The 72,089-nt window shown below is 36.4% G+C and overlaps 3 protein-coding genes across 3 annotated transcripts in view; all 3 read left to right on the forward strand.

The window, feature by feature from the left end:
- The window catches only part of LOC121263649 (sm-like protein LSM2), a 2,027-nt gene extending 306 nt beyond the window's left edge, over nucleotides 1–1,721 (forward strand). Inside the window, exons 2-3 of the mRNA XM_041166675.1 lie at nucleotides 64–222; nucleotides 1,402–1,721. Of these exons, the coding sequence (XP_041022609.1) occupies nucleotides 64–222; nucleotides 1,402–1,521 (279 nt within the window). The 3' untranslated portion in view covers nucleotides 1,522–1,721. The remainder of the gene's footprint in view (nucleotides 1–63; nucleotides 223–1,401) is intronic.
- A 9,997-nt stretch (nucleotides 1,722–11,718) lies between these two features.
- Nucleotides 11,719–52,458, forward strand: LOC121263648 (mediator of RNA polymerase II transcription subunit 33B-like). The gene is given in 13 exon segments (XM_041166673.1): nucleotides 11,719–12,159; nucleotides 25,573–25,683; nucleotides 37,091–37,438; nucleotides 44,459–44,520; nucleotides 44,523–44,774; nucleotides 44,882–44,973; nucleotides 46,549–46,909; nucleotides 47,171–47,381; nucleotides 48,062–48,176; nucleotides 48,336–48,497; nucleotides 49,364–50,021; nucleotides 50,473–50,679; nucleotides 51,074–52,458. Coding segments are annotated over 13 exon segments (3,996 nt in total). The 5' UTR covers nucleotides 11,719–11,863; the 3' UTR covers nucleotides 52,195–52,458.
- A 3,241-nt stretch (nucleotides 52,459–55,699) lies between these two features.
- On the forward strand, nucleotides 55,700–57,988 carry LOC121262051. Its single transcript, XM_041164485.1, has 3 exons — nucleotides 55,700–56,388; nucleotides 56,609–56,743; nucleotides 57,523–57,988. Exons 1-3 carry the CDS (start codon nucleotides 55,700–55,702, stop codon nucleotides 57,986–57,988), a joined length of 1,290 nt encoding a protein of 429 aa, XP_041020419.1.
- The last annotated feature ends 14,101 nt before the right edge of the window (nucleotides 57,989–72,089 follow it).

Raw genomic sequence — 72,089 nt, forward strand, 5'->3', positions numbered from 1 at the left:
TGTTTCCTTTTGGTTTCTGACATTTGGGTCCTTTTTCTTTTGGTTCTATTTTGATGGCTGCAGTTGTTCTTCTCTTACTTCAAGGACTTGGTGGGGCGAGAGGTGACGGTGGAGTTGAAGAATGACCTTGCGATCAGAGGGACTCTGCACTCCGTTGATCAGTACCTCAACATCAAGCTTGAGAATACTAGGGTCGTCGACCAGGACAAGTATCCCCACATGGTATCACTCTTTCTTTTTCAATTTTCTATGCTATAATAGTTTTATGTTCTAGGGTTTGTTACTCTTTTATGCTTCTGGGGATGTATATGTGTTTGTCTTCTAATTGACTTGCTTGTGGTCTTGGTTTCTTTAACGGAATGATAGGGGTATTTGTTTGTGGGATTTGAAATTGAGTTTAGGTTTTGTATCGATTCTGATTTGTATATAGTTAATTATGAATTATATTTAGCCAGTAATAAGACTATTGGTGGGAGGTGTTAGCCTTGACACTGTTACCTTCAGATGATACGGAGTCATTGAACTGGGTGTCCATCTGTTTGCTTTCTAATGAAAAGGATATTTGGTCAGATTTCTTGTCATCGTTTATCTTTTCACATTCTGGCACTGCAATCTTACCATCAAAACAACAATCAAGGTCCAAGTGTCTTCGAGTAAAAAGTTGAATTCTTCTTACCTCTTCTTTCACCTAGCGGTTACTTATATCCTAAAAGAATAAGTTTTAATGACCAGGCAACTGTTTATCCCTCCGAATAAAGTATTAATCGTTCTCCTTTGATGTCTGTTCACAGTCAAAAGAAAGGTTTTCTTGAGAGTTAATGTTTTGCTGCGTTTGAATTGATTTGAACTTCTTAACTTGGGGAACAATCTGGAGAAAGATTTGAATTGCCTTTTGTAGTTATAATTATGTACACATAATTTATTTGAGTAGGATTACTTATAAAATATATATATATATATATATTTGAGTAGGATTTATTGGAAGACAAGGGAGAAAGATATGTAAATTGGGTATCTCTTTTGGCCGATGATATGGTCGGGAGATATCGATGCACCTGCTATTAAGTTTGCTCTGGTGAATAGAATGTTGCATATAAAAAAGAAAGGAAAAGAAATTGTGACAACAAGATGTTCGTGCACCACCATTTTGAATTAGGTTGCAACTTTGCAAAAGGTTATTGCGCGCGTGTGTGTAAGTCGATTAATATTCAAGCCTACATATTGAAGACGAAATTCTTTTCTTCCTCCATGAGACCCAATTCTATTTATATTTCTTTTGTGGGGTGGCGGGGGGAGGAATGATCATGGGGATGGAGGCAGGGGTTTTCTGTAAATATGTTACTTCTTCTTAATCAGTGTAAATCTTCTTGGGGATTGAATATTGTTTCTGCTGAGTGGCAGCTTTCAGTGAGGAACTGTTTCATAAGGGGGTCTGTGGTGAGATATGTTCAACTACCTCCAGAGGGAGTCGACGTTGAGCTGCTTCATGATGCCACAAGAAGAGAAGCTCGGGGTGGCTGAATAATGATTTGCTGTATCCTATAAACGCTTGATTCAGGTTACTCATGGCTGAAACTATTGGTTGTAGCAAATTATGCGTTGTGATGTGATTTATGATTAAACAAGCCTAGGATTATTCTGCTCTTAAGCTGGTTGCTATGTAACTTGTATCATATGGCTTGAAATCTTTGTGACAAAATCCCAATACGTTTTGATTTTAAGATCGCAAAATGCTGAGTCAATGAGTCCAACTAAAATCTTAGGTTTTTAAGATCCTAAATCATTTAGAGTGGAGATACTTGTCAGGAAAGAAAAATTTGGGTGATCTAGTGGAGTTCCGTTGTTTTAATGATTTTATCCAACCCAGAATTACTGGATTTGGATTTTAAATTTGAGTCCATATACGAGGATTTGACAATGCACTGGATTCTATTAATATACCAAGTCAAAAATTAGTGGAGTTAAAATTACTCTCTGGTAGGAGGAATAGGATTGCTGACCTCTAAACTACATCTCCATAATTTCTTATTAAGATATTTTATTTTGATTGGTAATTTCTTATTAAGATATTGTTCTTGTGTAGAACTTAGGTCTCATTTAGATGTTAAAATGAGATGAGAAATTTGTGAATAATAATGAAATAGTTTGAGTTAAGATGTTTTACGAGATTTTGAGAAATGAGAAAAAAATTGAATAAAAATATTAAGTTAAAATATTGTTAGAATATAATTTTTTTAATATTATTTTTGTTTTGGGATTTGAAAATTTTGAATTGTTTTTTGTATTTTGTTTAGAAGTTTGGAAATATTGTAATGATTAGTTAATGATTAGAAAGTTGAAAATTTGAAATTGAAGTGTTTGCGTTTTAAGTGTTTGGATGTTGAGATGAGATGATTTTGCAATCCAAATGGGGCCTTAATGTTATTAAGCATTTTATATATTTTTGACCTTGTAATTTTATATATGAGTTATCCTTTTTAACCTTTGTAATTTTAACCTTAATGTTATCCAAACGGGGCCTTAATGTTAAAAGATCATTGTGATTTTATATAAAATCAGTGATCTTTTACTGCATGTCTATGTTATGGCATTGTGAGTTTAATAGATTATAAAATTTTACCATATATGAGTTTAGGAAAAACAAATCACACCCTCATCCCACTATGATGAGGTGGCATTACCCATTAACTTTTAAGTTTCTTCTTTACAAAAATAAAAGATAATTCAAGGATGATAAAAGTGCCAATATTTTACATAGCAGGATGAGAGTGTGGCATGTAGCGTTACTCATAAGTTTATTAGATATGGTCGATGATGATCACAAAACATATTATATATATAGTAATTCTAGATATGGTCATGAGTTGTGCAAGTGCCGTGCACTCTTTTTGAAAAAAAGTAGAGTCTACCATTAAAAAATTAATTTTTTTATATGAATCTTATATTTACTTATTTTTGTCAAAAGGAGTGTAAGGCCCTCGGCACTATATGATTACAAATATCATTTCATATATGTATGTATATATATTTGTGTGTGCAAATATGTAGCATGCTACTGAGATATATGTTTGAGTTGTGTTAAACGGGGATAATATTCATGATTTCTTGTCTCTAATTCATCGTTTTTAGAATATATTTAGGTATTCTTTTGTATACTTCCTGTGTACATGATACATGTTTATTTCATTCATATCAATAAAATTTATCTCTTATAAAAAAAATATATATGTTTGAGTTGTGATTTGTCTATAAGGGTATGCTTGGGAAATGAAATGAGATGAGAAATCTGTGAATAGAAGTGAAATGGTTTGTGAATAGTAATAAAATGATTTGAGTTATGATGTTTTATAGGGTTTTGGAAAATGAGAGAAAAAGTTGAATAAAAATATTGTATAATTTTTTAATATTATATTTGTTTTGAGATTTGAAAAAGTTGAATTGTTTTTTGTATTTTGTTTGGAAGTTTGGGAAAGTTGTAATGATTAGTTTGAAAGTATTTATATTTGAGTGATGTTTGGAAATAAGATGTGATGAGATGAGATGAAAAACATTATCAAACATCCCCAAAGAACCCGTTCTTGCCTATTCCATGTGATGGGAAATATTTATGTTCTCTATGATACTTCGTTCCCTGGGCAATGAAGCATCTTACTGCACTGTACTTGCATTAAATTGGGGAAATGGTTCTATACAAGTTAATGGAGAGCATGCAGGCTAGCAAGAACTTCATATCCTATTTATTATGGGGGTGATTGAACCTTATCTCTGGAATGCAGAATAGATCCCTTTTTTTGTTTGGTATGCAGAATGGATCCTATTTTGGAATAGCTATTTCATAGCTTCAATAATCCTGTTGTTTTGTTGCTTTGATGAGCTCTCTCTCTCTCTCATGTCCCAAGCCCAATGGTTCCACCGTTACTAATGTGGGACCTTCCCCTCACTATGCTCCAATCACCATGTCCATCATATCCCAACTCGTTCTTAGTATCAACCCTTGATTTCCTCATTCAGCCTCTTTGATTACCCTTGGGTCATGGGTGGCCTATTTTTGTCCCCTCCATCCTTGTCATTTCTTAGTTGTCCTTTTTCTTTCCCTTCTCAATTTTCATTCTTTCTTAATGTTTTGGACTTGGATTTTCTGCTACGAAGAATTTCGTGGTTTTTTTGGAGTTAGATTTGGCAAGCTTCTAGTGTTTTTTTGTTTCCTTGGTTTACATCCAGCAACCCTTCGGTTCTTCCAATAGGACCAATCACTTGTGAATGGATAATGCAGAATCACATTTTCACAACCAAGCAAATAAATAGTAACTAATAAATTATGATTCTATCCCATTTTCACAACCAAGCAAATAAATAGTAACTAATAAATTATGATTCTATCCCATTTTCACAATCAAACAAATAAATAGTAACAAGTAACCTGAGTGTTGCCACTAACAAAAGAGGGGGCGACTTGAGTTGTTTTAAAAAATTAACAATTATAAATCAAATAAACGATATAAATTGTAAATAAAATATTAAATAGCAGTAAATATAAAGAGTAAAGAAAAGAGATATGCAAATTCAGTATTTTAACGAGATTCACTCTCATTATCTACGTACTCGCCTCAAACTACCCCTTAAAATTTGTCAAATTTACTATTCAATCTCCTTTGGATAGAAATAGAAATTTACTACACTTTTGAGCAATCCCACTTCAAAGAATCCATATAGAGTACCTTCTACACTTATAATCATCTTACGAGTGGTGATTCAACTATTTCTTGTACATAATTCTTACTACATTCACAAGGTTTACACATATCCTTTTACTGTTTATATAAGAGTTGATAGTAATTAGGTTATCAGTACACTGCTCAATGAGTGAAATGAAAACAATATAACGCAAACTATATAGTAATTAGGTTATCAGTACACTGCTCAATGAGTGAAATGAAAACAATATAACGCAAATTATATATCTCTCAAAATGAACAAATGTTAAGGTTGAAATCTTAAAAAAGAGAGATTGAAAGTTTTTTATGAATGAATGTGATAAAACTTGTAGTTGATGTGTGTTTTGAGGATCTCAAATGAGTTATTTAACACATGAGACTTCACATTCAAATTTAAAAATATTCAAACATAAAAAATGAGCATCATTAATTTTTCAGAAATTTTAAACAAAAGTTTTCCCTTTTGCAATTATCAAAAACAACATCATTCATTTTTTAAAATTTTCAAACAAAAGCATATACTTTTTTTAGTATGTCAAAAGGAGAATCATTCACTTTTCAAATTTTTCAAACAAAAAGTTTTAAGTTTTAAACTTTCAACAAATCATTTACATGTGAAATATGACAATCAATTAAGTTTCAAATTTTTAAAATTCAAATTTTTAATGATATCATATACATGTGAAAAATGCAAAGAGATGTGCAAAATTACTGGAATTATAATATTTGGGCTTCTGAAATACTGTAAAAAAATAATATCTACACACCCTAGTGGGTTTCCAAAAAATGCTGTAAAAATCAATTAAAAAACTTAAATATAATGATTAAATTACATACATCACAAAACCAAAGAGAAGTCAATGCATAATAACAAACACAATATAAATAAAAATTGCAAAGCAGCCCCAAACAACCAGCACAATCACAACTAAGCATTAACTAAACAACCAAAGTCCTCAACCAATTTACATTGTACAATGTAATAATATATCAGAATAAAACAAAAACTTCAAGTTAGTAATTATAATGTGACAATAATTTTCAATATTTCATGATTCATCACTAGCAGTCATTCAGCCTCCAAGAGTCTAATCTCATTCAACCATTCGGTCTGAAAACCACCATTGTTATGGTCATGGGCCCGCCAATAAATATACAATTTTCATCCTATGTTCATAGGGTGGAGAAAAGCAAGTAATTTTACGCCGTAATAAACCACAAAAATGTTATCTAATTCAAATGTATAACAGGACTATAAGTAGTAGAATTCTTTTCTCACAAATAAAGGGGGTTCTCCATCTCACGGGCACGGTGTGTCTGTCTCAATCATCCGTAATTATGCTAGGTTTCACATTTAGGTCTATAAAATCATAAAAATTAGAAGTTAAATATTAAAACATTAAAAATATTTAAATAATCATTTAAAAGTATATAAAGTTATCCGATTCAATCCTATAGCTCTCGGCATCAACGATATCTAGTCCAATGGGCGTTTCACTTAGCTAGTTCTGTGTGCAAACGAGGGCCTCCACGATTGACTGTGCCAATGAACTATGATAAGCATCCAACATGCGACTTCTGGTGCTAAACGCCGACTCAGATGCAACCGTAGTGACATGAATGACTGGCACATCTCGGGCTATTCGAGAAAGATTGGAAACTAGATGGAATTAACCTTCTACCAAGTTAATAAATGAAATGCATCACTAGGTGCCGAGATATCTTTCATAAAATATCGTTCAACCTCATACCTACACTGCATAATATTCCTTGATGCACAAATTTGATGATACTACTGCACAAAAATAGATGAACTTTGTGCATGTATGTCAACTAAGGAAGATGTCGAGCTGGTCGGGTGTGAGGAGCTACCACTTGCGGTAGAAGACTGAACACTGTTGCTGTAGTAGCTATATAAGTCATCAATATTACTTTTCAGTTGTCTAATAAACTCTCCAGCCTTCTCTTCCCCGATGACGTCCCTAATCCAAAATTCTATAATGACCAATTTATATCGGGGTCAAGGATCGTAGTCACAAATAGTAATATATTTATATTCTCAATATTCCCATAATATTTATCATATTTGGATTTTGTCCTTGTAGCCATACCAAATAATAATCACACATTGTCAGCACAACTCTGTTACAAGTGGTCATGAAGCCCCGAGAGCTCGTCGAAGTACAAGTTCGCAGTCGTATATTTGGATCCAGATATCCACAGAGTTATATCATAAAATAATTTAAAAAATTTGACAAAATACTTCACATTGGCCCAATTAACTGTGTCCGGCACATCGAGGCCCTGTTTCCTCCCTATCGACTCCAGCAAAGCATACCTTAAGCCCCCATCATAGACCTCCATCCGCTCGAATATTTTTTAGTACTTTTACACCACATCCAACCTCATCTATGTAGAGTTCCATAGAGTCGGAATGTCCAAGCACAACATATTAGAACATTCAATCTCAAATTGTTCAGCTATTACCTTAAACTTGCCAAGCCTATAGGGGAAGCCCTCACATATCTCACAAGGTTGCGAATTTTGGTAATGGAATCATCAACCTATTTTAACCCCTCAACAACTATGAGGTTGATGATATGAGCACAATATTGAATATGGATAAACTAATGCTCACGAATGATATAATCTTTTAACGTAGTATTCCGCCTCAATCAATCAATTGCAGTGTCATTGACACTAGCATTGTCAACTGTGATACATATCACTTTTTTAATTCCTCAATCCTTTATACAATTATCCATCTTCGCCCTAATGGATGAATCCTTGAGATTAATAATTTGTTTGAAACCAATAATCCGCTTCTGCAACATCCACTCACTATCAATAAAGTGTGTTGTGATATACATGTAGCTGACATTCTGTGTGGACGTCTATGTATTAGTCGTAAATAACACTCTCTAACCAATGATAAGAAACATCTCCTTCATCTCTGCCTTCTCATTCGCATGCTTTTTCCAACAATCTCGCATCACCGTATACCGTGATGGCATGAGAAATTGTGACTTAAGATGTGTGGACAAATTTACGGAAGCCTTTTTTGTCAAATGTGATAAAAGGGATCTCATCACAAATGATCATCTCTGCAAATAATTCCCTCAACATCTTCTCCTTGTATTGAGGGATTAACAATTTCTTAATCTGCATACTATCAGTGGCCGTAGAAGTTTCATAACTGAGCTTAGTCTGATCATTGGCCATCAATCCCTTGTGTATCTTATACAGCGGCTAATCATTAAGATGTGCTATTAATACAGAGGTGCTTTGCTTATTCGAATGACATCTACAAAGTTGCCCACAAGGGTGGCATCTCGCCTACAGGTTTGCACGATCACCAGGAATTTTAATGAAATGTTCCCATGTCCACGACCTTTTTTAGTAAGTCGTGGTGGTCGATCGTGCTCAATGTGCATCTCCGTCTCCTCATTAAACATATCATCATCTTCTATATCTATTGGGACTCGACTACTTGCACAGAAAGTAACTACTCTAAATGTGGGTCTATGGGTGGAAGTACCTGCTGGTGTAGGAACTGTAGCATCTCCTTGTGGACAAGTGCCCCCACTAGGTGTAGCATTCATATCTATCTCAATTGTGCTGGAAAAATAAATTAGAAAAAAAAATTATAGCATGTTATCTATATGTATATAATGCATTGCTTGTATCACGGTCTATTTAAATTTTTATGCGAACTCGAGGGTTTCAAGTTCTTGCTTAAACCTGAAGGCTTCATGTCAAAAAATAGCCACATTAAATAAGTCCTAAACATATATTATAATCCGTAAATAAGTACTATAAATATTTCTAGTAGTATTTGTTAATGTAAAAATGAGTGTGTTGAGATATTTTTATGAAAACTTTTGTTAAATTGTGTTGTAACAAGTGTTCAAGTGTGTTCAAGTGAAAAAAAGGGGTTAAAGTGAGCTCAACATGGCTTGAACAGAACTCATACAGAGAGTTCGCTTGATAGGCGCTGACATAGTGCTCAAGCGGAACTCATACAAAGAGTTCGCTCAATCCTCGCTCAACATGGAGCTTGAGCGTAACCCAAATAGAGAGTGCACTCAACACTCGCTCGACATGGAGTTCGAGTGACTTCTGAAGTATCTTGTGCACTCAACACTCGCTCGACACGTAGCTCGAGCAAATGTTCAAAAATTCTCGAGCAAATGTTTAAAAATTCTCAATGACATTTCCACAAACACATTTTGTTCGTTGTCTTATTTATGCTTCCATGAGCAAAATTTGATTACAACCATTTCCTCAATACACATATTTTTACACACTCCAAAATCAAGAACTATAAGAGTACATATGCTTGTTGAATATTCCATGGTAACAAAATCCCAAAAATTGAGAACTCTAAAACTAAAAAATTATAAAAAATAAACACCAATTGTGAATCAAATGAGGAGCAGAGGAGGTGGTAATATACCAATTGATGCTGACGAGAAGTATTCTATGGTGGCCCTGGGCTCGTGGCGACGACAGGAATGACACGGAGTGAAGAAAATGTGATCCAAATAGAAAGAACAGAGAGATAACAGCGGAAGAGTGAGGTGGAAGAAGAAAATGAAGGACGTGAAGAAAACGTGTGAAGAAAACGAAGTTGTTCCACTTGAAATGGAACAACGTTGTTTAGTTAGATTTTTTAAAAAAAATTCAGAACTTCGACTCGGACTCTGACTGCATTCTTAGAGGAATTTTGACTCCGACTCTGACTTCGAATTCTGAATACTTTGACTCCATTAGAGTCGGAGCTGTCTGAGTATTTGCACAGCCCTACTCAATCTTTCTAATCTCTTGCTTGAGTTTTGATCTTTTGTCAAATAGGTTCTTTATGTAATTTAACACTTTTTACTAGTTAAATCTCTGAGAAGGTTTAATAAAGAAGAAAATGTCACCCATCCTCATGCATGAAGGGGTGGAGACTGTGCTCCCCTTAGACCGGGGAAGAGATTTTCCCTTTCTCACACTTGAGGCCGATGGGGTGTAGGAAGTGGTGGCCATCACCCCTAAACCGACCTAGGCTGTTCTAACACACGTTCAATTGCATTTTATGGCCACTGATCAGAAGCCTTTTTTTTTTTTTTTGTAAGGTTCTCTGGAAATATATTGAAGGAGCTTAATTAGATGCTTAAATAGTTAAATTTTAGTCAATGACTTAAGCGAAAGAAATTCACATCTGGGCACAGTTGTGCGGATGAACCGTTAACTATTAGGAGGATTCCGCAAGGGAAAAGGGCAAGTTGTAGATGAGATGAGATAGTTGAGATTTGTAAAGTTTACGTTTGGATGTTGAGATAAGTTGAGTTAAGTTGAGTTGTGAATTAAAATATTTTATAGATTCTATTGGGATGAGTTTAACTTTTTTAAGTTGAAATGAGTTTAACTTTTTAAATTGAAATGTTAAGTTGAGATGAATTTAATTTTTTAGGATAAAATACATGAGATAGGTATATATGAGTGTAACTTCTTTATAGAAAGTTGAAAAAATAGTAGGTCTTATCAATAATTATTTTGAGATGAATAAAGATGAGTTGACTTTGATCCAAAATATTGGAGTTTACATGGATTGGAAAGCAAAAGCAACAAATGCTTAATTTTGACTTTTTTTTTTTTTTAGGAATGTTATGCATCAGCTATTATTCATTCTCATAACTTACACCTATAGTTTTTTTTTTCATAGGATGTGAGGTGTGTGATAATAAATAGTAATTGATAAAAAAAATTTATTATTATTATTATTATTATTATTATTATTATTATTATTATTATTTATCTATTTTGTGGCCATAAAACTACAACTTACCGCGCTGCGTGTATCATTGGATATTTTGGTTATATGTATGAAGAAACTCCTGATGATAGACCTCCCACTTGAGAGGGGTGCTTTTTTTGTTTGTTTTCTTCTAAAATAAAAAAAGATTATAAATATAATTTTACTTATTTTCAAAGTATACACGCACGAGGGATTTTTATGAATTTTTTAAATGAAAAATACTTTAATTATAAAGCGACTTTACAAAATTAAACTTATAAATTGATATGATTTACGTAATACGTCAGATTGTAAAGTTATTTTTATTATAAAATAAATTTAACATATCACATGAAAAAATACGGCTTGAAAATTTACTTTAGAAATATTTTTTGTGGATGTAGCATTTATTTATTTTTTTAAAATTTATTATTTGCAAATCTAGTCTGCCAATATATCACTTATTGTGAAATTAAAACATTATTTTTCATCGCTATAAAATCCATGATAGTGATGTTTTGTGTATATTAAAAACAATACAATTTTTTTTTCTATAATTACTCATAAGAGTATTAATTTATTTCATGAGAAATAATATTTACAGTCTTAAAATGTGTAAGTCTCATATATTTTTTTTAAAAAAAATGAATAAATCTATTTTTAAAATGCGTAAAACTTATATACTATAAAACTATATAACATTACTGTTATTTGATTGTATCACAGTCCATACTTGATTCACGCATTGTAACAATGTGATGTGATATTGGACGGTTCATATTAAGAGGAGGAGCAAAGCTTAGTTTGGTTTCACAAATCTTTCAAATTATTTTATCCTATCTTTTCTCATTTCATCTCATCTTAACATTCAAATACCATTTACACATAAATATTTTTTACTTTCAAATTTTTTATCTAATTATTATCTAATAATTACAATTTTCTCTAACTTGTAAATAAAATACAAAAAATAATTTATTTTTTCAAATTTTAAAATAAAAATAATATTAAAAAAATTATATTTTAACCTTCGATTTTATAATTTTTTATTTAATTTATTCTCTATTTCTTCAAAATTCTATAAAAATTTTAAGTCAAAATTATTTTATTATTATTCATCAATTATTTTAGATTTTTCATTTGATCGCATAAATAAAGAGGCTGCATCAGCATTTCAAAGCAACGGAATTTTATCTATTTATAAAGAGGAATCCTCCCTCCGCACCTCAAGACCGACTTTTTTCTCCCTGTTTCCTTCAGTCAAAGCACAAACAGTTGCATAGAGAACAATTCCGCAGAGGACTTTTTAATTTGTTTAATCAGAAGAAGCAGCAGCAGACGAAGAAGACGAAGAAAGAAGAATCGGATGCCGATGGAGGTGTCCGTACATGCAGTTGAGGAGGCGCTTAGCCTTTGGGATGGCGTGCTGGAGTTGACCAAGTCGGCGCAGGACCAGAACAGTGACGCCGTGCTCTGGGCGATGCGGCTCAGCGCCAGCCTTAGCTCGGCAGGCGTGACCCTTCCCTCCGTCGAGCTTGCCCACATCCTCGTCTCCCATATCTGCTTTGCCAATCACGTGCCCATCACCTGGAAGTTCCTCGAGAGGGCCTTGACCGTCAAGATCGCTCCCCCCATGCTTGTTCTCTCTCTCCTCTCCACCAGGTTCCCTTACTGTCACCCCTTCAATTTTTTTCTTACTTTTTCTGTATTTTTTTTTCTAGTTTTCTTGTTCTTATACTTAAGGTATTGGGCTAGATAAATACGCCCATGTATGTATGCATGAATGTAAGGATGGTGTTTATATTTCCAGTAAATATTACGTGTTTGTCTTTTGATTTTTTTTAGATGTTATATACTCGAACTGTGTGCGTATGTGAAGCCACTTGGGATGTTTGGTAGAGTAATTCGAGTTTCTGGGGCTATTTAAGGATGATTTATTCTTCAGTTAGTTTTTCTTTGCTTTAAGGAATTTCCGTTATAATTTTGTGTAGTTTATAAATCATCGGTATGGGTCATGAGCCAAACCCCAACGGCTATGGCACTAATATTCCCAAAAGCTGCAGATTATAATAAATAGTAACCAGAACATCATCCTAACGCAAAATAACCATTTGTACCAACTTCCAGTTTCATAAAATTAAAATAAATTATCTTTATACATATCAGCTCAGATAACCCACATTATGAAGAAAAACACATAAAGAACAAATATACGAACTAATTTTAACACCTCAAACATTTACCAAGTTATAGCTCATCAATTGTATACAATAAGTAGAGTTGCTGTCTCGGACACCCGGTGCCAATAACAAAACATATTAAGTGGAGTAACTAAAAACACCACAAGCCCTCGTTCCACAAAAAAACTTTGAACCTTCTGAAAATTCTAGCTAGAATAGTCTCCATGCTATCTGGAAGTTATGATAAGGCTTAATGAGTCATCACAGTAAATAAAAGAAATTAATATAAGTGTGAAGTTGAGCTTAGAGAACTTATGTATTTCCTTTATCCAACAAAAAATTGGCTAGCTTATCAAATGTGAAATTTTATAATGTGCTAATATATCACAACGCAAATAGATAATATTTTACTGTGAGTAACACAATTATTCAGTCATTCTCTAATAATATCAAACCATATCCCATAGGCCACAACACTGTCTGTTATATATTTTGCCCCACATGATTGGGTTTTATGATCTTCTCTTGGGGCCTATTTCCCCCCATATGGGGACTGTTGCTTCCTCTTGAGGTCAAGATCAACATGGTTGCACCATGTCAATCTAGAGACCTGTCCCATATGGGGACTTCTTTCTAAAACTACAGAACTGCACTTCTACAATAAATTTCACATAATTAAAGATGCTCATAGATATTCACAATATTTACAAATAAACATAATCGACAATGCATAATAACTGAACAAATAAGTGCAATCTTTATTTGTTGTTATTACTTGAGTTGACTTAGTGTGCAAACCTTTCCACAATATTCATTTTTAATTATAACACTTGTAAAATCAACTTATGAGTTCAAGATGGCGTAAACATCTCATAATACATTAGTATGCATTACTTAAATAATAATAATAATCATACATTTGTATATCTTAAACATTGGTGTTCATTGTTTGTAAAAAGCTAGCTTGACTGAGATAGTTTAGATGCAATGTTTTGTATGCTATCCTTCAAAATAAAGCATACTGAAAAATATCTATGCCATGATACTCATTCATTTTTAAAATTAATTATACTATCCAAAAGTTGTATTTAAGATCTATATTAACTAAGGGCATGTTTGGACACTTGGAGATCTATATTAATTGAGAGCATGTTTAGACACTTATAAAAAAAAAAAATGTTTGGACACTTGGAGTATTCAGAATTTTGTGAATAATAGTGAAATGACTTGAGTGTAGATGTTTTATTGGGTTTTGGGAAATGAGAGAGAAAAATTTGAATAAAAATATTCGTAAGTTAAAAAATTGTTTGAATATAATTTTTTAATATAATTTTTGTTTTGAAGTTTGTAAAATTTGTATTTATTTTTGTGTTTGAATAATGATTAGGTAATGATTGGATGAAAAATTTGAAAATTTGAAATTGAAAAGCGTTTTGTGTTTGAGTGATATTTGAGAATGAAATTATGAAAAGTTTCGAGAATTATGAGAACTCTCATAGTGTCCGAACATGCCCTAAATCCACTTGACTTGGTGTGCACAATTTCAAAGAATTTATGAATCGAATCAACTCGCTGCTACTATTATTGCTAATCATTTGAGAGCTTCCCATACATATGAACTTAACAAACTCCTTTTTGCCTAAATCAGTAGGCATAACCAAGTACACTAGATGTATACAAGAGATAACACCTAGCTAGGAAGAAATAGATAGAAGGAAATCATGAGCATTGGAGTAATTATAGGCAAAGCACATTGTTTTCCTGGGCAATAGCTTTAAAGATAAAGATTTTATTAATGATGAAAGTGGGTGTGACCTCAGTACTACTCTATCTAATGTGATCACCACATAGTAGTATTTAGACTCAGATGTCAAAACAAAAAATGCCAAGAGTGGGCCGCCCCATGTCATAGCTCGTTGAAATAGAGGATAATAGTTGTGATGAAATTGGCCTCATCTCAGCATTGCCAAAATTTGCGTACTTAAAATACAAAATGAAATCCCAATTTCCTTTTCTATATGCTTGGGAGATGTGGTTTTGGGAAGAGGTGGTGCACGTGGATTAGACATTGTATCTCTACTGCTCGATTTTCAATGTTGGTTAATGGTAATCCATATGGTTTCTTCCATAGGTCTCTTGGTTTGAGACAAGGGGACCCTTTATCCCCTTTCCTCTTTGTTATTATTATGGAGGCACCGAGTCGAATGGTGGAGGCTGCTGTATGGGAGGGGGGTTTTCTTTCCAATTTTTCGGTGGGAAATGCCAATAATGGGTCTATATAAGTCTCCTAAATGGATTCTATAAAATCATCGCTAAAGTCCTTTTGGATAGGTTGAAGTTGCTGTTGGAAGAGATCATCTCTCAGTCGTAGAATGCCATTAGAGGAAGGCAAATGTATACTCAATTGTTATCGCTAACAAATGCTTAGATAGCATGATAAGATTGAGGAGTTGATCCTTAGCGAGGCAAACCTAATTGTTATGGGCTTGAAAATTGATCCATAAGTGTTAGGATTGTTGGATAGTAATTTCATAAAATCCTTGACACACCTGTTTGGGAACACAACTGTTTTAAGATATTCTCAGACTATTTCACTACTATTTACATACTATTCACTACTATCTATAAACTATTTCACTACTATTCACAGATCATCTGAGATACTCTTAGTATCCAAACAGAGCCGGATCGTAACATCTCTCGCACGCTTCCAAATCTTAAGTCCATAATACTGATAGCCCACTCTATCAACATTGATCCAATGGTAGCCTTTTCTCTTTTGGCGGCTCAACTCATATATCAATATTCAAGACTTACTCATATATAATAAGAATTTAAAATCTTCACTCCCAAGTTTTCTATCTGAACCAATTCCAATGATGTTTGATGGGTTTTAACGGCGAGATTACGTTTGAGTGTTGAGTTTTAGGTGAGATTAGTGTGATTATAGGGTTCCCCAAACACTTAGTGATAGAATCAAAAGTTTTTGCATTGTTGAACGATTGAAGCTCCATGCTGGTAACTGAGAGGAGTTGGTAGGTAGTGAAAGAGATGAGATTGGGGATGTCCACGGTGCAATGGTTTGCCAAAACACTGGAGGATTGTTTGAAGGGCGAAAAAAGGATTTTTACACCACGTCGAGGGAGGGAAACAGAAGCTTCATTGTGCAGAGGTGTTCAAGTGCCCGTGGTTGCTATATGGCTTTAGTGGAGTATGGTGGTGGCGGCAGACATAACTTTATTTATTTTTATATCAGAAGAGTTGGAGGGTAAGGGATGGAGGAGGATGGCGGAGGTGCTGTGGGAGTTCGCAAAAGAGGGAGGAAACATGAGTCGTAATAGAGGAGGGGTATTTCTGAGGTTGTTGGTGGCGGTGAATCAACCGCAAAATAAATTGTATAGGGAGGCCCTGGTGTAGATAACGATGCCGGTGCAATCCCATGAGCGGAATAGGGGTGGAGAAATCGGTGTTATGGTAGCTCAGAGAGGAGACATTGTAAGACACAATAACGACCATGGGACAGAAATGGCTCCTCAAACCGCTGGTACGACAAGGACTCAGTGGAAAGGTGGCGGTGGTAGTGGTCGGCTTGCTATCGGTTTGGCAGAGGATGGCGTGCACAATACACTTTTGGACGTGAAATTACAATTGATGGCACTGCAGGAGAAATTAGACTCCTTGATACGATGCGTTGAGGAAAAATATGACATTGGCCTAGGCTTGGAGGCAAGTTGACCTATCAAACTTCCTAATCAATCAGGTGTAACGGGCTTCAATCCATTAGATGGGCAGCTGAAAGTAGGGCAAAATGCAAATAGAATGGGCCACTCCTTTAGGCCTCAGCCCATGGGGCAAAGCAGAGGTAAGACAAAGATCAGGACCCTGCTCATGTGGAGAATTAGATAGGGTGGTGATGTAGGGCTTCTACCGGTGGGAGTCAGTCAACCTCGTTGGAGAAGGCTACGATAGACTTGCGACTGGTCGAGGAACCCTCGACGGAGGCTCAGATAGTGAAGTCAACAGCAGTACAACCAGAAATGGTTTTCGACGTTTCCTCAGTGCTGGGGGTCGGATCTCCGACACAGCACAGACAAACAATGCCGATGAGTAGCAGGGATGTGGGTTCTCTCGATTCTCAGGTGGTATCCTTTCCGACGAAGGTTTTTCAACAAGAGGATGTGGCTTGAGTGATGTGTACAGAGGCTGGGGCTGACAAGGCTATCAATGTAAGGCCCTCACGGGTGCTAGTTCCTATGCATGGCTTCTTTGAGTGGGATTTCAGGTCTCTCTACCCTGAGGAGGAGGTGGGGGTGCTGCTGGATTCACAACGGGCAACTAGGGACGAGATCAACATGGTCGGGGAACCCATACCCCCTAAACTGTCTGTTACTAGGTCAGCCTAGTGCCGCTAATTGGGTTTTACATACGGTGAAGGAAACCCAACCTTGTGTGGGGATTGAATGCGAGGGTTTTGAGGAGAAATTCATGGCTTTGCTTACTACCATTGAAGTTGGACATGTTTGATCCGAAAAACAAAGGGAGCTAAAGAGACTAACATGGTCTATTATATATGAGGGCAGCTCAAGTTGAGAAAGATCCAAGGGAGGGGGCCAACACCTTCTTTATGAAGCCCAAGATTGTATCTTGGAATGTCCGATGGCTTAATGAGGCTAATAAGCGCATTGAGATAAAAAATTTGTTTCGTGAGTGGAAGGCGGACATTGTGTGCTTGGAAGAAACTAAGTTGAAAGTCATTCCAAAAAGTATTGTTCGAAGCTTATGGAGCTGTCCATATGTGGATTGGGTTTACCTTGCATTTGTTGGGTCTTTAGGAGGAGTATTAGTTATGTTGGACAAAAGGGTGGTAAAGAAAATGGAGTACCTTGGGGAGTACACAGTGGCATGCTCCTTCAAGACTGTAGAAGACAATTTTATGTGGGCCTTTGCTGGTATTTATGGGCCTAACTTTATTCTCATGTATACTCCCTGTGTACTTGGGCTATGCCTATTTACTTGGAATAAAATCTCTTATTACCTATAAAAAGAAAAAAAAAAAAATTTATGGGCCGAACTTGGACAATGATAGAAGACTTTTATGGGATGAATTAGCTAGAGTACATAGATGGTGGGACCTACCATGGTGCATAGGTGGTAACTTTAATGTTATAAGATTCCCAAGCGAACGATCAGGAGAAAGTAGGTTGCGGCCAGCAATGATGGAATTCTTGGAGTGTATTTTTGATCTAGGATTGGTGGGTATTCCTCTTATGGGCGGAGCATATCAAATTGGATTCCTTGGATCACCTGTAGAAGAGGCAGTCTGAGCAGGTTCAGATGGTAGATCAGGCTCAGGAAGGGACAAAGTTGGTCGTCATCGCTCATACACAAGTCCAGGTTTGAATCGGTTAGGATAAGAAGTCGAGTCATTAAAATGCGACAAAACATGTGTCTCAGGTAAATACTCGACATGAGTAGAAAAGAACGACTGATTTTCAAAGAAAACAACATGACGGGAAATATGAAATCTGTTAGAGCATGGATCATAGCAAACATAGCCTTTGTGTGAAATACTATAACCCATGAAAGCGCACCTAACAGATTGAGTAGATAATTTATGATGTTCATGGGATGACAAATGAACAAAACAATCACAACCAAAAGTACGCATATCAAGATAATGAGGATGCTGATGATAAAGATGAAAGTAAGCAGTGTAAAAAATTCAAGACACTTGAAGGCAATCTATTAATTAAATAAACTGCCGTAGGCAAGGCTTCGACCCATAATTTAGGCGGAACAGAGGATTGAAGCAATAACGTACGAATAACATCCAACAAATGTCTATTTTTTGGTTCAGCCACACCATTTTGCTGAGGTGTATAAAGACAAGAGCGTTGAGAAACAATGTCTTTTTGTTGGAGAAACTCATGAAACTCACGAGACATATATTCACCACCTGAATCAGACCTTAAATTTTTGATCCCTGATTAGAATTGAGTCTCATCATAGGCGATAAATTGTTGAAAGACAGAGAAAACCTCATATTTAGATTGTAGAAAATAAATCCAGGTATACTTGGTATAATCATCAATGAAAGTAACAAAGTATTTATAATTCGCGTGTGAAATAACAGGATAAATTCCCCACACATCACTATGAATCACATTAAAACACCGTTCAACATGACTACCATGACAGGGAAATGAGAGGGACTTACTTTTACCTAATTTGCATGTGGAGCAATCAAAGGAAAGATGAGATGAAAATTGATCTTTATTGCCCAACAAACCAGAGTTTATTAAATGAGATAAAACAACAGAGTTAGGATGACCCAACTATTTGTGCCATACTTCACTCTTATTGTTTACAGTGTTACAAGCTAAAGAACTAACAACAAGAATGGAAAAATGCAAAGGAAACAATCGTCCAACTTTAGGCCCTTTCGTGAGTATCTTCCCTGACACCTGATCCTGCACAAGACAACCATCACGAGAAAAACAAACATCATAGTTGTTATCAACCAATTGGCCTACTGATATAAGACTAGTAGAAAGAAAGCTCAGAAGATACAAAAACATCTCAAACTGTGGAATTAACATTGCCAACAACATGAATAGGTAACTGACTACCATTAGCAAACTGAATATGCGACAATCCATTATAAGTCCAAACATTGCTAAGAGTGTCAGAAGAACTAGTCATGTGATTAGACGCACTAGAATCAACAAGCCAAGATAAGGATGGTAGTGAACTTTTACCTAGCAGCCCTAAGGCTGAAAATACTGAAATAATCATCTGTTGAACCATCTTAGGAGTAAGAGTAGATGAATCACCAACAATAGCAGAGTTAGCAGAAGTAGATGGACTCACGTTGGCCTTATAAGCATTAGCATGACGATTCTGGGTATGTTTAGGACATTCTTTGATAATATGCTCCAGCTTCTTACAGTAGTTGCAAGATTTCCTCACACAGTGGGTAGCAATATGGCCGTATTCCTTGCAGTTGAAACATTGAACTTTTTTGCATGTCCCGTCCCTTGCCTTTCCCATGAGCCGCATAAGCTACTGCATTTGGTATCATTTTGTCTTGTTGGTAAGTGGCCGGGTGGCAAGACGCTGCTCCTCACGAAGTAACTCCCCAAAACAAATGTCCAAAGAAGGCAATGGATCACGGTTCATCAAATTGGAGCGAGTGGCCTCAAATTCAGGTTGTAATTTCATTAAAAACTGATCTCACTTGGTTTGTTCATGAACTTCCTGCATAACAGAGAGAGATTCTTTTGGTACATTGGCATAAATCATGTTAGTAAATTCTTCCCAGAGATTATTAAACCCAGAAAAATAATCTTGAATGGAGAGATCGCCTTGAGTGTAATTGGCGATCTCGTACTCCAACTGAAAATGCAGGGTAGAATTGTCCTGATTATACACTTTCCTTAAGTATTCCCACATAGTTTTAGCAGTCTTATATGGGCTTAGATTCAGAACAATAAGAGGATCAACAGAGGCTAAAATCCATGTCATCACCCTAGCATCTTTGATCTTCCACTGAGCTAACTTAGAAAACTCAATAGGAGCAGGATCACTACAATCTATATGACTCCATAATTCTTTCCCCAAAACAAATAAGCAAAATTGAAATTCCCAGGCAGAATAATTCTTACCCGTGAATTTCACAGCAAAGGATTCTGAAGACATGATGCTTGTAAAAGGAAAAAAAAAAAAAAAACAGCCAAGAAGAATACCTGCCCACGTACCTACTGAGCACCAAGATTCTGATGGGCTTACACATAATATCAGTAATTGAAAGGCTAAGAACCAAAAAAGGACAGAACTGCCGTGAACCAACAAACAACACAAAAACTGCTGAGAACCCCAAAGGCTTCCACAGAAACTGAGAACTCTAAAGTTGCACAGAAACTGCTGAGAACTCCAAAGCTTGCATAGAAACTGCCGAGAACTTCAAACTTGCACAGAAACTAGCACGATCACTGAGAGCCCAGACTGTGCCGATAATGCCGAGTACCAAAGAAACTCCAAGGTGTTGCAGCCCAACAACGATGAAGAGACAAAAAATCCTCAATAGACAATGCCGACAATGGTAACACTATTGTCCCCCAACGAAAAAAAATTCCCACGAAAAAGAACCAGAAATATTTGTAAGTTATGGCTTCTGAAACCATGTCAAATTGGATTCCGTGACCTCTTTGTGAGGCTTCTTCTTATTATATAGAACAATATCACTAATCACAAGGCTGGAAATCAGCCATTACAGCAATCAAATCTAACTAAATAAGAAAGCTATAAAAGTCCTACTAATTTACATAATCAAGACTACGATCAAGCTATTTACAGCTACAAAATATTGTCTAAATAAAGAATACAAAATAGTCTAAATAAGGAAGGTATGACTAAAATCTGTACGGTGATAACTACATTCCCGCTGACAGAGCATACACGTGGTCTAACAACCAAACGTGGTCTAGATTGGACATATTCTTAGTTTCCTCAGAGTGGGAAACACATTATCTAGAGCTATGTCAAAAGAGGCTTCCTTGCTTCTGTTATGATAATTTTCCTATATTGCTGGATTGTGGTAGTATCCAAGGAGGGAGTAGGTATTTTAAATTTGAAAATATGTGGCTAAAAATAGAAGGTTTTGTGGATAGGATCAGGCAATGGTGATCCTCATACCAGATTCACGGCACCCCTAGCTTCATTTTTGCGGGTAAGTTGAAAGCTTTAAAAATGATTTAAAGCTTTGGAATGCTCAATCCTTTGGTGATATAGATGACCACAAGAAGTCCATGTTGGAGGAGCTATAGGAGGTAGAGAGGGTATAGGAGGGTCGGGCTCTTTCTTTGGAAGAATTCTCTCGGAAGACGGTTAATTTCAGAATTAGAGAGGGTTACCGGGTTACGTTATTGGAGGAGATCTCTTGGCGGCAAAAACCACGAGCATTGTGGTTGAAAGAAGGAGATCGAAGAATAAAGTTTTTCTCTAGAGTGGCCAATTCCCATAGGAAAACTAATACCATTGAGATGCTGAACATAGATTGTGCTGTTTGTACGAAGGCTCCTGTGATTAAAGAGCATATTGCTGGTTTTTTTGAACATTTGCTTACCTAACAAGTGTCAAATTGGTCTGAATGCCCTTTCCATAGGGTTTCCTTTCATTATATAGAAGAGGTTTACATAAATAATGCCAGATTTTCAGCGCCTAAATGGTATACAAGGTAAGTATTTCCAACTTATTTACAACCTAATTATCTGCTATATACAATCTAGATCTCAAGCAAAACATTCCTAAAATATGACAAATCAAATCCCTAAATTATCTCCGTAACATCCTCCCTCAAATTGATGCTGGTGGATCAAGAAACATCAATTTGTCAACCAAGAACTGATGTCGGTGCCGAGAAGAGCTTTGGTGAATATGTCTACAGTTTGATGTTCGGTAGAAATGTGAGAAAGAGTAATCACATGTCTGTCAAAGGATTCGCGTATGGAATGACAATCAACTTCGATATGTTTCGTACGCTCATGGGAGACAGGATTAGCTGCGATCTAAATAGCACTGGTATTATCAGCGATCTAAATAGCATTGGTATTATCAGCATGAAGAGGAGTGGAATGAAGCTGAGGAAAACCAAGTTCACCCAATAACCCACGAAGCCATGTGATCTCAGAGCAGGCGAAAGACATAGCTCGATACTCAGACTCAGTGGAAGACTTGGAAACTTTGTCTTGCTTCTTACTCTTCCAAGAAATGAGTGCATTGCCTAAAAACATGCACCAACCAATAACAGAGCGACAAGTATCAGCACATCAGGCCCAATCAGCGCCACTATATCCCACCAACTGTAAGGATGATTCCTTAGGAAAGAACAACCCGCGTGTAAAGGTGCCCTTCAGATATCTGATAATGCGGCGGACAACGGCTAAGTGAAGGTGTCGGGGGGCTTGCATAAATTGACTGACTTGTTGCACAACAAAAGAAATGTTAGGACGAGTAATCGTCAAGTAGTTCAAACTCCCAACGAGTTGTCGATACAAGGATGGATCTGATAGAAGCTCGCCTTCCTCCTGATGAAGCTTAAGATTTACCTCCAAGGGAGTAAGAACATAATTATCCGATTGGAGACCAGCCAATGAAATCACTTCCTGTGTGTATTTGTGCTGGTGTAACAATGTACCAGTCGAAGTAATCTGCACCTTAAGGCCAAGAAAGTACTGCAGGGGACCGAGATCTTTCATGTGAAAAAAGGCCTTGAGATGCTATTGTAATTGCTTAATTAACTCAATATCAGAGCCAGTAATCACAATGTCGTCAACATATACTAGAAGCAATACAATTCCTGCAGAACTCTTGCGAAGAAACAGAGAGGAATCAAACTGACTCTGAGTAAAGTGAAAACCAAGCAGAGTAGAGCGAAATTTATCAAACCATGTACGCGGAGCCTATTTCAGTCCATACAAGGATCAACGTAGTTGACAAACCTCTGAAGAAGGTGTAGCAAACATGCCGGGAGGTGGAGACATATAGATTTCTTCCTTCAAATCCCCATGTAGAAAAACATTCTTCACGTCCATCTGTTGGAGAGACCACCCCTGCGATGCAGCAAGTGCCAAGATAGTCCGTACAGTAGTCATTTTGGCAACAAGTGCAAATGTCTCTTCATAATCAATACCATACTCCTGCCGGTTCCCAAGAGCCACGAGACGGGCCTTATATCTGTCTAGTGAGCCATCAGACCGAAACTTGACTGAATACACCCATTTACAACCAATAGGTTTGACACCAGAGGGACAAGTCACAAGATCCCAAGTGTGATTGTCTTGAAGAGCTTGGATTTCTTCTTGCATGGCCTGCTGCCAACATGCTTGGGTGGCTGCTTGAGTATAAGAGTGAGGAATAGAAACAGTGTTGAGAGTGGCAATAAGTGAGGTATGAGAAAAACCATACTTATCTGGTGGATGTATAACTCGGGTGGAGCGCCGAGGTATAGGAACCACAGAATCAGATGACGAATCAGTGTTTGGAAGAGGCGTTGAAGGAGGACGTCTATGATACACTACACCTGGTTTAAATCGCTCAATAGAAGAAGGCATATCATCAAAAGCAGGTAGAAGAGTAATAAGAGGATCAGAAATAACCTGAGACTGAAAGAAATATTGATTTTCGAAGAAAATCACATTCTGGGAGATCCGGAATTTGTTTGCATGAGCATCATAACAAACAAATCTTTTCTGAGTAGGGCTATATCCCATAAAAGCACATGTGACAAACTGGGTAGCAAGCTTATGACGATCAACAGGTAGTAGATGAACAAAACAAGCACATCCAAAAGTATGAAATGATTGATACTCAGGAGATATGCCAAATAATCGAAAATAGGGAGAATCATAATTTAGAGTGGCAATAGGCAGACGATTGATCAAATAAACATCAGTAGATAAAGCTTCTACGCAGTGTGATTATAGTGGATTGGTGTTGTATGTGCAAAAAAAGTGGTGAGGCTGTGGATCATCTTATATTGCATTGTGAGGTTGCTAGAGCATTATGGGAAGATGTATTCAGATGGTTAGAGCTAGCCTGGGTTATACTTGCCACAGTGGTTGAGCTTTTCCCAGTTGGACAAATCTAGGTGGTATTCCACAAATCATAGCTGTGTGGAAGACGGTTCCTATTTGTATTCTGTGGTACTTATGGCAGGAGTGTAATGACCGAATGTTTGAAGATAAGGAGTGCTGATTAGAGGAGCTTAAATTACTTTTTGTTAGAACTTTGTTTTTATGGGCCAAAGCTGTTGATTTCAATGGCCTTGATTTTCTTGTTTCCATTTATTCTTCCTAGATAGTTGTTACCTTTTGTATACCATCTTGTGTACTTGGGCTATGCCTATTCTTATTAATACAATCGTTTTCTTATAAAAAATAAGAAAACAATTTAATTAAGCCTATTGGTTGCCCCCTTCGTGAGTTAAACTCATGACATGATATTGGCTCTAATATCAATAGTTACCGGCTTAACTATTGATCCAAAAGTCCTAAGATGTTGAATACTAATTTGACCAAACCCTTAGCACTTAGGAATTAGGATTGTAACATTCCCAATACATGCATTGTTTGGCTGCATGATCCTCTTTTTTTGTGGCAGTATTAGGATTGAAAAATAATTTGGCTAAGTCAGAAAACTAATTTGGTTGAGTCTAATATATTAGTTTGGAGGGGTGGCAGCTATCACCTAGAGAGAGAGAAGTGTGAAAAGGGGAATAAAAAGAAGGTGAATGGCCTGCTATTATGAGCAAGAGAATTGTATGGATATCTAGTAGCTAGGCTCCTGAGAATATTCAGAAATTGCATTGTATTGGGGTTAATCAGTTAATTGTCACTGATTTACATCTGTTATCAGCAGCCCACCTATTCCAATTCCAAGGAATTTCCAATAGGCTTCCGATAATTTTACACAATGTAACTATTTTATCCTCCCACCCCACAAAACAAAAAATATTCCCTCCAAATAAGTATAATACTAATAATAATTACTAACTCAGTATTAAAGGCAAAACAAGTATCAGGGTATTTCATAATCATTGTTAAAGCTTGCACTTTTTTTGTTCCTTCATGGATTAATCTTTAGGATATGATAATCTGCATTGAACATCATATATGAATTACTGGGAGTTTGCTTAAGTAAAACTGTTTTGAGTCATTACTTTTTTTTTTCTTTGAATGTTTCTTTGGGTTGTATTGTAGCATGTAAAAGACTTTTCTTTTATTTTTCCATCTAAAAACATCACTGATCCCTTGCATTTTTCCCTCTAAAAGCATCACTGATACACACATTCTTCAATTGATTGAATAGACATCCTGCCTTTTGTGGTCTATTACAGGGTCATTCCAAATCGGCAGCACCAGCCTGGGGCGTATAGGCTATATATGGAACTCCTCAAGCGACACGCATTCTCATTTACATCTCAAATCCATGGTCCCAGTTATCAAAAGTAAGGTTCATTTTTTTTCCTATTTTGTCTTACAAAGATGAGTTGATGGTCTCTTTGTTAGTGTGACAAATCAAGATGTTCTGTCACCAGACCTTTTATGTGAACGTCCAATGAGAGTTCAGCTGGCTTAAAAGCTAAATGTAGGAAATTTCTTACAATAACATTGTTGGTTTTGCTAAAGTGGCATTGGCAGCTTTCAAATGCTAATTAACGTTTAATAATATGCATTTGATGTAAAAACCCTTCCAAACCTAATTCGATTCCAATAGGCTATTAACTTGAATATATAAAATATTGCTACAAATCATGATGCATCATGACTATCAGAGCATTTTTACGGTATGATTGCCAGTACTTGGTTAGATATTTGTTTATGCTAACTTAGCTCGTAAATAAAATAGAAAGACAATGGTAATTGGGTGTATCCTTTTTGTTTAGTTGCTGTGTATTAGGGTTGCACTCCTCTACTCAATTAATAAAATTGCATTTTTTTTAAAAGGAGAAAATTTCTACCCTGTGCATTCAGTGCTACCGTCCTGACAATCCTAAAGGTATCTCTGATTGATGATGAACAATCATGTCCGTGCTCTAGATTTTGTTCTTGATAATATTATGTTAAAAGATATTTTAATTTAGAGAGTTTCATCCCTCGGATTCAGCCTCCTGCCCCCCACAAGATAGGTAAAAATAAAAAGAAATGCCAAAGCCAAAGCCAAACAAAAGAAAGGCCCTTTGTTTTCCTCTTAACCTTTCTCTGTTTGAAAAATTGCTTAATGTTAGAGAAGTTCGTTTTAACATAAACCTTGATCTTATTTCTGGCACTTCTTGCTGGAAGTAATCTTCCTCTTGAGCTTTTTTCAAAAGTTTTTTTTCCCTTTTCTCTCATCTGTTAATCTTTCTCTATCTATTTCATCTTTGCTTTATCCTTGTGGTGTGGGGGCATGATGTGGAGTTTATGGGTGGATGCCAAGCTGTTTGTTTTCTCTATTGAGGACTAGGGGCTTTCAAAATCAATGAGAAGGGTAGACTAGTGACGAAGTCCCTTTTTTTTAGAAATGTGGTGGCGGTTTGGCTGGTCAAACAGTGGATGCATGCGTTTCGATGGGAGGCCAAAGAGAATTTCTCAAAACCACTTGGGAAGGTAACCATATCTTCTTAGTTTTAGTGTCGTGCAAACTCTTTCAATCGCTTATTGTCGTTTGAGGTTTATGGAGGTGATGTTAGACGTAGTTTTATGGTTCTACTTGAGGGAACTCAAGGTAGAGTGTGGGTCTGTTTTGCAAGAACGCATAGGGATTTTTTTCGCCTACCTACCCCTACTATGGTGAATGGTAACAGAGGAGTCAAATCATCCTTTGGAGGGCTTGCCGAAGGGAGGGGAGCAATCCCAATTCAAGAGGTTGTTGTCTGGCTCTTCCTTGGGTCCAGTGGTGTCGTATAAGGCTGCGCTGGTTAAGCCAGTGCCTTCTCAAGGTGATTGTCATCGCTGTGGCGGTTTAGGGAGGAGTGGCGAGTCTTTTGGTACCGGGTCTGGTTTACCAGTCACTCAGGCCACACGTTCTTGTTCTGGTTCACACGCAACGATTGGCGGTCCTCTCCTACCCGAGGGAGTTGTGTTAGAAAATCCTAAGAAGAATGTTCTGCTAGCAATGAAAACTGATTTGCTCGATGTGAAGGAGAAGATCAACCGTCTCCTTTTCATAGTGGATTCGGGTCTAGGATTGCCTATGGGCTTGTCCCTTTCTGATCCAAGCCATATGGTTTTATCTAGGTCGAATTCATTGGGCCTCTCTTCTGGGCCTTCTGTAAAGGGACCTATTGGTGGTAGGAAAGAGAAGGATTTGATAGGGAGCTTAAGAATAATACCTAGCCTCTGTGGCGGGTTAAAACTCCTCTCGGGTTCCCTCTGTTCGATGGAGGTGCATCCTTATCTGCAAGGCCCAAGTCGTTGGCTGGTGGTCCACCATCACTAGGACCGATCCAGAACCGGCCGATGAGTGCTTACGATCATTTTCCCATCGTCGTCCCGCTGGTGAACTAGATTTTAGAGATGGTGTTGCGGGAATCTTCTCCCTCGTTTGGTAACGACCCTGCTACCCTTTATGTAGTGTCGCCGCCGTTCAAGGCAGGCAATAATATGTAGTAACAGGATTTTTTTTCAAGTTTTGGGCCTTAGACCATATTGCGGCAAGAGGAGACTGCAATTGTGCTTCAGGGTTCTATTGGCTCTAGGAGCGTTGATGTTGACTCACCCCTGTAGGTTCTGCTCATTCTTAGTGATAATTCTATTATCGCTGCTAGGCCCTTGTTTGTGGCTGCCCCTTTGGAGGACACCTTGGTGTTGGGTTGTAGGGACTATTTATGCTCTCTTTTTTCGAAAGCTATGGTGGGCAACAGTGCTAACCTAGTGGACATTTAGCTTGTCTAAGGTGTAGAAGGTGTTGAGATTGGGTTGGGGGATTATGGGGAGGAGTCAGTGCCTTTGTGCACTTCCTCTGCGATAGAGGAGGATGGTTGCAATTTATAGTTGGTGTCTAGTGAGGATGTCGTCGATCCAGTGCCGTTATGCAATTTGTCATCTTTGCCTTCAATAGGTGGCTTACCCTTGGATTGATTGGATGATTCAGAAAGTGAAGGAAATTAAGAATTGTGTGGGGATCTCGTGCGAGGAGGGGTTTGAGGAGCAATTGAGGGCATTACTCATTGTTATTGAGGCGGATACTATAGTAGTTTGGTACACATAGAAATTATAAGGAATACATAAAAATATTTATTTTTATCAATCTCACAAATGAACTCACAAACAAAATTCAAGAATAAGATTAGTTGATGGAATGAGAGGAATATGTTTGGGGATCAATTGGTAGTGAGAAAAGGAATCACTTTTTTTAAAAGAATTATTCAAAAAATTCATCTATTTGATTAATGAGTCATAAGACAAGACAATTCAAGGTTCAGGCGGTTATTAAGACTAGGAAAGAATAAATAAATTGAGTTCATGGATTTACCACGATTAGGTTATGTACCAATAAATGATTTTTATATTCGAAACCCATTAGAAAGAAGGGAGGGGGCAGTTTACGAGAAAAAAAATCATGTATAAATATAAATGATATAAGCCTCGAACGCCTGGAAAATTCTATGAGGTGTTCGAAAATGGTTGAAATAGTTGAATAGGAGGATCACTATGACTATAGCCCTTGGTAAATTTACCAAAGAAAAAAATGATTTATTTGATATTAAGGATGACTGGTTACGGAGGGACCGTTTCGTTATTGTATGTTGGTCCAGTCTATTACTCTTTCCTTGTGCCTATTTTGCCTTAGGGGGTTGGTTTACAGGTACAACCTTTGTAACTTCATGGTATACACACGGATTGGCGAGTTCCTATTTGGAAGGCTGCAACTTCTTAACCGCGGCAGTTTCTACTCGTGCTAATAATTTAGCACACTATTTGTTGTTACTATGAGGTCTAGAAGCACAAGGAGATTTTACTTGTTGGAGTCAATTAGGCGGTCTGTGGACTTTTGTTGCTCTTCGGACTAATAGGTCTCATGTTACGTCAGTTTGAACTTGCTTGATCTGTTCAATTGCGACCTTATAATGCAATTGCATTCTCTGCTCCAATTGCTGTTTTTTTTTTGTTGTATTGCTGATTTATCTACTAGGTCAGTTGGGTTGGTTCTTTGCGCCTAGCTTTGGTGTAGCAGCTACATTTCATTCATTCTCTTTTTCCAAGGGTTTCATAATTGGACATTGAACCCATTTCATATGATGGGGTTTGCTGGTGTAATTGGCATTGCTCTGCTATGTGCTATTCATGGTGCTACCTTAGAAAATACTTTATTTGAAGATGGTGATGGTGCAAATACATTTCGTGCTTTTAACCCAACTCAAGCTGAAGAAACTTATTCAATGGTCACCGCTAACTGCTTTTGGTCCCAAATCTTTGGGGTTGCTTTTTCCAATAAACGTTGGTTACATTTTTTTATGTTATTTGTACTAGTAATCGGTTTATGGATGAGTGCTCTTGGAGTAGTCGGTCTGGCTCTGAACCTACGTGCCTATGACTTTGTTTCTTAGGAAATCCGTGCAGTAGAAGATCCTGAATTTGAGACTTTCTACACAAAAAATATTCTTTTAAATGAAGGTATTCATGCTTGGATAGAGGCTCGAGATCAGCCTCATGAAAACCTTATATTCCCTAAGGAGGTTCTACCCTGTGGAAACACTCTTTAATGAAACTTTAGCCTTAGCCGGTCGTGACCAAGAAACCACACGTTTCGCTTGGTGGGTCGGAAATGCCCGGCTTATCAATTTATTCGGTAAATTACTTGGAGCTCATGTAGCCCATGCCGGATTAATAGCTCCCCAAAATCTGCTTCAAGAAAAGATAGAGAGCTTAAGCATCTTACTTATTCTATTAACTATGATACTCAGGAAGGGAGTGCCAGTCGAGGAAGATCTAAGGGAAGGGTGGCATCTCTCCATGAAACCTAAAATCCTTTATTGGAATGTTTGGGGTCTTAATGATCCCAATAGATAACTTTGGGTTAAGAATCTTCTCAATCATTGGAAAGTGGGCATTGTTTATTTGTAGGAAACTAAGCTTGAGTTTATTGATCGAAGCGTCATTGGTAGCTCATGGGGTTGTCTGTATGTTGGTTGGGTGTCGCTTCCAATGGAGCGTCTATGGGTATTTGTATTATGTGGGATATGAGGGTGGTTGAGTCTATTGAGGAGCGTCTGTGGGTATTTGTTTAATTTTTTTTAATTGGATCAATACTTCCAATTTCTTGAGTATGAGTAAAGGATCCATGGATAAACAAAGAATGCCACAAAGATATCCAACTCTATTATCGAGCATCTATGAGAAGCAGAAAAACCATAAAAAAAAATGACGATTGTTTGTGAAGAGGCCTGGACAAGTGGGATGAGGCAAAGTAGCTCAATCGAGCAAAAAAGAAGAGTAGCCCCCTTAGAACTACGGGATGAGTTAGTTGGTTTGTGCAGTTGGTGGAACTTACTGGCTCTTCTTTTAAATTGCCTCCCAAGTGCAGAAGGTGTCTAACTTGTGTATAATGAGAGTCCCAAGGTCGATTTCACAGGGATTAAGATAGATTCAGTGGTATGCAATTGTTTATTGGAATAACAGGAATTAAGAAGGTGAAATATTAGCTGTGCAAATATCTTATGATCACTGGGCAGGTTTGTAAATCAGATTGTTCATACCAGAAAACTCAAGGGTTTGAAAATAATTTTTGCTTCTTTTCTGAGAATCCTAGATGAGAATGAGATGGATTTGGATGCTCACTTAAATTTATAAAAACAGCTAAAGAAACTGAACTCTCTGCTTTGATAAAGAAGAACAAATTCAAAACCCAAGGCCAATGTTTTGAAAAGCTTTTAGAAAAACACCTAGGCTTTGGGTCTCCTTTGCACAGAGTGATTTCAGGGGAGTTTTGCATTCCACAATTACTATCAAATTCAATTTTAGTCAAGATAAAGGCATTTGGATGATGTATATGACTAAAAGACTAACAAAACATTTTCTGAATAATTTCAACAAATTTCACATCAAAGCGACAATCAACATGCAACTCGGGATTAGGGTCTGCATCCCTTAAACATTCACCGTGCCTTCAATCAATGATGGATCAAAGAGGACACAGAGAAACCCTAATCTCAGTGTCTATAAGAATGACAGAGATTTATGGAGAATACAAATTAAAACCGACAAGAAATCAAAACCCCCAATTAAAACCCTACTGCCCAGAGGTTTCCCTTGACCTAGGTTATGAAATTACTCTCCCATCAAGTATGAAAACAAGCTATTAACCAAATAAAGACTGGTCCATAATCCAGAGAAAGGAAAAACAAAATCCCTAGAATTGGAAGCTGAAATTTCAAAGTGATTTTCGGACACTGCCAAAAATCCCAATGTCCCCTTCTCGCACGCCCCTTGGTCCCTTTTAAGCTCTCCTTCCTCATCCTCTCCAGTGCTCATGCTGATTTCTCTCTCCGGGTTGTTGCTCTCTCCAATTCCATGCGGTTCTAAGGTGTGAAACCTGAGATGCAAAGTAGCAAGGGTTACGGGCTTGAGAGGATTCCTTTTCTTCTCTCTTTTTTTTTTCTCTAAGTGTTGAGTGAGTGTGTGAGGTAAATGGCAGATAGTAATATTGCACAAGTATTTTCCATTTTGACCTTGTGGTGCCTTTGTTGTAAACTTATTGTGTAAATAAGCATATGTAACTCATTTTCAGACCAAAACCCTTAATTTACATGCTCAATTTTCATATTATTTCCACTTAATCACTTACCTTGCTGTATTGGCGTTGATTTTAATATCACTCAGTTCCCAAGTGAAAGATCGGGAGAAGCTCGACAAAGTCTTGCAATAAAAGAATTTTCTGAATTCAATTTTGATATGGACTTAGTGAATTTACCTCTAGTCGGCGGTATGCACACATGGTCCAATAATCGGGTGTGGTCCCGTTTGGACAGATTTTGCTGTCTCCCTCCTGGGAGGCTCATTACCCTAAATTGCTCCAGAAAAGATTACCTAGGGTCTGTTCGGACCATTTTCTATTGTGTTGGATTGTGGGGCATTCATGAGGGTAATAGATACTTCAAGTTGAAAACATGTATTTGAAAGTTGAGGGCTTTGTGGAGAAGGTGAGCTTATGGCGGTCCTCGTATCTCTTGGAGGGCTCACCAAGTTTTATTTTGGCTGGTAAACTCAAAGCCTTGGAGAAGGAAATGAAGATGTTGAATGTAGATGTCTCGGGACGTATTGATAGTCAAAAGCGGTCACTCTTTGAGGATTTGTAGGTTTTGGGGAGAAGGGAGGTGATCGTTCCTCTTTTTGTGGAGGAGTCTCGTAGGAAAATATATATCACCATGGTGCTTGAGAAGGTACTTTTAATGGAAGAAATCTTGTGGAGACAGAAATTGGGAGCCCTTTGGTTGAAAGAAGGGGATAGATGTACTAAATTCTTTCATCAGGTGGCTAATTCTCATTGTAGGAATAATGCTATTGAGATGCTTTAGGTTGATGGCCAGGTTTGTTTGGATCATGATGTTATTAAGAGCAATATTGTCAATTATTATGTTGGTCTCCTTATGGAACAATTCCCTTGAGGCCTAATCTTGATGACTTGGCTTTCAAGGCCATCGATCAGTCGAGTTCTATTTGGTTGGAGAGACCTTTTGAGGCGGATGAGGTTTATCAGGTGATTGGTGGGATGGCTAAGGATAAAGCTCTTGGTCCGGATGGGTTTTCTATTACTTTCTTCCATGATTGTTGGGGGGTTGTTGGAGGATATCATGAAGGTTTTTCATGAACTTCACTTTTTCGGGAAGTTTGAAAAAAGCCTTAATGCGACTTTTATTGCTCTTGTCCATAAGTGGGTTGGGGCTGTGGAGGTGAACAATTTTCGCTCCATTAGTCTCGTTATTGGGGCATATAAGATAATCTCTGAGACAAGGAGACCCTCTCTCTACATCATTGTTATGGATGCTCTTAGTCGCATGTTGGGTGCAGCTGGTAATGGAGGTTTCCTTTATGGTTTTTAGTAGGAAGTGTTACTATTTCCCACCTTCTCTTTGCAAATGATGCCTTACTTTTTCGTGAGCTAAATTGTGGTCATATTCAATATTTGAGGGCTCTATTGCTTTTGTAAGGTTTCTTCGCTTCCCTTGAAATCTCTTGGTCTTCCATTGGGGATTGCTTTCAAGGCGAAAATTATTTGGGAGGGTGTTAGAAAAAAATGAAAGAAGGTTGGCTGGGAAGGGGAGTCTTTATGGAGAGCAGTTATAGGTTCAAAATATGGGAGTAATAGGAGGGCTCATGTTCTAATGAAGTTAGGGGGGCATATGGTGTGGGGTTGTAGAAATATATTTGTTTAGGATGGGAGAGGTTTACCAACTTTTTTAGATTTGAGGTCGGGAGGGGCCATGGTGTTTATTTTTGGCATGATGTTTGGTGTGGTGCAAGGACACTTAAGTATGTTTTTTCCACTTTTTACCAGATTTCAAGTGACAGAGGCTGTGGTGGCTTGGTTTGTTCCAATGTCTCTATCCATTGGAATGTCAATTTTTTTAGTGGCTCAAGTGAACTTGGAACATTTGCTGATTTCTTCGGTTCATTGTATGCTATGACTTTGGTAATGTGGTAGAGGACATGATGATTTGGACTTCTGGTGGGAGTAAAAGATTTTCGGTGCGTTCCTATTATAAGGCCCTTTCTGGATTTTCTAATGATCATTGCATTCCTTGGAAAAGTATTTGGAAATGTAAGGTTCCTCCCAAGATTGCTTTCTTTGTTTGGACTGCGTCCCTTGGGAGAATCCTCGCCACTGACAATTTGAGGAAACGGGGTCTCATCATTATGGATTGGTGCTTCTAGTGTAAGAAAACCAGAGAATCCATGGATCATTTATTGTTACATTGTGAGGAGGCTAGGTTTTTAGGATGAGATCCTAACTGGACTGGTATGGCATGGGTTATGCTTGGAAGAGTTGTGGATATTTTTAAATGTTGGATAAGTATTAGGGGTAATGTTTACATTGCTGCTGTGTGGGAAATGATCCCTCATTGTATTATGTGGTGTTTGTGGATGGAGAGAAATAATAGGTGTTTTGAAGACTGGGAGCACTCCTTGGATGAGCTGAAGAGATTCTTTTTTAACACTATTTTCCTGGGCTTCAGTCATTATTTGTAATGGGGACAACTTTCATAATTTGCTTGTATCCATCATTAGTGCTTAGTGGTAATTAGGTGTATTTTGTGTATACTTCATGTGGATTTGAGCTATAACTTTTTCTATTAATTAAGTTCTACTTTTACTTTAAAAAAAAAAAAAAAACGTAAACCTTGAGACAACTATCGAAAGGCATATGTTGACCTTGGTTTTTTTTTTTTTTTAGAACAAAACATTGTCATTCATAATAATAGAATCAATAACAAAGTTAATACCATACAATTACAAATTAGCATCTAGCAAGACTCTAGACTGGATAAAATCTGGACATTGATGCCACCATTGAATAGTGTCATCCACAAAACGAGCGTGTCTTGCAAGTGAGCTGCTTCATTTTTTGCCTACCAATGTGAAGTACATCATACTCCGCAAAATAGGAAAGAAGACTTTGAATTTCAGAGATCATATTTCCTTGCCTTGAATAATTAGGTTCCTTAGAAACAATAGCTTCAATAACAGACAATGAATCCCTTTCCAATAGCAAACTGGAAAAACCTAAATTCAAGATCATCTGAAGACCCCTCAAAGCAAACCAAGCCTCAATGTCATCTACATAAAATAGCCCAACCCCAAGGGGTTGGCCCTAGTGGTGAAGGCTTTGGTCTTGGAGTATCACTCCCTTCAAGATTCAAGGAACACTTCATGGGTGCAAACAATCTTTTGGGGCCACACCTCCTGGTGAAAAGCCAACGATTTAACCAGTTTTGTGTAGGGAAACTTCCGAGGGTGCGGTGCACGAGACCGGGGTTTACTTTGCAGGGGTGGGTCCAAAGGGCCTTGCCTTGGAGTGGTTCCCTGACAAAAAAAAAAAAAAAAAAAAAGCCCAAATTCCTTCCCACTCAGTAAATAAAACATCACCATTATCATCCCTTAAAATAACTCCAATGCCTGCAAAGTTAGAAGATCAAAACAAAGCACAATCAAAATTAAGCTTAACCATACCTTGGTTAGGAAGTTTCCAAGAGAGCAATATCTCCTTACGTACAACCAGCTAGTGCATTTTAATGGTATTGTACCCCTCAACATATGCTAAGCTATTATCAACAACATCTTAAAGCACGCAATTAGAATTCTGAAATAACTTCATATTCCTAAACTTCCGTACACCCCACAAACTAGTAGTGAAAATAGGAACTAAAGTTAAATCAAATTGCATCAACAAAATGACCAGCAGCCTCCAGCAAAGGTGAAACTGGAGGACAACGTACAGCCAACACCTTTTTCACATCTGGACAGCCTCATAAAACATGACAGCAATCCTCCACAGCCAAATGACAAAGAGGACAACCCGCATTAGAAAGAATACCCCGCTTCAGCAAATTCAGTTTTGTAGGGAGGCTATCCTTACAAGCACGCCACCCAAAATTCTTAACTTTATTCAGAAGATTCAAATTCCAGAATTGACGCCAAAAGATTGAAGGACCATGGGAATGAGAACTTTCAGCTCCAACTGTAGAGTCAAACAATGTCAATGCTAAATGATACCCAGACTTGACTGATCAATACAAACCATTCTTAGTGCCACTCCACACAAGTTTATCTTCACACTCTCTTGAAAGTAAAGAAAGTTGTAAGACTGCATTAGCAACAAAAGTAGGAAAAACAGATTGTACTAAATGCACATCCCAAGTGCCATTATCCAGATTCATAAGCAAGTTAACCGTAGAATTAGCTTGAATAACATAATTAGGAGGGAGTGTCTGAGGTAACCAAAAGATTGGAACACATTTAGCTTGAACTATCCGGACTTTCTCGCCCTTCTCTGTCCTCCAAATACACCCATTCTACAAAAGAGATTTAGCAGCACAAATACTTTGCCACACATAAGAGGGCTTCCTACCCAAATTTGATTGTAAAAAATCTGTAGTAGGAAAATACTTCGCTTTAAAAACCCAATAAAGCAATGAATGAGGATTTTGAATCAATCACCAACCTTGTTTAGCAAGCATAGCCAAATTAAAAGGCTCAAGATTCTTAAAACCCATACCCCCTCACATCTTTGAAGAACACAATTTTGGCCAACTAATCCAATGCATCTTCCATTCAGTTTGGCGTTGTCCCCACCAGAATTTTGCAAATAATCCTTCTAACTCCCTACAAAAAGATTTGGGTAAGAAAAAACAGCTAATAGTGTAGGTTGGCAATGCTTGCACAACCGCATTGATCAAATACTTCTCTGCCGGCTTGTGAAAGCAATTGTTCCTTCCAACCTTTAACTTTTGTCAAACCCTATCTTTTAACTCCTTAAAAATATTACATTTAGAATGTCCAACCAAAGAAGGAAGACCCAAATACCGATCATGATGTTGGAGAGAATGCACGTCCCAAATGGCCCTAATTGCATCAATTTCCTCTGCTCTAGTGTTTGGACTAATCAGAAGTTCAGATTTATTCATGTTAATCTGCTGTCCCGAAGCCAACCCATAAACATGTAACAACTGCTTCAAGTTTTCATTTTACAAAATAATAGGCTGTCATCTGCAAAAAACAAATGAGTAACAGCAGGAGCTCTAGGACAAACTTTCACACCCTTTATCAAATTTCTTTTTGCATGTTTTTATGGTAGTTTTTGCTGTTAAGTGGTCTTTTTGCATGGTTTTTTCCCATAGATTAAATTACTAAATCACATTTTGGATGAAATTACAGGATCATGAAATCCATTGATGACGTTCTTCATCTATCCCAGATCTATGGCCTTCAAGTGGGTGAACCTGGGGTGATTCTTGTTGAATTTGTGTTTTCAATTGTATGGCAGTTACTTGACGCATCTTTGGATGACGAAGGATTGCTGGAACTTACCCCGGAAAAGAAGTCTAGATGGCCTACCAGACCTCAAGATATGGAAATAGACGGTCATAATAGCTTTAGTGAGATGATAATAGAGCACAATGAAGGGCTGCAGAAAGTAAATACTGCAATGGCTATTGAGATAATTGCAGAGTTTTTGCAGAATAAAGTGACTTCACGGATTCTTTTCTTGGCACGTCGAAACATGTAAGATATTATATTCATTATTGAATTCCTTTTTCAATTCTGTATGTTAATGGTAATGTGTTGTGTTTGTGGGAGAGAAGTAAAAGGCAAGCAGTTTATTGAGTGAATTGTCATTTCAATCTACGTCAATATCTCACATTGGTGCAGTAATGTGAATAAATTAAGCAAAAAGTATCCAGTTAAAATTCAGAAGTCCATTGAACAGAAGGTACTTGAGAGAAATCACTTTCAAACTTGAATGTCACATTGCTCTCTCTCTCTCCCTAGTCTTCGATGGGCTAGTACAATTTTTTGCAGTGGTTTTGTTCTGCTTTTTTGATGGGAAAATCTGGTCATCTGAGAATGGATATTTTTAGCTGTCTGAGCACTGGAGCCAAGTTATTTGGAGTTTTGGGCTGAGGAAGGAGTATCTATATTGCACATAGTGGAAAAAATTAGAGTTAAGGTCTGTGCTGTCTCACTTGGAAAAATCACTGTGGAGAGTTTCTTGGAGATGGTGGTAACTCTGGTCCAGCCATGAGAATTGAAGGGGTCTATAAAATCATCTAGGGTTGGCAACGCTATCTTTATCGCTAAATGTTATTACAACCGCTATGGTAGGTTCTTGGTGTTGATGGAGTAGGGAGAGGAGGATGAAGAGGCTTCATTAATATTCTGATGAGAAATATCAGTGACTTGAATGAGAAGGTGACGATATGTATGATGGTGGGTAAACCATTGCATGCAGCAGTGTTAGTGGTGCTCGGGAAGAAAGTGGTTGTTAATCCTTGTAATGGAGTGGTTGGATGGGCTTAGATGAGGCCAAAAATCCAGCTGGCGCTGCGCCACTCTGCAAGAAGCCAAATGGTAGTGGAGTTTCTATGACAGAATTGGTATGGAGGGGGAATGTCATTGGTGCAGAGTGGGGGTATCGAGCTATTTTGAACTTTAGCCAACAGAGGAAGAAGTTGCTAATTTTAAAACAAGAAGCGGATTGGTGCATTGAGTAGATGGATTCAGGTATGGGCCAACCTAACTTTCATGTACCCTAGCTCCATATCAAAGAGAAGGTGTCGGACTTGGAAAGCGTGGATCTTGATTTGGAGCTGGGATACATGAAGGTTATGGAGCTGGGATACGCGTATCAATACTTCGAAGGTTATGTTATTCCTTTCCCTCCAAATGCACCACCATAAGCATATTGGGACCATCTTCCATATTGCTGCAATATGAGAGTTATCCTGAGGGCTTCTCCAAGAAGCTAAGAGATCGATCACCCTTCTCGGCATCACCCAAGTTAGTCCCACTCAAGTGAAGAAGTCATTCCATAATGTCGTGGCAATCTCACAATGAAGTAATAAATGATCAACTGACTCTCCACTCTTTTTGCACATACAATACCACTCCATGACAATGAATCGACGTTTCCTTATGTTGTCGAGTGTGAGTATCTTCCCCAGTCAAGCTGTCCATACAAAGAAGAGTGCCTTTAAGGGTGCCATTGTCTTCCAAATACTTTTCCATGGGAATGGGTTGGTTGTATGTGTGTGCATGGCTTGATAGAAAGAGCGGATAGTGAACTTCCCTTTCTTGGAGTGACACTGGAAAATCTTTTCATCAACTTTCCTCCTCATGCGAGTGGAATATATGAGATCATAAACTCCGATATTGTGTTGACTTCCCAATCATGTGCATTTCTAAAAAAAGTGATATTCCATTGAGGAGCACCATTTGATGTAACCACCAGATCCACCATCGAGGCTTCTTTCATTCTTGCTATGCCATAGACTTTTGGATAAGCTTCCTTGAGTGGCTTGTTGCTACACCATATGTCATGCCAAAATTTGATTGAGTCCATCACCTATATCAAACCGGGTATTTCTAAAGTAGGCGTCCCATCCTCTTCTTATGTACTTCCAAAGCCCCACCCCATATGGCCCACTTACCTCATTTGAGCACCAACCTCCCCACGCTTCACCATACCTCGAGTCTATGATATTTCTCCACAAGGTCCCCCGTTCTTGGTGGTATCTCCACAACCATTTGCCCAACATAATCTTAGTAAAAACCTGTAAATTCCTGATACCCAGACCTCCTTTTGATATGAAGAAGCATATTGTGGCCCATTAGATTCAATCTTGTTGGGGGAGCATATTGTGGCTCATTTTACCAAGTGAAACTTAAAAATCATCATTAACCGCCCCCCCTCCCTTCTTAGAAATCTCGTTGAAGTTTCTCCATGTGTTGGGCCGTCGTGTTAGGAAGAGGTATTAATGACAAGAAATAAGTCGGCAAGTTCGATAGAATACTTTTAATTAAAGTAACCCTACCACCTTGGATAGGTACATTCTCTTCCAGTTAGCCAGTTTCCACTCCGTTTTCTCCAATACATCATCTAGGGCTATAAAAAAAAGATCGGGAAACCGGTGAACCGGTCCGATACCTGTTCCTACTTAGCAAAACCGTTGGAAAACCAGTCTGGTGCTGGTTTTGGATTTTAGAACACCGGTTCGAATCAAACCAGACCAATGCATATGAATATATTATATTTAATTTTTATTTTATATATAAAATATTTTTTATATTATATATATATTATATGCTAAATTGCTAATTAATATAACATGAAATATTAAAATCTTATTATTCATGTCTATTAATCTTATAACATAAAATTAATCTTATAAATCTTAATATAACATTTGGTTATGATATAACATAAATTAATCTTATAATTTTTAATATAACATTTGAATTTTGATATAGCATATAAATTTTAATTTTATAACATAAAATTAATATAACATAAAATGAGGGATATGGGTCAATCCCTCGCTAAAGTTTTGTTGAAGTATGATTTTGTTTATCTGTAAAACCGGAAAAAACTGGACTGGACCAAAACTAGAAAAATCGAAAATTCTAGTTTCGGTGGTGAATTGGTCCGATATCGGTTCTTAAATTTGCAAAACTGGTGTATACTAGTTCTGTTCTAAAAAATATCCAAAACCAGATTGACCCGGACTTACATCCCTAACATCATCCCAAATTGATTTCGGTTTGAATGGTGCAGCCAAGGGGAGGCCAAGATATTTCATCAGCAAATGAGATATCTTACATCCCAAGATAGAGGTCAAGCTGTCCATATTAGTTACATCTCCCACTGGAACTACTTCTGATTTGGTCAAGTTCACCTTCAATCATGAAATAGCTTCAAAGCAAAGAAGAAAAGCCATCAAAACTTGAATATGATCATTCTTGGCTCCACAAAATATTAAAGTGTCGTCGTCAAATAATAGGTGAGATATAATTCCCTCCCCCGCTGAAAATCCACTAAGGAAACTGCCCTCCACAACTCCTAAGATCATCTTGCTAAAGGCTTCCATTACAAAAACAATTTGTAATGGAGAAAGAGGATCACCTTGTCTTAAGCCCCGTGAGCTTTTAAGGAATCTCATGGGGGTGCCATTCATCAAGATAGAGAAACGGGCTGTTGAGATGCACTGAGTAATCCAAGAAAACCATTTCGAACAAAAGCCACAATGCCCGAGCATGTAGAGCAAAAAGCTCCAATTGACTTGGTCATAAGCCTTTTTCATGTCTAGTTTGCATAAAATTCTAGGCTCTCTTGACTAAAGTCTACTATCCAAACATTTGTTCACAACAAGTACCCAATCAAGAATTTGCCTTCATCTAACAAAGGCATGTTGGGGCTTGGATATTAGCTTATCCATCGCCAAGCTCAATCTATTCGCCAACACCTTCGACATGATCTTGTCCGTCCCACTCACCAAGCCAATAGGTCGAGATCTTCATATCACACACAGAAGTTAGTGACCATGTCTTGCAGTTTTAAACTCTTTGTATTCTAAACAATTTCTTTGGAGACCCAAGTTGGATGATCTTCGGTTTGATTCTATTGTTGAAGAGAAGATGGTGTGGCTAGAGAGAGGATTTGAGGAGGTTGAGGTATTTAAGGTGATGAAGGCTATTAATGGTGACAAAGCCCTTGGCCCTTATGGTTGCAAGGTTATCAAAGACAACCTTTGAATGTTTTCCATTAGTTCCTTGCTCAAGGCAAGTTGGAGAGGAGCCTCAATGTTACTTTTTTATTCCCAGATTAAGGACTTGTGCCAAAGTTTTTGTTAATAGGCTGAAGACAGTGTTGGTGATGATTATATCAAGCTTATGGAATGTTTTCATCAAGGGATGATAAATTTTAAACTCTGTTCTTTTAGTAGACAAATGCCTTGATAGCAAACTTAGATTTGAGATTCGAAGTGTGATATGAAAATTGAGTAAGATTACGTACTCTTGGAGTGTGATCACATTGTACTTCCATCCTTTCATGAGATGTCATGTCATTGAAAATTAGTACTTATTTAAGCAAATTTTATGGCATAAAATTTTGTGATAGGATAAGAGTACTACGTTATCTGTACTACATAATTACCAAATTGATTTAAGAGAAGGCCTATGGTCACGTGAATTGGAGCTTCCTATTTTATTTACTAAGGAGATGCAGAAAGTTGGTGACAATGGATAGCATATTGTATCTACTGTGCGTTTTTCAGTCTTCATAAACGAGGCACCCCCTCTACTCTTTGTTAGTGGTAATGGAAGCATTGAGTGAATCCTATTAGACACAGTGAATAGAGGGCTCTTGTCAGGTTTCTGGTGAGGTATTGAGAGAATAAGAGCTTATTTTGTCACATCTATTGTTAGCTGATGATTAGGGGTGTAAGTTTATTGGTCCGGATTGGAAAACCTGACTGGATCAAATGGTTCGGTCCGGACCGATAAGTGTATTGGTGGTTTTGGTCCGGTCCCGGGGTGGTTTTTTTGGACCGGACCAACCGAAGTATATATATAGTTTTTCAAAATATTTTATATATATATTATTTTATATAGTAGTTGTATAAATTAATTATGTAATTTTCATCTAACCTATCACCATTGACCATATGTACTTGGAGTTTGGATGATATTGCATTTTTCAATTTCATTTTCTCTATTTTTTGTTTTTAACTTCTTTATAATGATTGCTAATTCTCATGGATGGATATGGATAATTTTGATATTTTTCCCAACTTTTTTTAGGCTATTTTCAAGTACAAAATGTGCAAAAAAAGTTAAATAGTTTATATTAAAAAATGTAAAAATTGTGGGTTTTTTTTTGGTATAATTGGGCCAAAAATACACATTAGAAGTGATTTTGAAATTTTTGTATGTTTGGCTCATTTCACACTGGCTCAAACCGAATTGGACCGAATGGACTGACCAGACTGATGGCTAACAGTCCGGTCTGGTCAATAGGGGTAATCGGTCTGGTCCCAAAACCCCACTATGGACTGACCGGACCGGACTGAACCAAACCGATTACTCCCCAACTGATGATACTCATCTTTTGTGAGCCGATCGAGGAACATATCCTTCATTTATGTAGTCTATTCCTATGTTTTGAAGTTGTCTCAAGGTTGGCAATTAACTTGCCGTTAGAGCCAGTACCGGTTGGAGCAGTGTATAATATTTGGTGGTTTGGCATACATCCTTGGCTGTAGTGCCATCTTTAGCCATGAAGTATCCAGAGCTTTGGGATACTTATTTGGGACAGAGCTTTGAAAAAAGATGGAATGCTGCTTAAATGTAGGGAAGAGGCTATAATTATCCAAAGATGCGTTGGTCTCCTTGATTAAAACTACTCTCTCTAATCTACCAACCTACTTATCTTTATCTCTGGAAAAAGATGGGCTGGTTAAGTGTACCACATATCCATGTTGGCGTAGCCAAATGCCTCTTCCACCTAGTTAAGTGGTCTAAGATTTGCACCCAAATCTCATCCAATTGCTTGGTTCTTAGAAATTTTCTTTTGATCAGTAGTTATTAGAAATTATTTTTGACTCAACAAATCTCTTTTGGGGAAACGGTTTTGGCAGTACACCACTAAGAGGGAAGCCTTGTGGCGGTTGGTAGTGAATGCCAAATACAGTTGCACATGGGGGAGTTTGGTGTTCCAATGAGGTTAGTGGGGCCTTTTGGGGTCTGGGTGGGGAAAACATCAGGAAGGTTTGAGGGATTTCTTTCGTTTTTTTAGATTTGTGGTGGGTAATTGGTCTGAAATTAGATTTTGGTAGGATATTTGGTGCGGGCATTAGCCCTTGCAGACAATCTACATGGAGTTGTTTCACTTATCCCTTAGGAAAGAGGTTTTGGTTTCAGAACACTTGCAGCTTTCAAATAATATGCCCCAATGAAATGTTACTTCTATTAGATAAGCTCATGGTTGGGAGATGGAGTTGTTCTCTTCTTTGTTAAACTGGTTCTGTTCTTTTAGGTAGGTAAGAGGCAGAGATTATCATATGCTAGATATCCAACAGTTGAAACTTCGTGGTAAAGTCCCTTTCCAAAGCACTCATCCCTCTACTGGGCTATTAATTTTCCTGGGAATGCATTTGGAGAAACAAGGTGTCTTCAGTGGTAGCTTTCTTTGTTTGCATGGTTGCCCTAGGCAAGATTTAAATGTTGGATAATTTTTGTAAGAGGCATATTTTAGTATGAGAGTGATGATGTATGTACAAACTAAATGGGAAAATATTGATCATCTTCTGTTACATTGTGAATTGGCTAGGAGCTTATGGGAGGTAATATTGAGCACTTTTGAGGTTGAGTCTGTTATGTCTCTGAGGATGGTAAGTTATTGGCATGTTGGCACTTTGAGGTAATATGCATGTTGTGCTTAATATTGTGCATTTGGCAAGAATGCAATGTCCGAACTTTTGAAGACTGTGAGAGGACAGTGTCAAAATTAAAAGCAATAATTTTCACCAATCTCTGTGCTTGGATGACTGCACACAACAGCTCCCAATTCTCCAGCCTGTTAGACTTTTGAGGAACTTTGTTGTTTTTCTTCATCTCTCTAGTTGGATGTATCTTTTGTATACTTCCTGTGAACTTAGGTTTCACCTCTCTGCACTCTTAATAAAATTTGCATTACTTGTCAGAAAAAAGAAGTTACTTGAAATGTAAGCAGTTTTCCCTTTGTAGGCCATCACATTGGGGAGGTTTCATTCAGCGACTGCAACTTCTTGCAGCAAAATCAGCAGTCTTGAGGATTTAAAACACGTAACTGCACAGACCCTTCTGCAGTTGACATCTGATGCGCGTCAAGTTATGTCTCGAGAATGCAAAACAATGTCGGGGCGAGAGTTTCATGCTGTCATTGCTTCTGGATCTCTGACATCTGCTAACCAATCTCAGGGAATTGGTTGGTCTGCACTTTGGCTTCCTATCGATCTGTATCTGGAAGACTCTCTGGATGGATCCAACGTGACAGCAAATAGTTCTGTTGAAGTTCTTTCTGGTAGGAGTCAATCCTTGTATCCTAATGCTTATGTCGTTGATTCATCTAGAGGGGATGAGATTATAATTCTTCTATGCAGTCTTATTGAACCAGAATTACTGTTACAGGTTTAGTAAAGACTCTGCAGGCAGTTAATGGTACCACATGGCACAATACATTTTTAGGCTTATGGATTGCAGCTCTACGTCTAGTACAAAGGGTAAGGACTTATGTAACCTCACTTGTTATTTTTTGTTGGGAAAAAAAATTCTTAAGAGATATTCAAACTAATCAAGTCTTTTTTCTCATCTCTTTGGGAGTGGGGTGGTTGGGGTAATACTCTCTATGGTCTCATTTGGATAGTGAGATGAGATGGGATAATCTGTGAATAGTAGTGAAATAGTTTGTGAATAGTAATGAAATTGTTTGAGTTAAGATGTTTTATGGGGTTTTGGAAAATGAGAGAAAAAGGTTGAATAAAAATATTATAAAATTAAAATATTATTAGAATATTATTTTTTAATACTATTTTGTTTTGAGATTTGAAAAAGTTGAATTGGTTTTTGTATTTTTTTTAGAAGTTTGGGAAAGTAGTAATGATTAGATGAAAAAGTTGAAAATTTGAAATTAAAGTATTTGTGTTTGTAGTATTTGGATATTGAGATAAGATGGGGATTGAGATGAGATGGGAGTCTTTTGCTATCCAAGTCTCTTTTTCTCGTCTCTTTGGCTGGAACATATGTTGCATGGCTTTTTTTGGGGTGGGGGAACCTCTTTTTCTCTTCTCTTTCTCAAGGTATTACTATTTAGGTCTTGACTATGATTCCTTGGGAGGAATCAAGACTCGGTTGGTCTGAAATGTAAATGATCTTAATGGTCTAAAATATTTTCTATGACGAATGCTTTTAATAGGAATAAAAGCTAAAACGGAATACCTGCTTTATTTATTATAATCAAAAGAAAATGTTGAGAGATCTTTTTTCTTTTTTGTGATAGGTAATGTTGAGAGAATTGATAAAGCTGATTGTAAAACAGTTTCATGCGACAGTAATTTAAGCTTTGGTCTGTTGACACTTTTCTCCTGTGATAACTAGGCATGCTGAACATTTGACAAAGTTGTTGTCCGCCTTATAGAGGTAGAGATTTTGAATATTTCTGATAAAGTTGTTATCCACCTTGTAATATCCATTTTGAGTGAGTATAGGTGGTGAATGGATCTCGTGTTGCTTGGGAGGTAGAAGTCCTTGCTCTTTATAATAACTGCAAGAGGCTCTAATATACTATTGACTAGTTTTTTGTGGTAAATGTAGATTCAAGCATTTCTAGTGACTTGAGGTTGGACAAAGCCACGTCTGAGTCAAAAAGACTAGTCATTGGTACGGTTAGAGCCCCTAAAAATCATTCTAAAGAACAAGAACTTCTCTCTCCCAAGCAATGCAGAATCCCTTCGTCACCTATACTCACTCAATATGGGCTGTTACACATGTATTCCATGCCACCTGACATTCATGCATGTTTAAAATTTTTGAGTCTTATAGTTTCATGAAGATGCATATTTTGGGTCCTTGTCCAGATTTTCGTGTTTTGCTGTGTCCAATACAAATTTCCAGTGTTGAAAGACATCAATTGTGACCATTTCCACAAATCTTAGTATTTGATTGATTTATACGATTGAGTCTGAGACTAGAATGCAGTTGGCTCTTAAGAAGCATCATTGTAAAGATTCCCCTATTGTCTCTATAACTTTTCTTTTCTATATATTTACATTGATCTGCTTCATCTTTATTCTTTTTAGGAGAGAGATCCAAGTGAGGGTCCTGTCCCTCGCCTTGATACATGCTTGTGCCTGTTATTGTCTATTACGACACTTGCTGTTGCTAATATTATTGAGGAAGAGGAGTGTGAACTGATTGATGAAACCGAGCACAGCCCTACCAATCAAAGGAAACAAAAACAGGTTCTTGGAAAGCGTCGAATAGATTTAATTACCAGCTTGCAGTTATTGGGCAATCATGAGGGCTTGTTGGCTCCCCCTCAGGCTGTTAGTTCAGTAGCCAATCAGGCTGCAGCCAAAGCAATAATGTTTGTTTCAGGCCTTCCAGTCGGTAATGGATACTATGAATCTATGAGTGTAAACGACATGCCCATGAACTGTTGTAAGTGATCAATACGTTTTAGCATTGGTATTTGATTTTTTCATGGCTTTCAGTTTGGAAAGAAGAATATAGATGTACATTGATAAATATAACTGGGTGGTCCTTTGCATTTGTTTTAGTGCAAATCAACCTGATTGTTTATTTCTACATTCTTCCTGGATTTTTCTTTAGAAACAAAAAGATAAGGTGCACTATGCTGTTTGCATCACCTTGGTTGGACTGGATTCGTGATGTCTTCTTATATTCTGTTTTTCCTTGCAGCTGGAAACATGCGACATCTAATTGTTGAGGCTTGTATTGCAAGGAATTTACTGGACACATCAGCATATTTCTGGCCAGGCTATGTTAATGCACGCTGCAACCAAGTTCCTCGGAATGTTTCTGGTCAACTGCCTGGTTGGTCATCACTGATGAAGGGGTCCCCTCTAACTCCACCATTGATCAATGCTTTGGTTGCCACTCCAGCTTCTAGGTATAATTCCAATCCCCTCTCTCTCTCATACCAACATTTGTTCGCTTTTGAGAGTTCCCCCATGGGGGAGGGTGGGAACCGAGCTCAAGTGGTAGCATTTATTCTTTCGGCCTTTAAAAATTTACTGTCACTAGAAAAGAGATGATATGATGGTTAAAACCTACTATCCCAGTCCCAACCGTGCCTCTCCTAGAGAGATGTCTTTATGATCACAGCAGAACTTAAGCATACACAATGAGTCTAAGAATTGCCTTCCGCTCTTTATTTCGTTTAGAGCCACGCACACACATTATTCACGTTCATAATTAGCTGATCACATTTGGTTTGACTAAGGCTTTGATATGCTGGGTGTGACGTTTCTCCTACATAAAATAAAAAAAAAAAAAAAAAAAAGAAAAGAAGAAGACTGGGTATGATGCTTCCCATAAAAGAATATGTGTACCATAACCAGTGAACACACTTGTATATTCAAATGCATATGTTTCTTAGGAGTTCACATATATAGACCCATATATATGTTTGAAGGTGGTAGCTGCTAACTAGTTATAAGTCCTGACTACAACCTGGTCTTCAGTTAAACCTTTTCTTTTTCCTGAAGCCATGTATTAGATGCTCTTGTTTTGTGTAAATTTACCCAGTTGGTAAGGCAACTGAATTTAAGCTCGTGGATTTGATGCAAGCTTAGCAGAAATTGAGAAAGTATACGAGATTGCACTCAGTGGTTCTAAGGATGAGAAGATATCTGCTGCTACCATTCTATGTGGGGCATCTCTGGTTCGTGGTTGGAATGTACAGGTAATTTTGTAAGGTCATTTAGTTTAGCTTACTTCTACTTTCGTGCAAGGCAGACTACTTTTGTGCTTTATAATATATTGCTTCCGAAGATTGTCCCTCTCCCCTCCCCTTAGAGAATCTCCATTTATTTTAGTTTGTTGTGATTTTATTCATTTGCAGGAGCACACCATTCTTTTTATCACGGTGTTGCTATCTCCTTCAGTCCCTGCAGATTACTCTGGAAGTGAAAGCCATTTGATTGACTGTGCTCCATTTCTGAATGTCCTTCTTGTTGGAATATCAACTGTGGATTGTGTTCAGATTTTCTCCTTACATGGCTTGGTAGGTTGCAGTTTAAAATTGTCTAGTAACCTGGATATGTATATGGAGATGAGGAATGTTTATCAATTAGGAGAACCATATTCTTCATGTTAATGGTGGTAAAAATGGTTGCAGAGAGAAAAGAGTACTTGCTACATTTCTTGATAATTGTTCGCCAAACACATCCAGGGACAACCAAACTCTGCTTCCTTACATTATAGTTACATGCATGCAGGTGTGGAGCTAGATATGCCTTTGGAGTGGCTGACCCCTCTCCCGAAAAAACAAATTAAAAAAATAAAAACAAAAGAACAGACAAAAAAATATAGTGTTTATGCATCTCAATTCTTTTGTTATATCATTTTAATGAAAGTTTTAGTCATAAATTCATCTAGTTGTTGATAGATAATTATGGTTCTTTCTGAGGGTGCGGTGCATCGAACTGGGGTTTACTTTGCAGGGGTGGGTCTGAAGGACCCTGCCTTGGAGAGGTTCCCCGACATAAAAAAAAAAAAAAAAAAAAAAGAACAGAAAAAAAAGAAAAAAAAAAAAGAAAAAAAAAGGAAAAAAAGAAGAAGATAATTATGGTTCTAGTTCTTTGCCAATAAATTAGACTGGTACAGCTAGTTTAGAAAGATATGCACCAAAAAGTGGATATCCATCTGTTTATTCATCAAAAACTGTATATCCATCTGTTAGTCCTATTGCCTTACCCCTGCAAGGCAAACTTCCTTCATCTGCCCCTGCATTTGCGCACACAAGTGAATAGAATTATAGAAGCTTTATCTAAACAGGACAGGATGACATATGTGGACCATACAAAGAAATAAATAACCCAATCCCTTTATGTTCTCTATGAACTGATGTTGTTTACCATTCATTGCTAGGTTCCATTGCTTGCAGGTGCATTATTACCCATCTGTGAGGTTTTTGGGTCTCTACCGAATGTGTCATGGACCCTTACAACTGGGGAGGAACTTTCTTGTCACACGGTTTTCTGCAATGCATTTACTCTTCTTCTGAAGTTATGGAGGTTTGATCATCCTCCCCTTGAGCATGTGATGGGAGATGCACCACCTGTGGGATCCCAAATGAGTCCCGAGTACATCTTATTGGTTCGGAACTTACGATTATCATCGTTTGGAAAATTACCCAGGGATCGGATGAGAACCAAAAGACTGTCTAAATTAATAACATTTTCTTTAGAGCCTATATTCATGGATTCCTTTCCAAAATTAAAACTCTGGTACCGGCAGCATCAAGAATGTATTGCTTCCACCCTATCTGGTCTTGTACCTGGGACCCCTGTTCATCAGATTGTTGATGCACTCCTGAATATGATGTTCAGAAAAATGAATAGAGGTGGTCAGCCTTTGACTCCTACAACGTCAGGAAGCAGTAACTCTTCGGCATCTGGAGTTCAAGATGCCTCTATTAGACTCGAAGTGCCTGCATGGGATATCCTTGAGGCAACTCCCTTTGTGCTTGATGCTGCTCTTACAGCCTGTGCGCATGGAAGGCTCTCTCCTCGTGAACTTGCCACAGGTTATGTCCTGTTCTCTTAGAATCTTTAAATGCTTTAAAACATAAAAGCAGGCATCTATGCAGAAGTGTGCAATACATAACGAGCCATAAAAAGAATTTCTCAAGGGCTTGGGAGGGATGGGGGGAAGTGTTTTCTTGATTTGTTAGAGTTGATCTGTTGCAATAACGAAAATCATAAATTAAATTTACAGGCAAAACAGTGGACCTGAATCTCTAAACCACTGACTGCCTAGTCTTGTCTTCAATGACTTTTACCAATTAAAGCCCCCCCCCCCCCCCCCCCCAAGAAAACAAAAAAAAAAAAAAAAAAAAAAAAAAAAAAACAAAAGAATTTAAAACAAAGTTTGGAAGTACCAAACCCTTGACTGCCTAATTTTGCCTTTCTCTTTGCGATATTGGACAAAAGTTATATTCTGTTGTTAGATTGTTGATCGGCTTCCTTGAATATCAGGACTCAAAGATCTTGCTGATTTTCTTCCGGCAACTTTGGTTACCATTGCAAGCTACTTTTCAGCTGAAGTGACACGAGGCATATGGAAGCCAGCTTTTATGAATGGAACTGATTGGCCAAGCCCTGCTGCAAATTTATCCATTATGGAACAACAGATTAAGAAAATTTTAGCTGCCACTGGTGTTGATGTCCCTAGCCTTGCCGTAGGTATTTCCTTGTTTCTCTTTATCTGGATTATTATTCTTGTTGGTCAAATGCATGCCTAAGAAAATCTCCATGCACGCTGCCTCCATTGTGAAGTTCAAGTATTTTACCCCTGGTTACTTTCATCAAAGTTGGCACTTGGATCTGAACCTAATAATATATCATGTATTATGTGGTTATTTATTTATTTATATGGCAAACAGTTCATCAAAGATCAATAGATTATTGTAATACAGGTAAAAACCAATAATTATTGATGGACAATGATCTTCTCATGTTGATGATGCAGGAAAAAGGATTTTTCTGAGCTTACATGCAATATAGAAATGTTTGACTAGAAATCTTGGGTTCCGTAAATCAATCTCTTGACATTAGAGCTCTACTGTTTTGTTTGCAGGTGGTAGTTCTCCGGCTTCACTTCCTTTACCCTTGGCTGCCCTAGTAAGCCTCACAATAACTTATAAACTTGATAGATCAACTGAACGTTTCCTCACCATGGTTGGCCCGGCTTTGAATTCCCTTGGTGCTGGTTGCCCCTGGCCATGCATGCCCATCATATCCTCATTGTGGGCCCAGAAGGTAAAGCGTTGGAGTGACTTCCTTGTGTTTACGGCTTCCGGTACTGTTTTCCACCATAGCAGTGATGCTGTCGTCCAGCTCCTTAAGAGCTGCTTCACATCCACTCTTGGGCTAAGTTCCTCTCACATTTGCAGCAATGGTGGGGTTGGTGCCCTCCTTGGTCATGGCTTTGGTTCTCACTTCTCTGGCGGAATCTCTCCAGTTGCTCCTGGAATTCTTTACTTAAGAGTGCATCGGTCTTTCAGAGACGTTATGTTCATGACAGAAGAAATTGTCTCTCTTCTAATGCTTTCTGTTAGGGAAATCGTAAGTGGTGGGTCACCTAAAGATAAGGTAGAGAAATTGAAGAAGACCAAGTATGGGATGAGATATGAGAAGGTTTCTCTTGCTGCCGCAATGACGCGTGTCAAGCTTGCGGCTTCACTTGGGGCTTCACTAGTTTGGATATCAGGTGGATCAAGTTTGGTTCAGTCTTTGATCAAGGAAACCCTACCTTCTTGGTTTCTCTCAGTCCATGGGCTAGGCCAGGAAGGTGGAGAATCTGGAGGTATGGTTGCGATGCTAGGAGGTTATGCACTTGCATATTTTGCAGTCCTTTGTGGAACATTTGCTTGGGGAGTAGACTCAGCGTTGCCAGCATCGAGACGACGGCCCAAGATACTCGGATGCCACTTAGAATTTCTTGCAAGTGCACTAGATGGGAAAATATCTCTTGGTTGTGATTGTGCCACTTGGCAGGCATATGTATCAGGGTTTGTAAGCTTAATGGTGGCTTGTACGCCAATGTGGGTGCTGGAGATCAATGTAGATGTGTTAAAGAGACTGAGCAAGGGATTAAGGCAGTGGAATGAGGAAGAATTGGCTCTGGCTCTGCTGGGACTTGGAGGGATAGATGCAATGGGTGCTGCAGCTGAATTGATTATTGAATGCAAGTTTTAATGGTGGCATAAGCGAAGCATGTTGCAAAAATGCCTGATAGACTTGTATGTTTTGTATCCTTAATGCTACAGGTAGGGGCATTGATGTTTGAAAGATGCACTAGAGTCCAGCATCCAATTATTATGTACTTTTCTGTTCAATCATATGCCATGTAAATTCCATTTAGAAAAATAGATATCGTGCTTCTATATGTTGGAAGACCTTTTATGCTTATTTCGTTTATCTTGGCCCGGGAAAGAATGTAAAACTAAACTCATTGCATGATGCTCTTGCCAAGCATAAAGCTATGTACATATCATGCGTTTTTTTATTTTATTTTTTAAGAAAAGAGGACGACACCTTCGCTTATTAAATTAATATATATATAAATTAATATTTTATAGATAAATTTTATATAAAATTAATATTATACAAAATATTTTTTATATATAATATATAATTATATGTGAAAGTTGTATATATAATATATATAATTATATATCATATATGAAATAGTTTCATATTATAATTTATAAATTATAACATAAAATGTTAATCTTAAATATGAATATTTGTAATTTGTTTGATCATATGTTATTAATATAATTATATATAAGATAATGTTATATAATTTATAAAATAAAAGTTTAATCTTAAAGATGAAAATTTAATTGATCATATACTTTAAACATAAAAATATATATTAAATTATATTATATATAGTCTAATATATAATATAGTTATACTAATATATAAGTTTATAACTAATACTATTATACAACTATACTAATAGTATAATATTAATACTATTATATAGTCTAATATATTATATAGCTATACTAAATCACTATAAGTTTATAACTAATACTATATATAACTATACTAATAGTATAATATTAATACCATTATATAGTTTAATATATTATATAGCTATACTAATATATAAGTTTATAACTAACACTAATATAAAACTATACTAATAGTAGAATATTAATACTATTATATAGTCTAATATATTATATACTTATACTAAATCACTCTTAAGTTTATAACTAATGCTAATATAGCTATACTAATACTAATCACTATAACTAAATCATTGTAAGTCTATTAAATTTATTACAAATATATATAAATTATAATTATCAATTTCTCAAACCATCAAAAAAATCTTCTTAATTATCATTTAAAAATGAAAAACAGTGCCACATTGGGGAAACAGTGTCATTTCCTCTCGAATAAACCCTAAAATCACTAATCCAACAACAAACTGCAAACGTCTCTACCTCTCTCGTCTCTGCCACACTCTCTCGTCTCTGTCTCTCTGCAATTTGCCTTACCTTTCATCTCTCGTCTCTCTTCCTCAGCCTCACTCTCTTGTCGCTCAGCCTCACTCTCCGTCACACATAACATAGCTGCAGCCTACCAATGCTACCACTCACAGACCCTCGGCCTCACCTCACGGTAATTTGTTTTTTTGTTTTTTAAATTATTTTGAAATCTCAAATCTAATAGATGTTTTTATTAGGATTTTTGAATCTGAAATTTAGGATTTTTGTGATTGAGTTTGTGTTATTAGGGTTTTGTGATTGTGTTTGTGTTATTAGAGTTTTATAAAGTTTACAACTTTAAGAAAATGGGATAATTGCATTTGGTTTGCCTCACGTTTTCTGGTTCTCCAAGAACAAAAATATTAAATGTTTGGTTTTGAAACCTTTATGAAACACAAAAACATCTCTTAGCTTATATGAACTGGATGTCTATATATGTTGAGGTTGGTATTTGAATCATCGTTTGGGGAATGATCATGTAGGCATAGGCAAGACCTGTGTAACTTACCTCAATCATACGCGTAGATTAGTAAGACATTGATTTATTCATTTCCCAGGAATGCCAGATCTTTTATGTTTATGTTTTTTCCTAGCATCCTAAATATGTAAATATTTTTTTATCTAAGCAACTCTTTTGGTGGCTAGTGTGATCATTAATAAAACAACCCATAATTCATTATTATCTTGCTTAATTACGAAATACTAATTGGCAATGGCAACTCAATCCTTTAACTATTCAAGTGCTTACCCTATATATATATATATATATATATATATATATATATATAGTTATAGTTATAGTTATAGCTGCTTTTATTTATTTTATTTGTTACTATAGATTTTTAATGACAAACCGTCAAACTTAAACTTCAAAAAATTGAAAAATCGGACCGGACTGAACCAAAAACCGGTAAAACTGAAAGTACCGGTTTAGGAGGGTAACCAATACTGTAAAATATGCAAGTGCATAACCTCCTAGCATCGCAACCATACCTCTAGATTCTCCACCTTCCTGGCCTAGCCCATGGACTGAGATAAACCAAGAAGGTAGTTCCCCCTCTCCCAAACGTCAACCGTAGTGAAAGTGAGAAAGTAAACCTCCAAAATCATTTATTTGCACTTAGAGATAAGCATTCCAACTATTACAACCGTCTATTGTTTCCATCAAAAACTGTGTTGATTTCCTCGCAACGTTTCGGCAAAAACTTGAACCATCACAATGACATTTTGACCAAAACTCAAAGCATCACAACGTTTCCTTCCTTGCAACGTTTCATGCTTCACTGATACAAAATGGACCCAAGTTTCAGATTTTCAAACAGCCCATGGCAAAACTATCCGGAAGCCATGCCGACAACATTGTAAAATCAAAACTAATAAAATACATAACTATCCAGAACTTGCATTCCTTCAAGTCCTCAAAATACAGTCCTTATTTCCAAAAATCAAAATACAGACCTTAGAAACTCAGAGGACTTCGAAACAAAACCCACTCACGAAGGCCATCGACTCCCACCATCGCAACCACATGAAATGCCATCGACTCCTAGTCGCAACCACACGAAACGCCATCGACTCTCAGTTGCAACCACAGAACGCCATTGTCTCCTACAGTCGCCACCGTAAGCCACTTGAACTCCACTTTTCTTTCTCTGTTTCTTTCTTCTTCTTTTTTTTTTTTTTTTTTTTTTTCTCTAGAATGCCAATAACTTGATTTATGGATTCTTCTAGCTGAACGATTTTTGGATTATAGGAGATTGTTATCTTCCCTAGCGATTGGTGCTAGGGTTTCGGACCAAGGGGCGAGAAAAGCGGCAGGAGATAAGGAGGCTCGAGAAGATTGAATAAGAATTAAAGGGATGCTTTATATTTAGGGTTTGTAGGGGTAGTTTTGTCTATTGATTATTAAGTAAGGTCAAGTTAGTCATTTGTGTTTATTTATTTATGTTATATTGGACTGAGTCTTAAGCATAGTGGAGTTGTGGGCCAGTACATAGTTAAGCAGTTGAGTCATGGGTTAGCAGTTGAGCCCTATTTATGTATTTAGTTATTTTACATCAATGATCATCAGAATAGTTTTTCAGAAAACTCTTGTAGAGGTTGCGGCTCCTCGAAAGCCATTTTAATGAATCTTCTTTTGCACTATCTTCGTATCAAGTGGTGTTTCAGTGGTCTCAGAGCCGCGTTCTTGCGCCATGGCTGAAGGTACCCACCATTCTATATTGACTGAAGCTGTGGCTGCCTTGAAAGGGGAATCAACAAACCTGCAAGAAGAACAAGAAACACAAAAACAAATGCTGGATGCAATGCTGCAGCAGTTGAACAACCTTGCAGCCAGTTATGAACAGCTAGCAGTAATGGTTGGAAATCAGAAATCAGGAGGACCCTCAAACAGACAGGTTAGTAACAATCCGTTATTTGAATGGGGAGGGGGTGTTCATGCTAGATCCATTAGGATTGAATTTCCAAAGTTTGATGGTACTGAGCCGATGGAATGGGTACTTAAAGTAGAGCAATGTTTTGTATGCTTTAGCACTCTAGAGGATCAAAAAATACGAATTGCATTTTTTCACATGGAAGGGAAAGCTCTGCCATGGTATTGTTGGTTAAGGGATTCAAGTCCAGTCCATGGTTGGGAAAATTTTGTGACTGCACTTAAGATGCGGTTTGGGCCCTCTACTTATGAGGATCCAATTGGGACTTTTACTAAATTAAGACAGACGAGAACTGTGGAGGAATGCCAAACCCAATTTGAGGCATTATCTAATAGGATAAGAGGCCCCACTGAGGAGTTTAGAATTAGCACCTTTATTAGTGGTCTAAGAGAAGATTTAAAAATCACAGTGACAGTGTTCAAACCCAACTCCCTTTCAGCCACCTTTGGGTTGGCCAAATTGCAAGAGGAAGAAGTAAACAGGAGGAGTCATGGAACAACACCAAGACACTTACCACCCAATACCATATATAATCCAAAACCCATTACTTCAGCACCTGTCCTTAGACTACCCCCACCTCTACCCAAACTAGAACCAAGAATCCCATCAAACCCCACCTACCCACCTCGCAGAAATACCTTTCCTATTAAAAGAATTTCCTAAGCCTAGATGGAGGAAAGGAGTAGAGGCTTATGCTATTATTGACGACAAGTACCACATAGCTCATAAAGGTAGTAAGCCAAAATTGTTCCTGCTGGAAGGGATAGAAATGGAGGAGGAGGAACAAGAGAAAGAGGAAGGAAGGTTAGCTGTTATCTAGGTGGAGGAAAATCCAGCCGAAGGGAAGGAAGTAGGGGAGTTATTACAGATTTCTTTGCATGCATTAGCTGGGCCTATTTCTCCAAAAACCATGAGGGTAGAAGGTAGTATCAACCATAAAAAAATTTTGATTTTAATCGACATAGGAAGTACACATAGTTTCGTGAATTCAAATGTAGCAAGGAAATCACAACTACCAGTGGAAAGCAGCCAGCTGGCAGTAAAAGTGGCTAATGGTGATAGCCTTCCTTGCCAAGGTTATTATAGGGCAATCTCACTCCAAGTACAACACTTACAATTTAAAGCTCCTTTGTATGTCTTAACTTTTGGTGGTTGTGATGTTGTTTTATGGGTGGATTGGTTAAGGAAATTGGGGCCTATTTTGTGGAATTTCTTTGACCTTACCACGCAATTTACTCTCAAGGGGATGGAATCTAAGTTACAAGGGATTCAACCTTCAAGAAAGGTGTTGGAAGTGGAGGAGTAGAACCTAAAGCTAAGGAAGGGGACACTCAGGGGAATCTGGATCCAAATGTTGGGGGAGGAAGATAGCAATTCTAAGGAAGAAACAGAACTAGAGATACAACAGGTGGTGAATAATTTTGAGGTGGTCTTTTCTGAACCACATGGGTTGCCTCCACCTAGGAGCCATGATCACAAGATTCAGCTTCAGGAAGGTTCTAAGCCAGCAATCTTAAGACCCTACAGGTACCCCGATTACCAGAAAACTGAGATTGAAAAGTTAATTGCTGAAATGCTCACAGTGGGATTATAAGGAGAAGTCAAAGTCCCTATTCCTCTCCTGTTTTGCTGGTGAGGAAATCTGATGGGAGCTGGAGAATATGTATGGACTACAGGGCATTAAACCAGGATACCATCAAAGATAAGTATCCCATACCTAACATAGATGAATTTTTGGATGAGCTTTATGGGGCAGACTTTTTTTCTAAATTGGACCTACGTTCTGGTTATCACCAAATCAGAATGTACCTAGGGGATATACACAAAATTGCCTTTAGGACTCATGAGGGTCACTACGAGTTCTTGGTGATGCCTTTTGGCCTCACCAATGCTCTTTTAACTTTTCAAGGGTTAATGAATGAGGTTTTTAGACATTATCTAAGAAAATTTGTGTTAGTATTCTTTGATGATATTCTAATCTACAGCAAGACACTACAGGACCATTTACAACATTTGAGCATTGTTTTGGAGATTCTGCAGTCTCACTAATTTTATGCTAAGGCATCTAAATGCACATTTGGAAGCAGGGAAGTGGAGTATTTGGGACATCTTATTTCTAAAGAAGGAGTGAAGGCAGATCCATAGAAGATTGCAGCTATGCAAGGATGGCCAGTCCCCTCTAATCTAAAAGCCTTAAGAGGTTTTTTGGGTCTAATCGGTTATTATCGTAAGTTTGTACAGGTTATGGCATGATAGCAGCACCATTCACAGCCTTGCTCAGAAAAATTTCCTTTCATTGGAATGACAAAACTCTACAAGCCTTTCATCAACTTAAGCAAGCCATGATGAATCCGCCAGTTTTAAAGGTACCAGATTTTACTAAACAGTTCATTATTGAGTGTGATGCGTCGGGAGAGGGGCTAGGTGCTGTACTTATGCAGGAGGGGCAACCCATAGCTTATCTAAGTCAAGCTCTTAAAGGGAAGAGCTTGAACCTATCCACTAATGAGAAAGAATTGTTGGCACTGGTTATGGCAGTGAGAAAATGGAGGCATTACTTGTTAGGACAATCTTTTAAGGTTCGTATTGACCAGCAGGCCTTGAAACACTTGCTAGAGTAGAGGATAGGAACTCCAGCTCAGCAAAAGTGAGTCTCTAAGTTGTTAGGGTATGATTTTAGGGTGGAATACAAAAGTGGGAAAACAAATACTGTTGCAGATGCACTATCAAGACTACCAACCATAAATAACCCAAACAGTCCTTTACCCCAAATAGGTTTCCACCAAACAACACAGAACCTAAACACTTCACCAATTCCACCAAGTCCCAATCCATCCAACCAAACCAACCAGAAACCAACCCAATCATGCAATGAACCAACCATACAGGCTATAAGTATGTTACAAGCCAAGTGGATAGATGAATTAAAGAAGACTTACCCTTAAGACCCCCAGTTGCAGGAGCTCTTGTGCAACTACCATCAGGGGGCCTTGGACCCTTCTCATTACCAGCTCCGAAATGACCTCCTCATTTACAAGGGGAGACTTCATCTAGGAACACTGGTACCCTTCCAGTAGCAAATCCTGCAACAGTATCACAACAATCCATTAGGGGGCCACACAGGGGTATTCAAAATCTATTCAAGAGTAAAAAAGGAGTTTTACTGGCCTGGCATGAGACAGGATGTCAAGACCTTCATCGGGGAGTGTGACACATGTCAGAGGAACAAAGTTGAAACACTTCATCATGCAGGTCTGCTACAACCCCTTCCAATACTAGAGAGAAATTGGGAAGATATAAGTGTGGATTTTGTGGAAGGATTACCACCATCTGAAGGGTACACCGAACTAATGGTAATAGTGGATAGGTTGAGCAAATATGCTCATTTCCTACCTTTGCACCACCCTTACACGAATTTGAAGGTGGCCAGAGTATTCATGGAAAATGTGTTCAAGCTACATGGACTTCCCCAAACCATAGTTAGTGATAGGGACCTAGTATTTACAAGCCAATTTTCGTCAAAATTATTTAGGTTATGTGGAACAGAATTGCTGTTGAGCTCAGCTTACCAACCTCAGACGGATGGTCAGCCTGAGGTGGTCAACAAAAGCCTTGAGTGTTATCTCAGGTGTTTTACAAGTGACAGACCGAAAGACTGGAAGAAGTGGCTAGCCCTAGCCGCACATATAACACCTCAACCCACTATTCTACCTAGATAAGCCCCTTCGAAACAGTATATGGGTTACCCCCACCCAGATTGTTGCCCTATGAACCAGGCACCACCAGAGTACAGGTTGTGGAAGAGGAGTTAAAAGGGCGCGACTTCATCAACAAGTTAGTTAAAGAAAACCTACAAGAAGCCCAAGTTCGCATGAAGCGGTATGCAGATACCAAAAGAACCGACCGAGAATACCAAGAAGGAGAATGGGTGTACTTACGACTGAAACCTTATCGACAGATGTCGGTGGCCCTCAGAAGAAATCTCAAGCTATCGCCTAGATTTATGGGCCATATCGCATCCTCCGCTGTGTAGGGAAGGTTGCATATCGTCTCAATTTACCCCAAGGAGCACATATACATCCAACTTTCCATGTTTCGTGCCTCAAACCAAAACTTGGGACCCAAATACAACCCCACTCATAGTTGCCTCAGGTGACATCAGATGGAGCCCTAATGCTGAAACCCGAGGCCATCTTGGAGTGAAGATTGAAAAAGAAAGGGCAACTAGCAAGGGTTGAGGTTCTCACTCACTGGAAAGGAACAATTGTCGAAGATGCAACTTGAGAAGACCTAGAGAGCTTGAAGAGTAGGTTCCCAGATCTTGAGGGCAAGATCTTTTGAAGAGGGAAGCATTGCTAGGGTTTCAGACCAAGGGGGCGAGAGAAGCGGCAGGAGATAAGGAGGTTTGAGAAGATTGAAGAAGAATTAAAAGGATGCTTTTATATTTAGGGTTTGCAGGGGTAGTTTCGTCTATTGATCATTAAGTAAGGTCAAGTTAGTCATTTGCTGTTTATTTATTTTTGTTATGTTGGACCGAGTCTTAAGCATAGTGGAGTTGTGGGCCAGTACGTAGTTAAGCAGTTGAGCCATGGGCTAGCAGTTGAGCCCTATTTATGTATTTAGTTATTTTACATCAATGATCATCAGAATAGTTTTTCAGAAAACTCTTGTAGAGGTTGTGGCTCCTCGAAAGCCATTTTACTGAATCTTCTTTTGCACTATCTTCGTATCAAGTGGTGTTTCAATTGGCCGTTCAGGTTCTCTCAATAAGAACATGCCGATTCCTCTCTCTTTTCTCCACCTTTCTTGAGCCTAACAAATTCTAAATTATTTTTTGCTACACAGAAGCCTTCACCGTGGTAGCCTCAGTCTAACCACCAGTTTCATCGTATTCTATCCTTCCTCTCGGTGAGTCTGTCACATGGCTTTTCGCTCAAGTGAATATGTTTTTACCTCTCGGTGAGATATGCAGATAAAAGCATCCATCTTCTACGTGATATAAAAGCAAAAAGATCCTCTATAAAGCATAAAAGCAAATCTGCCTTGCTTTTACTTCTTTATGGTTAAATTACGTTTCAACCCTTTTTTTTTTTTTTTTCAAAAGTGAATACTTTATTCTTTTGAAGACCTTATTATTTATTGATCTTGAATTCAAAATCATGACAAAAAGTGATTGCTTACAAGATTTGGGCTTGATTTCACTTGAATTTGTTTTGTTTGGATTACTGTAGTAAATTGCAAAAGATTTGATTTAAACATTCTGCTACTTATTTTAATAGATTTAGATAAAATATAACTATTCACTAAGTTATAATTTGAAAATAAGATATATTAAGAATATTTAAATAATATTATTATTAGTTCTATGTATTTAAATTATTTTCTACAATATACTCAATTAGTGACACGTCTTTTGCACTATACAATTATCACCGATCCCTTCAACATCCCATAAACCACTAAATTAATTAGTTCATAAAAACATCCCTTCTTCTATCACTTGATGCTTGGTTGGCCCACATGTATGCAATTACTGTACACAATATGCTTGGTTATAATATATTTGACTATATTATATTTTATTTTAGTGAAAGTAATTTTTCAATGATTAAGCTATACAGTATATTTGACAATACAAATGGTATAGGAAAACATGAAAGTAATGCAAGTAACGAAATGGTGATGGATATAGTATAGGGTTGGTAGAATTATTACAGTGATATATACTCAGAAAAACATCTAGCTAGATCAAGACAAAAATTAATAGTTTATGATAGTTTTAATAGTTTTAAGTTTGTAATTATTTCTATTATTCAGTAAAATTAAAAATAGAAAATGCTAGACTAATATGTCGTTAGAAGACGAATGATTATAAATGATATAAGAACTGAACGAAGAATGTGTCGTGATGGTGAACAAAGTAGTGACAGTATAAGTGATAATAGAGTTGTGCGACGTAGAAAACGAACGATAATGGATGATATAGGAAGTGCAACAAGAATGTATATTGATGATAAACGAATCAGAGATAGTACAACAGATGAATATTTAAATATATATCTATAAAATTCAGCATAAACAATGGTCCGTGCATTGCGCGGGTTATAGGCTCGTAATTAATTAATGTTCCCTCCATTTAGAATTCTATCTACCCTATTTCACAGCTAAAGAGCATTCTTAATGGGTTATCTAAAACTCATGTTTTTGTAAAATTTGAAAGAAATAGTTCAATATAGCCCATCTAATGGATTATGTATTTTATAACTAATATCCAATTTGTTAAAGTACCATGTCCACATCTATGGAACACTATTCACACTTATATAAATATTTAATTCATTTATCTCTCTACTTTTTACTCTATATTCATTTTTTTTATCTACTTTCTACTTTTTACTTTTATTTGAAATGAATAAAATATATTAAAAAGTATAATATTTAAATGATAAATGGTATATTGTAAAAGTCAGTATGTAAAATAGAAAAAATAGATTTTGGTGATGTATTTTAAATGATAGGATTAAGAATCCATTGGGAGTATAGATGGTACAGTAAAATACATCACTAAAATTCACATTTTCTATTTTACATATTGACTTTTATAATATATCATATATCATTTTTTAATATATTTTATTCATTTCAAATAAAGTAGAAAGTAGAAAGTAGATAAAGAAATGAATATAGAGTAAAAAGTAGAGAGATAAATGAATTAAATATTTATACAACTATGAATAGTGTTTCATAGATGTAGAGATGGTACTGTAGCAAACTCAATATTAGTTATAAAATATATAATCCATTGGAGGAGCTATATTTAACTATTTCCTTCAAATTTTACAAAAATATGAGTTTTACATAACCCATTGGGAATGCTCTTATAAGAACTACTATCACATAAAAGTCTAACATTTTTTAGTTTTAAAAAATATACTCAGATTAAAAAATAAATTATTCTAAAAAAAAGATTAAAAGATGATTCCCATTTTTCAAATTAACTGTATATATTTTTTCCTTTTTTTTATAGGAATATTTTTTACTTTTTAAGAACAAGACTAACGGGATATTTGGAAACAATTTTCATATAATTTATCTCATCTCAGTCCATTTAATTTCCTTTCCAAACATATTCAAGTTCAAAACTTTTAAACTAATCATTACAACTTTCCCAAACTCCTAAATAAAAAATAAAAAATAATTCAACTTTTTTAATTCTCAAAATAAAAATTATATTAAAAAATTATATTCTAACAATATTTTAACTTTATAATATTCCCAAAACCTATTAAATATTTAATTCAAACTATCTCACTACTATTCACAAACTATTTTATTACTATTCATAAAATTTTCACTTTATCTCGTTCTCCAAACATCTCTTAAAAGATCCAAGTACATAGCCCAATATTGGGCCACCACAGATCGCTCCCATGCATGGTTGGCCTGATCTTGGGGGCCTAATACTTCTCTGCCTGTAGGACACAATGCCTTCTTTACCTTTATTTTTTACATATTTTTTTCTTTACGGTTTTAAAAAGACTAATTCTTTCAAAATAAGTTTGCTTATCTCAAATCTTAAAAATTATTATTTTAAAAAAGAAAAAATCTTAAAAGTTATTGCGTTGACATTGATATATAAGAAATATTAAAATGAAAACAAGTTTGATTTTTTGGTTGAAAATTGAATTTTACTTTACATGTTTGGACACAAAAAACTTTTCTGTAGATCTCGATCAAACGGTAAGGATGGAGTAGACTATAGTGTCTTGACAAGGAAGGGAAGTACAATCAACGAACACTATCACTTCCATGCTCTCCTATCTCTATCACTCCTTAGCCGCGCTAGGCGGGGACTATCCAAACTGTCCACGCATTCTTTATCTTCCTTTCAACTTTTCTTTGGGTCGAATTTTAGCTTTTGACACTCGGAGATTCTGATGATGTAAGTTTCACTGCCTCTATCCCTTGGTTGTGCTTGAATGTTTATTCTTGGTCTTCGGCTTCTGGGTATCAGTTTTTCGATGATCTGAAGTATTTGTTCTGCGTAGGGGTATACATTTGAACCGAAAAACTGAAAAATCGGACCGGTTTTGAACCGGTCCTGGTCAGGACCGGTTCTTGTAACCGTAAAACTGGCCGGGCCTAGTTCAGTCCTGGTTCCATGGTTTCCAAGACTGGCCCAGACTGGACAGGCCCAGTTGGGAAAAAATATATATATATTATATATATAAGTTTTATACAAAATTAATATTATACAAATTATTTTTTATATATAAGTTTTATATATAATATATAATTATATATGAAATAATTTCATATTATAATTTATAAATTATAATATAAAATGTTAATCTTAAATATGAACATTTGTAATTTTTTTGATCATATGTTATTAATATAATTATATATAAGATAATGTTATTATAATTTATAGAATGAAAGTTTAATCTTAAATATGAAAATTTAATTTATCATATGCTTTAAACATAAAATATATATTTAAATTATTAATAACATTTTAGTTATAGCTATACTAATATATAACTAATTACACTGATATATAATATATAGCTAAATAATCACTATACTTAATCACATATAAAATAATGATATAGTAAATAGTTAATACTAATTACTAATACTAAATTACTATACTAATACTATCACTATAATACTATCAATAATATAGTTATAATAAATTAAACTCACTATAACAATTAACAAATACTAATATAACAATTAACAAACTCATTATAGCTATAGTTATACTTATAATCTAATATAGACTATAGTTATACTTATACTAATATAGTTATACTAAATCACTATAACTAATACTAATATATAGCTATACTAATAGTCTAACTACCAGGGGAGTTACGTGCGAGACACGTTTGCCCTGTATTATTATAAAATAAATTGTTCTAAAATATAAACATCTAGTGTAGAAGAAGAAAATTTAATGATAAGGTCTACGAGGATAATATAGCTCATTCTAATTAGAAACTACTAATTTAAGCAGCAATAAGTTTAAACAAACTATAGGTTCAAGCAAGTTTGGAAAGTAAAGGATCATGTTTCGAATTCATATTACAATTTGTTTCTTAAATGAGTAAATATCACGAAATTGTGTTTTTCGTTACTAAAATGGCGGTTAAAAAGTTTTGGGGGTTATGTATCTATAGGTGGTGTGTTTTCCTCATTCACAACATTTATGGAGAGAATATTAAAGATTTTGTGGCGCTACTTTTGGAGTTGATCTAAGTCTGTACCCAATTGTATGATTCATTTTTTATTTGAACATAATGTTGCAATGTTTTGGATATACGGTAAATGTTCCTGCATGAAATGAATTTGGAGTTTAAGCATGGTTATCAAAGATTTAGGAGCATGTTAATATAGAATATATAAAGTATGGTGAACAAATATAAATGTAGTGTTTGGGTCTAATAATAATCTTGTCAATGTATAAAGTGGACCAATCTATAATTTGAAAGAGTAATGGCCTATGTAAAAGACATTATTATGAGTAAACAATTTTAAATTTCTAACTGACCAGACAAATGTAATATTAAAACTAGACCTCATTAACATATTAAAATTAACAATCAAACAAGAAAATCCAATGACCTAAGATCCGTTTCAAAGTTCCTCCAACGTAGTTTGGCATCAAGTTCCACTCTTAATGATCAAGTTGTTAAGGAATTTAGACATTGTATGTCAGAAACTTTAGGCTAATAGAGGTAAATGGTTCCAACGTCTACATATTCCTGTAGTCTTTGAAACAAGGGTAATTTTCTTCTGTCATCTTTCAAAAATGCTACATGGAATAGCTGATCATGTGATCCCCTTTTTTAAGTATTGGAAGTTTTTGATAGAAGAATGTGATTCCACTGCAAGTATTTTCTCATCTTTGATCATAAAATTCTCTATTTCAAATCCTATAGGTGCAAGAATCTGGTGATGACCAGTTTATTGGCGTGGCTTGTAAGTTGGATATTAAAAGTAAATATTTTTTATACTTAATTAATACGTGAATCACAATCTAAACAAACTGATATATAAATTCCTCTAATGCATGTTTCATATTCATACGAGAAGAGCTTCTAATTCATTCATTAATATCTATAAATAATCATTTCATTCGATAATTATAGAAAATTAAGTTATTGTAATTTCATCTCAATGAAATATTCCTATTTGTTATGCTTGGTGCTGATTTAACCTCATAGTGAACTAACATTTATGCATTGAAAGGATTTCGTGTTTAGAACTTAGACATTGCTAATATAATTTACAACACTTGTTTAATCTAGTGTATAACAAAGAAAATTTATGCAACTCACTATTTGAATATCTAAGATCAATTTTTTTAAAATAGAAATATGAATATGAATAAGTTGGTTACCTCCCCCTGTGTGTTCCATTAATTCAATTGATGTACAACCTAGAGCTTCTTCTGCAATTTCATCAAACATGACAACTCCTAGTTGTCTACTGACATCGTCGATGCCAATGTAGGCTCGACAGTTGTATAAACAAACTATATTCATGAGTCTGAGTGATTAAACAATAATTTGAATATGACATAAAATTGATTAAACAAACTATATTCATGACGTAAAATACGAATATAACATATATACTGTGATTGTGCATTACTTATATGCTTGCAATGATAATACAGGAATTTTTCATTTTGTTCATATCCTATCCCCTTCTTACATCCAATGCAGGACATGTAGAAGAACACTTGATGGAGATCAATGACAAAGATGATTGCCTTAATCCAAAATCTTGGCTTCTGCATTAAATTTAGAACAGACACACGTTCTTAAATGATTGTAAATAGTATAAAGCCTTAGGAGAAGATTGTATTTATTTAGAAAATGCATGTGAGGTATTTTTAACAGGCAATATATATACAGAGAAAAAAAGTTGAAGAAGACCGTAGAAATGTACCATCATTGGCTGTAATGATTTAAGGAAGCCAACAACATCATCAATTTTAATTATCTCTTTGACATCAACAGTTGATGCCGATGCCGATGTGCCATGCAGATTTTTTTCGACGATTTCTTCAAGCAATGCATCATTAAGCATCGCCCTTAATATTTTTAGAAGAATTTAAAAGGAATGAGAGAAATCATGGAGGGAAAAGGTATAAAAGGAAAAACATTTTTAAAGCTAGTCGATGAATATGCATTTTGTGTATATATTTTGAAACTTTTTAATGTAGTATAGAATGTCCAGGTTTTTTCTATAATAGATACATATTATATATGTAATAAGGTAAGAAATGATTATCACTTACACAATGGAGTTGCATCAAGAATGACAAGATTTAAGATAAAAACACTTATTAGTTGAGATGAAAGAGAGAGACCTATATTGTAAAGAAATAAAAAAAGTTAGTAGATAATGATATTCTATATTAAATAGATGTTGATATTGTAAGTTATGTAATATACCATTGTATGAACCGAATTTCAAACGTGTTGCAAGTAGAGTTGGTTTAGCTTCAATAATATGAGAGATTGTCTGACATTCACCATCCACAAACCGACCCCACATAGTCAACCATATGGGCATTAGGTTGTAAAATTTAGGGGAAATAATTTTAAAGTATAATATGACAAAATAGTATTAAGAACAAGGCAATTAAAGAGTTATCAACATCACATGTAGTTGAGAAATCTTGTTTTCCTTTGGTCAATAACATATATTTCTTAGATCTTTGTTGGCCCATGTATTGAGGTAATTTCTCTAGGAGGTTTCATGTGTATTGTGACCTCCAGAATAGCTGCCCACTTATGTTTAAATTTTTTTTTTTTTGAAAAATTAAATAAAAGTATCAAGAAATAACTTAAATATATTAATGTGGCATTTACCTATTTTAGATCCAGTGTCTTTGTAGTTATGCAGATTGGTGAATGGGATAATATTATATTCTGGTGGTTGTAATTCCTCTTCATCATCTGGAATGTTTTCGATGATTGTTCTTGAATTTAGGATCCACTGGTATTCGTGCGCTTTGATTCTATGTCTGGGATCCAAAAGCCTAATATAGGCATTACTAATGTAGTACAACCGGAAGATGTGTAACGTGTCATTACGTAGGTCTATATCTTTGCCAAAAATTGTTACTTGCAGTCGGTTGCCCTGCACAATGTTATATAAATGAATAGTTATATGCACTCAATTGATTGTAAAGTAGTATTTATTAAATATATACATGTAAGGTTTAATTTGAGAATATAGTCTGAATGAATCCATTTTGTAAGGACAAAACATATTTATTTTGGATATATCATGTAAAAGAATACAATATAAACATTAAGTGTGTTTTTGTAAGTAAGATAATGATGCCAATGTATTACCTCGGGGTCTATCAATGTTAGATTTTGATATTTTGCCGGTGAATGTTGTATAGTATATTTGGGAGATTTGTCTGACACAATCATATTGATGCTCCAATTTCTTGTACTTGGAGTAATGTCCTTGATTGATGTATGGACAGTCCCCATATTGAAGGCTACCCATGCATGAAGAAAAAAAGATATTAATATAAACAAATGAATTTAGACAAAACAATTTTAATAAATAAAAAAATAGGAAGTTAAGAAAAATACACAGTAGAAAAACAAATTGTATTTAATCAGGAAGCATATATTGGAATTAGATTACTCACAGAAGTTCATGATGGACATGCTAGTGTTAGTAATTATCTATAAATAATATTATTTGTTTCAGTTTCTTCACAATCATTAGTTGATATTGGTCTTATAAGAACTTTTACTGAAGCAGAAGTCTTGGTTTTTTACAATGCCACATATTGTTGCCCATGACAGAATACAGGTTGAGGCAAGTATACACCAACAAAATCTAATGTCTGCCCTTGTGCCTTATTTATTGTCATCGCAAAACTTAGTCTGATAGAAAATTGTGTTCTTTTAAATGAGAAACCACTATTATCGTCTGCATTTGGCAAGAAATGAATCATTAGTATGAAAACTCTTTTCCCACTGTGGTGACCAACTGCAATTTCAGCATCAATGACATTTCATTCAAAGTTGTGGCAAATAAGGTGCGTTCCATTGCACAGGCCTTCTAAAGGATTCACATTTCTGAGTAACATGATAGGACTTTTTTTTTTAGTATCAATTCATGGGGTGGAAGTCTATTTGGTGTTAATGTGTTTAAAAAATCCTCCATAATGCCTTGTTCTGATGTATCAATTGTTTCGTCGAAGCTATAGTATTGTGTAATTTCACCAGGAAATCTTTAAATGAGCATTGCATTTATCTCATCGACAGAATTATTCTTTGGTGTCAAGATAACTCGATTTGTCATTTCGGATAAGTTTTCTGAATAACTATCAATATCCTGGAAGACTGCACCGATCAGATTATCTAAGGACTCCGCATCATTTTTGTAAGGAATAAGCATTTCATTGGAAATTTTTATCTTGTTCTCAATTATGATTGGTGTTGTTCTATTTTCGACCTGAAGTAAATAATTTGAGAAATTTGAATTGAATCTCGCTCGCATATTTTCACTCAACCTAATCTTAGTTAGAGTGGACCACAAGTATGACAATGCTAAACTGGCATCAACCTTTTGTTGTCTTGTGCCTTTACGAATCACAGGTAAGACTTGACGAAAATCTCCACAAAATACAATAACTTTTCCACTAAATGATAATCTTGAATCAATTATGTCCCATAACATTTTATCCAATGCTTCCATACATTCTTTTCTAGACATAGGTGCTTCATCCCATATGATTAACTTTCTAAGACGTAACAATTTGACAAGAGCATCTTGTTTGCTTACACTACAAGTACTATTTTTGTCAAGATCTAATGGAATTTTGAAGCATGAATGTGCTGTTCAACCACCAGGTAAAATAAATGCAGCAACACCAGACGATGCAGTTGCAAGTGCAATTAAGTTTCTTGATCTCACTGTAGCGATGAGTGCTTTATATAGGAATGTCTTCCTTTCTCCGCTAGGACCATTAATAAAAAATGCAACAGATTCATTTAGAAGAACTTTCTGCAAAATTGATTTGTATGCATGTTGTTGTTCAAGATTAAGAGTCATTGAAGCCATAAGATCTTTCTCTATTATCAAGACTGCAAATTCATCATTTATTTCCCTAAATTCAATTTCGTTCTGATAAAAAGAAATATCATGTTCTATTAAATGAAACATGTTTATGTCTTTTCCTATCGATTCAAGTGTAGAAGAGATGTTTCGTAAGACTTTTGTCCTAATATCTGCTGATGTTGCATCAGCTGTTTGGAAATCACTTGACATATCTTGTTCAAAACATTCCCAAAGTTCTCTAGGATTTATTGGATTACAATATACCAAAATTGTTACAAATAACCGTCTTAAATTGTGTGGTATTTGATACAAAAAAGCATCTTGCTTACAATCTTGTAAACTGGTATCTCTTTCTAACAAACTATGTAATGTAGCTGCTTCACGAAAGGTTGGTGCAATGACACCGCCAACTGTCTTTGATGTGGTCAAACGACAAAAGACCTCTTATATGATTTAACAATATCCGTAAGTAGTACCATTCACCTTCAAATGGGCTTGCTGTAACAATGCGGCCTATAACAGTTTTCTTATTCCTTGGAGTCCATATTTTATGTTGTTGGCTCCAAACAAAAGTCTCAGAAAACTCTTTACACAATAGCCTTCGGGCATTTTCATTGACTTAATTTGTTGAAAAGAATTCAGTCAACATTGATTTTGCAGAAAAATCATATCTCAGAACATTGTTCAGGTCATCATGTGCATGAAAAGCTACCAGGTGTTGATCTTCAAGATATATATGTGAATTGTAAACTGATGGATATATCTCATTAAGAGTAAAGCCATATATTCGCCACATGGCTTTTGGTGGAGCAATTTGTCGAATTAACTGAAATTGTTGGATTTCATCAATCTCTTGGATGTTTTGTCCAGGAATAAAATTAAAATCAACACGATCATAACCTTTGTAAATGTACTTATAGAGGTATTTGACTGCATTGATTGTTGAGCAAATTTTTACATTGATGTGATAATCGAATTTTGCTAGGAGATATGGATTATGCAAAACAACCCAACGGTTATCTAAATCTTTACTTCCAACTTTGACAGTTATTTCATTATCACAACGTTTGTACTGTGGGAAACAATCGATTCCAACAGTTGTGTTAGATGCAAAGCTTTTTGGATAATGGTTCTTGCAACTGCCATTTATTTTCATACACACATTGTTCGAATTCAATACTCCACAGGGGACATGCATCATATGCCTTATTACTATTTTGTGCAAATGCAAATTTTCATCTTTATCAAGTATTTCTACTAATACAATTTCATCAAAAGATTCGGGAGCATAAATTTTTCAATCTCTTTATAGTATGATTAAGAAATGTGCATGTGGTAATCTTCTTTTCTAATGTTCAATTACATATACATATGTTGAAACTTTCCCAAATACTTATCGTTTGAATAATTCATCTTTTAGTTCTTCTAATTTTGCTTTAAAGATACGTGCAATTAAATCAGGGCGATTTTGTGCCTCTTCTTGAGGACCCAACTCATCCAAGATTTCTTTTCAACTTGGATTACATGTCATGGTTAAAAAGATGTCAGGTTTTCCAAAGCGTTGGACTAAAGCCATTGCTTCCATGTATCTTTTGTGTATATCTCTTGGGCCTCCAATAAAAGAAGAAGACAAAATAATGCGTTTGCCAACTTTGGAAGCACTACTTTGTCCAATTGAAATTTTGTCAACTATTCCTTGATACACCTTAGATCAAATCTCTTGTCACTTATTACGAAAATAATCCAATCTCGACGTCTCAATTTTTACGTATATACCAACAACAAACTGCTGTAGTAAACGGCCAGGTTATAACAAAATAGACCTTATATTTTTCTCGATTTGAAGCTTATAACAATAGTACTCGCGGCATGAGACAACGGGTTCTTTTCTATTCTTTTTCAGCACTGTAAGATGATAAATTTAACAAATCAGAAATGTAAAGCTTTTATATTAGAACAATTAAAAGTTAGAATAAGAACAATTATTATAACCTTTTTGTTCCTTTGTAAGCAGTTGCTCTGCTGATACTGATTGTTG

This window comes from Juglans microcarpa x Juglans regia, chromosome 4S (assembly GCF_004785595.1).
Source record: "Juglans microcarpa x Juglans regia isolate MS1-56 chromosome 4S, Jm3101_v1.0, whole genome shotgun sequence".
Lineage (NCBI taxonomy): Eukaryota > Viridiplantae > Streptophyta > Magnoliopsida > Fagales > Juglandaceae > Juglans > Juglans microcarpa x Juglans regia.

Bases quoted from the DNA above. Each gene is read 5' to 3' on its own strand.
- LOC121262051 (XM_041164485.1), top strand. From the start codon at position 55,700: ATGGCTGAAGGTACCCACCATTCTATATTGACTGAAGCTGTGGCTGCC. The intron at 56,389-56,608 runs GTTGGCCAAATT...TCCTAAGCCTAG, and splicing joins TCCCTTTCAGCCACCTTTGG to ATGGAGGAAAGGAGTAGAGG. The intron at 56,744-57,522 runs GTTAGCTGTTAT...AAATGCTCACAG, and splicing joins CAAGAGAAAGAGGAAGGAAG to TGGGATTATAAGGAGAAGTC.